Source organism: Henckelia pumila, chromosome 4 (genome assembly GCF_033568475.1).
Source record: "Henckelia pumila isolate YLH828 chromosome 4, ASM3356847v2, whole genome shotgun sequence".
In the NCBI taxonomy this organism is placed as follows: domain Eukaryota; kingdom Viridiplantae; phylum Streptophyta; class Magnoliopsida; order Lamiales; family Gesneriaceae; genus Henckelia; species Henckelia pumila.
Window position 1 is genome coordinate 121686870 of NC_133123.1, and position 72089 is coordinate 121758958.

The 72089-nt window shown below is 36.7% G+C and overlaps 1 protein-coding gene across 2 annotated transcripts; it reads left to right on the forward strand.

Annotated features, from left to right (window-relative positions):
* The first annotated feature begins 26669 nt into the window (after positions 1–26669).
* Positions 26670–30711, forward strand: LOC140867164 (U11/U12 small nuclear ribonucleoprotein 65 kDa protein-like). 2 transcript variants are annotated; one of them, XM_073272240.1, is made up of 7 exons: positions 26670–26754; positions 27580–27744; positions 27830–28000; positions 29253–29340; positions 29524–29582; positions 30124–30189; positions 30353–30711. In XM_073272240.1, the coding sequence occupies exons 3-7, from the start codon at positions 27899–27901 to the stop codon at positions 30449–30451; spliced, it is 414 nt and encodes a 137-aa protein (XP_073128341.1). In that variant the 5' UTR covers positions 26670–26754; positions 27580–27744; positions 27830–27898; the 3' UTR covers positions 30452–30711. The 2 variants fall into 2 exon arrangements, with proteins under 2 accessions (XP_073128341.1, XP_073128342.1); XM_073272241.1 differs by lacking the exon at positions 29524–29582 and having other exon boundaries at positions 30128–30189.
* The last annotated feature ends 41378 nt before the right edge of the window (positions 30712–72089 follow it).

Here is a 72089-nt window from a genome sequence, read left to right on the forward strand (position 1 = left end):
AATATGCCAGATATTCTAGATATGGAATTTCAGATTCTGAAAGAGGCATATGACAACAGATTGAATATCCATTCAGTTGTCTACATCTGTATGATTTACATGTAGTCATTACTTGGAAATCAGTATTGGTGAAAGAAATGAAAACAGATATGACAGAATTGACATTACCAATACTAAAATTCCGGTAAACAAAGCAGAAAAGAAGAACCCAAGTGGTGTCTGTAACAGATTAGTTACATAAGAGTTGAAAGAAGATCAACTCTTTGAAAGATTTGAGTTCGAATCTACTCAAATCTTCATGATTTTGCGATTTACATTGTAGTAGATTTCGACTGATTCAAGAATATGTTGTATTAGATATGATACAAACATAAAGAGATACTTGTTATGTATTTAGCAAGATGATCAGATTACAGGAATTATTGAAATCTATTGTCGAGATAGAGACTTTAGATTTGTTTTCTAGATTGTGGCACTGATTGTCAGATATTCTGAGTGTTTGGTTGTATGAGATTTCATTATACAGTCCTCCGATTAGTGGACTATCAGATGTGATTTTCCAGATTTCCGAGGATATGCTCAGAACTATAGTACTATGTGTAAGCTGTGTAATAGGCTTCGCTATCGAGGAAAAATCTCGAATGAATCGACGATAATAACCTGCCAAGCCCATAAAACTTCGAATTTCTGGCACAAATGTCGGTCTCTGCCAACTGATCGCAACTTCAACCTTACTCGGATCCACTGAAATGCCATCTCCTGAAATTACATGACCAAGAAAAACAACTCGCTGCAACCAAAACTCACATTTGGATAACTTGGCATACAATTTCTCTTCTCTTAATATTCTCAATGCAGTTCGGAGATGATCAGCATGTTCACACAGGTTCTTAGAGTATATCAAAATATCATCGATAAAGATAATCACAAAATCATCTAAATATCTTTGAAATACTCTATTCATCAATCCCATAAAAACTGCCGGTGCATTCGTTAGACCAAAAGGCATGACTATGAATTCATAATGGCCATACCTGGTTCTAAATGCAGTTTTAGCAATATCCTCGTCTCTAACTCTCAACTGATGATATCCGGATCGTAGATCAATCTTCGAATATACCGACGGACCCTGAAATTGATCAAATAAATCATCGATACGAGGTAAAGGATAACGATTCTTTACCGTTGCTTTGTTCAATTGCCGGTAGTCTATACATAATCTCATTGATCCGTCTTTCTTTCGAACAAATAAAACCGGAGCACCCCAAGGGGAACACTCGGTCTGATATATCCCTTAGCCAACAAATCTTCGAGTTGGTCTTTTAATTCTTTCAGTTCAATCGGTGCCATTCGGTAAGGTGCTTTCGATATCGGCTGTGTACCTGGCATCAATTCAATACCGAAATCTACTTCTCTGTACGGTGGCAATCCTGGAATCTCATCAGGGAATACATCTTCAAACTCACTCACCACCGGTATATCAGTCAATTTTGGACTAGACTTCAGTATATCAACTGCATAGATAAAAAATCCCTCTGCTCCCTTTTGTAACAAATCAGTCATAGCAATAACAGATATCAAAGGAATTATGGCTCGTGATCCCTTACCATAGAACTTTCATTCATCAGTCATATCAGGTCTAAACTTCACAATCTTCTGAAAGCAGTCAACTGTTGCTCTGTACTTGGTTAGCATATCGATACCGATTATGCAATCAAAATCAGATAAACCAAGAACGATACAGTCAAGCTCAACTTCATTACCTTCGTACTGTAGTACACAATTTCGTACAAACTTCACTGATACTATACCTTTTCCCAACGGTGAAGATATAGACACTACAGTAGCTAATGACTCAACATGCAATGAATACAACGTAACAAATTGTTCAGATATGAAGGTATGCGATGCACCAGTATCGAATAAGACATAGGCCGGATAACCAGAAAGAAAACAGTTACCTGCAATCACATCGTCCGGTGCTGCTTGTGCTTGCTCTTCTGTCAATGCAAACACTCGTGCTTGTTGCCTCGGAGGTTGATTCACCGTCTAACCTCCTCCTCTACTCGGTGCTGCAGGATGTGGTTGAAAAGAGTGAAAAGAAGATGTAGATTGACCTACCGGTCTCGATGATCCCGCACCCTGTGCACCTTCAGAACCTCGTTGTGGACATACCCTTGCAAAGTGTCCCATCTTGTTGCAAATGTGGCAGCTTCCAAATACACCTCGGCATTGTTCATTGGTATGGAGACCACCACACTTGGTGCAATACACATCAGACCTCTGTCCAGCTCTAGACTGTCAGGAGCTACCTGAACTTGAAGAGCTACTACCACCAGATCTCTTGAATTGTTTGCTCTTGCCCTTGAAGAAACTTTTCTTTCCACTACTACTGCCTCCAGCTTCAAATCGAGGTGGCGGTGGAATCTGTGGCTGCTCTTGGGACTGTCTCACTGGCTGTGGCACAAACTGTGCTCCTCGTTGTTTCAATATCTCTGCTTCCGCACCCTTTGCTCGATTCAGAGCATCGGCAAAGGTATTCGGTCTTCCCGAATTCACAAGTGTAAACACATCAGGGTTCAAGCCATTGATGAATTGATCGGCTTGAGCTTCATCACTAACAGCAATATGTGGAGCAAACTTCAACAAGCTAGTGAACTTTGCAACATATTCCTCGATATTTAACTGTCCCTGTTGTAGACTTGCAAACTCTGCTCCTTTGTCCTTGCGATAAGACACCGGAAAGAAACGCTGATAGAAAGCAGTTCAAAATACAGACCAGGTAATAACAGTACCTTGGTTTTCCAATGCTCTCTTCGTCGCTATCCACCAACTCTTGGCAAGACCATGCAGTTGATGAATTACCAGTCTCACACGACGATCATCTGTATAATCAATAGACTCGAATAACTGCTCAATATCTTCCAACCAGTTCTCACACTCTATAGCATTCTCAGTTCCTTGCAACTTCGGTGGTTTGAATGATTGGAATCGTTTCAGAAGTTTCTCCATCGGATTAGCATCACTGAACTCATCAGTAGAAGTACTACCCTGTCCATGTTCAGACACTGTCACTGGGACCTGTGCAGCATTTGTCTGTTCAGGCTCATTCATAGCCAATGTCTGTCTAACCCTCGGTGCTGGTCGGGGAGGCATATCTGATAATCAAATAGATTAGTGTACAGTTCAATCTCAGTTAAAACCATTCTGTTTCAATCCCGAATGCCTTCTCACAAGATCGAATCTGATTCAATTGTAATCATACATGCTTCCAATCATATCAGATAACAGATAACATGCAATTCTTAAAGCTGTAAATCAAGTCAAATAATAAACATGCTTCGAGAATAACTAAATCAGAATAAAAGACTCGATCTACCCCCGCTCATCTATTCTCAGTCTGAGAAACTTATGCTCTGATACCACCTGTTGTGGGAACCTCGGGTTTCTAATCATATCTTAGGGCAATTAATGAACAATTAACATTCATTAAACATCAATTAAGAAACCAAGAGCAAAGTAAAGCAAATTTTTTTTTTTTTTATAAAAACAGTGCCTCGCTCGATCAGGGAAAAACACCCGATCGAGCGGGCTTCAACACCCTGCTCTCGGTCTGGAAACATTTTGGCCTCGCTCGATCGGGTAACTTCCTCCGATCGAGCGAGCCAAATTGCCCGATTCTCTGTTTTGAACAAATTAGGGCCGCGCTCGATCGGGGATAATCACCCGATCGATCGGGCCAGTTTTTCAGAAAAAATCAGCAGCTACAATTTTGCTGTCAAGACTTGGTGTCATCCATTCCAATCACCAAACTCGATCCAAAACATGATATATAAGTTCCAATTCATGCATATAAACATAACCAAGGTCTCAAGAATCTATACATGCATTTATTACATCGAACAAGTCGCTAAAGAACGATAAACAACATAAACTATCTCAAGTTTCATACATGTATTTTTAAAACCAACAAGTTCTAAGGTTTGATGCTTCTAGATCTCAAGACTTCATCTACAACCCGAGTTCTCACATGCTAGACTCTCTCCCAGCTGTCAATGACTTTGATGATCAGCTCCTGCCCTCTTTGTTGTCATGCACACATACAAAACAAGACAACAGCCGGATAAACTCCGGTGAGAAAAATTCTCAGTATAACCAACATATATAGAAAGCGTTAAATAAATCATATCGACTCTATTTAAAACTCGACTCAACAAATAGAGTAATTAACGCTTCGCATAAGAACTGATTCATATAACTTCGAGGCCATCAAGATTCATAAATGATCTTGACATGGATATCCATCTAACGAGTTCGTAAACGACTCGCAAATAAGGTTAACCGCAACCTTGGCATAGAATCAATTCAATATAGCATCATATCAACTCGAATATAAAGATCCACTACCTGAGATGGATCGACAACACCACAATCAAATCAAAAACATAAACAAGTATGTGGTTTATGCGGGCCAACTCAAGGTTAGTCGTTCTTGAGTTTCAAAGTCCCTACTTCGCGATGTCGTCATTATACCTTCTTTTATTATCGATTCTGGACTCTTCAAATCTCAATCAACTTTCTTTGGTTCAAAGTCATTGTCTCGAGTTGTTGGCCTTCCAAACTCAATTGAAACTGAAGAATAAAATTTTATAACATTCACATCATCAAGATAAGTGTTTCAGCTTAGCTATCGAATATCAAAACAGTCCAAAAACTCGATTAAATAGCGTAGCGATTGAAAATCGGTAACCGACGTAATACCGAAATCATTTCGAACTTCAAAACCAGTTATACGTGTATTCAATTCAACAAACCAGCTGATATATCATTCCAAACCTCATCTCAATAGCTATAACAATTGATAAACATGCTGGAATCATGCTTCAACATAAATAACACAAATTCATCAATTCGGTTTTGAGATAGAATCGCATATACATCGAATAACATGATCAAAAACTCAACATCTGATATCTGTCAACTTTCAAGCTTCAAACCATGCTGAAAGATATAAAAACTTACACTAGATCAAAGCCCTTGTCGTAAGGATTCCAGAACAATTAACGGAATCGAAATCGGATAACCGATGCAAAAGTTATAAGGATTTGAAGATCGGAAAATCAAAAGAAAAGAAAGATCTCGGATTTCTCTGTTCAACTTTCTCTCAATTTTCTGAATTTCTTAACATATCACACGTAGATATGCTGAGTAATATATTTCAAATCAGATAACTTCAACCCATATTGCAATTTAGTCCCTAAATTCTTCAATATTTGCAATTTGGTCCTCAACCCTTATTTTAATTCAATTCCAATCCTAAATAATTTAAGAATATTAGAATTTAAATCAAAACTCTAAATATTCCCAAATTAAATATACTCGGATTAAAATCAAATTAAATTCGGATTAATTTCTAATTAATCTCGGGCCTTACACATGTCCTTTATTATTTCTTGATAATTCATTGAGGACAATGAATGTACCTAGTAGTGGGGATGTCCAATTTGGAAATTGTTTTTGAATTTTTGTTTTATTTTAGTGTTTTTTATTTTTAGGATTTTTTGTGTTGTGTTGGTGGTTGGATGGCTTAATTTGAATCAAACATTGTGTTGTGTTGTGAAGTTGGGAATTGTTTTGTGGTTGTGAGATGATTTTGAGTTTAAATTCAAGAAATCAAGAAAGAAATGAAAAAATGGCCAATGATGAAACTTTTTTTCTTGGTATCTGAAATCCATGATCGTTAACCTATCTAGAAGAATTTTTTGTGTTGGTGAACCAATTAGATGAATGAATTCCTATATATTCTGTGATGTGTGCTTAAGTTTGAGTTAAAGCGTACAAACATAGAAATGATTGAGGTATTGTTTGGATCCTTGGGCTTAATTTTTGTTGAAATTTATCCTTAGTTGCCCTTTGAACTTTCACGAGATACATGAGTACTTTAGGTACATGTTCTGAATTTTGTTGAAAATCATCGTTTACTGCTGATGATTGCTTATTTTCTGGACTGGTGAAAATTAATGTGATTTAATTGTGAATTGAGATTGTCTAGAACTAGTTCGGACACCCTTCAAGGCGAAATACGGGCATAACTGTGACTTAGGAATGATTTAAGCAATTTTTCTGAAAATCGTTTGTGCCTTTCAAGCTGCCTACTGATTTAATGATCCCTAGTACCTTGTTTGAACTTAATTGAAAAATGAATGGCATGCGTGCAAGCGTGTGATAAAACCCCCATTCGGCATCTTTGCATGGTCTCACATTCACTACCTGATGAATAGCCTACACACTAATTTCTACCTTGAGAGAGTAAGTAATGAGTAATGAATGAAGGTTTGTATGCTCCTAATTTGAATTTACATGATGTAATAATGTGTTGAGAAAAAAATAAGGAAAAAAAGGTAGAAAATGAAAAGAATGTGAAGCTGAAAAAAAATAAATAAAATATATGAAAAAAAAGATGAAAAGTGTGATGAAGTCAGTGGTGTAACGAAATTGAATCCGATGGAGAATAAAGAGGAGTTGGAATTGATTCTATGATTATTACTTGCTCACTCTTTTGTATTCTTAATATCGTTTGTAGCCATGAGCCAGACTTTACATTATAAGACAACTAATTCCTAATGACCGAGCCACAATCCCCCAATATACTAGTGGAGAAGGGTTGCGAGAATCTAGTCTATGGATGATTGATTGACACTTTTAATGAATATGAATTTTTTATCAAAACATGCACACACTATTCTTTGAAATAACCTGATTGTGAGTGTTTTCAATTGAATTTTATCCTATTGATTGATCCCTTATTATCAAGAAAGTTCTCATGATCTATGAATGTGTGAATTGATTTGGATAAGAGTATTTTGAACATGAGTTGCGGGATTTTTAAGTTTTGTGGTTCATTAGCATGTGTTTTGTTTGGATAAAAGGATTGGTAGGTTCGATATGATTGGAATAACAAACTGTTTTTCTAAATGTATTGCTGAGGCCATTGATTCATATTATTTCTTGGTTGGTATTGATTGGATTGAGTAATTATTATGTGTTTTGGTTTTTGCTTGGGACTAGCAAACATTTAAGTTTGGGGGAATTTGATAAGTACATTTTGTGCACTTAATTTGTATTGATATTATTGGTTAATTGTTTGGTTTCGAGCGGAATTATGCGTGATTTGTTGTTGTTTGTGTTGGATGTTAGGAAATAAAGCAAATAATGAATTGATGATGGTTGGAGTCAAAGGAGTCAAGAAAGAGGCTAAACGAGTGAAGACGGTTCAAGATTTTGAAGAAAAAAATGAAATAAGGCCGAGCCTTGTGCACGCCCGCACAGCCTTAAGAAATTTGTAGTGAAGAAACCAAGGCTTATGCGCGCCCACGCGTGTTCGAGGATTTTGAGATATCAAGTTAGGGAGATGTGCGCGCTCGCACGAATTATGAGGCGTGCTCGCGCGTTGTGGTATTTCAGCCGAGGGATTTTGCAATTTATGGAAACTTTAGGATTTATTTGGGTTGATCTTGGACGACTTTTATAAAAGGGAGTTTTTCAGAGTCATCGCACACTACAATACTTTTGAGAGAACACTTCGTGAGATTTTTGAGAACTCGAGAATTGAAGATTGCTTGGAACGAAGACGGAGCCTTTTCAACCGGACACGGAATAAAGACTACGGCTTTGTTATTTAATCTTTATTTATTTCTTTTGACTGTTGAATTATGTTTGACATCTTAAACATGATTTGGTTGTGTTTGAATTTTTCTATGAACTAAACTTTTTAAGTCTAGAGGTTGATGTAGCCTGGTCAAGACATGTTTATGAATTTTTTATTTTATTGAATTGAGTTTCTATAAATTAATTGTGATTCTAGTTTTGAAAGTCTTTTCAATTTACTGACCATAAATTTATTAGTTATATTTATTTATAATCCGGCACTCGGGAGAGGGGATTTTGAATGGTATCGATAGAATTCACACTATTAATTGTTTATTTATCTCGGGAGAGTTTATAACTTTAATAGAGCCTTGAAAGAACATCATTTTATGCATATCACTACAAGTAGATTCTTAATAGGGATATTAGAATTGATCTTTGGTTGATACACTCTGTTTGACACTCGGGAGAGGGAAATAGAATCATCTATGTGTTCTTGGTTATTAATTGAAAGAAATTCATGAAAATAGATTAATTAGAAATGAATATTGTCGAGACCAGGTGAAATCAAAACCTCTAGACCATTTTCTCTGATTGATAATCTTAAGGATTGTGTGTGCGTGTTCTTTGCAAACTTTATTATTTAATTAATTTGTCAGCAAATCTCTAAAGTTTAATTTTCTAAATAAAATTATGACTATTTTAATTATAAGTATTGAATATTTTCATATTACTCCTCGTGGGATCGACACTTTACTCATTATTTACTAAAACTTGACAACCGTGTGCTTGCGAACGTAAATTTTGCAACAGTAATGGATTGGGTCATCACCTATTCTCAGGCGGCCCAGCCATCTTCAAACTTAGGTGCCTTCTCCCCACCTGGGAAGGAGTTTCATGCCCTCCCCAGGAATCGAACATGTACCACCAGGCTTAAGTACATATTTTATTTGATTCCTGGTACCACTAAGCTGATCACCTTAGTACTTATCCTGGAGGTACAAGGTTCGAGTCTGGGGAGGACATGAAACTCCCTGATCCAGGGGGAGAAGACTATGAGTATGCACACGGGCCCGACCGAGATGGGGTGAGGGTCCGGTTCATTACAGAGGGAGTCTTCAGTGCGCTATGGATACTACTCTTAGTTTGAGTACTGCATATCACCAAGAGACTGATGGACAGTTAAAGCGCATGATTCATACTCTTGAAGATCTATTGCGTGCATGTTCCTTGGATTTTAGTTCTCTGAGGCAAGATCAGTTGCCACTATTGATTTTGCGTACAACAGTTATAATAACAATAATGGTTTGACACCATTTGAGACATTGTACAGACGATGATGTCATACACCATTGTTCTGGAAAGAAGTGTGGGAGCGACAAGTAGAGAGACCATGTTGTTACTGGTGATTATTTGGATTCAGTGAGATATTGTAAAATGATATGGGAGAATAAAGAATTTGTTGTTCTTATTCAAGTCCATATCGGTACTTAAGATGTATTTTAAGAATGAAATTATCTTAAGTGGGGGAAAATGTAGTAACGCAGTTCCATTTTACAAGATTAAGTTGCATTGATGCTTAGAGATTAATAAAATATGATTAAAGAGAATTTAATATGATCAAACGGAACAGGAATTGGATCCAGAATGCCCGAAAATGCTAAAATGGGCTTATTGGGCTCGAGAAGTTTGGAGGATCCGAGCTGTGTTTGGAGGGTCCAAACCCAAGGGACTTTGGAGTTCGGAGGAGGGTGAGATCGGACGATCCGATCTTGGGATCTGACGGTCCGAAATAGTTGTCAAAAGGAATTTTACAGGTGTATCAGACTTAAGAGATCGGACGATCCGAAAAGGGATCGAACCGTCCGAACTTGCATGCATGCGACATGGACATCATGCATATATCGGATCGTCCGAACTGGGGATCAGATCGTTCGAATGTTGTCTATAAATAGGGGTCCGAGGCCTCATTTTCAGAACCAAATCAAACCTCTCATTGGCCCATGTTAGCTCGATTTTAAGCACTTTTGGATACTCTTATTTTAAGAGTTGGAGTAGGTAGTAGTTTTTTTTATAACGGACAATGTCCATAGTGGTATCCAGGCTGCGGAGCTCCGGCGAGGCATCCATGGGTCATAGCTAGGCTATGCCCAGGCTCTGGGACATGCGACATCAGCGGGCTGACGACAGATGAAGGTATGGCTTTGGTTTCCTGTAGTAAATAGGAAGTAGGCTATTGTTTAATTAAGGCTTTTAGAGCATGATAGATGATGTTTGGCATGCTAGATAATCCATGATATTTATATTATGTACTGCTGCATGGTAGGCTTGGACCTAGAGGCGAGATTCTAGGATCTGCTTTAGTAAGGTACAAAAATATTATTTGAAATATCGAGATTGAGTATGCATGTATTATGTGTTTGTATGTATTATGTGATTGCATGTTTATATTTTTTTATATACAACATGTAGGGATGACAATGGGTCGGGTCTAAACCTGGCCCCGCATTGAACTCGACCCAGCGGGACGGGTTTAGACCCGACTAAGCAGGTCCACATGCGGGTCCGCGGCGGGTCTCGGATTTGGCCGAACCCTCCCCGAACCCGCCCCGCCAAAAATATATATTAAATATAAATATAAAATATACATGTATATATATTAATAAATATAATTATATTATTTATATTACATAATCAATATTGTATTCTTAATTTGAGTTTATAATATTTTTGGATTTAAATAATTTTAATATATTGTGATATTTTTAATATTAAAATATATTATTATGATTTTTTTATTATTAATTATTAACTAAATAAAAAAATTTATATATTTCAACTTGTAGGAATATTTTTTTTCTTAAATATTATTAATATAAATTTGAAAAGTAAATTTAATGATGGTTTGTTAATTTTTTGACTTATTTAATTTTTTATTTAATAAAATTTAAATTATATTTAATTTGGCGGGTCCAATGGGTCAGACCCGGGTTTGACCCGCCGAGTCCACGGGGAGGAGGGGCGGGTCTCGGGTTTGCCCAAACCCACCCCGAACCTGCCCCGTTGCCATCCCTAACAACATGTCATGAGTGTATGTTACATACATGAGCATATTGAGCCTTTACCTTAGAGGTATCCTGTAGTGGGGAGCTCACCCTACGAGTTGTGGGTGGTTGGATATGAAAGTCTTATGTCAGGTCACCGTGATGGTTGGATACTTGTACTAGTATCAGGTCACCATTATCCATTGGGTATATGAGCCACCTCCTGAGGCAATGACGCAACGTGCTATATACTCTGGGCTCAGTCTATGAGCTTGTTTCTTGACCTGAGAATCTTGGTAACCCAGTTTTCACTTGCATACGTGCACATATAATAGTGTATACTCATACTTTCGTACTGAGCATGTTAGAATCACTTTCGGTTTTTTTTCTTCTGTTATCTGGATACCTCATTCAATGGGACAGATGCAGGTAGTTCTCCTATGGACAGAGAGATTAGGTGGTGACCAAGACTGGATACCAGGGTTGACCACTAGGTTTTGCTTACCCGGTATTGATTTATCTAAGTTTCGCAATTTACTATGATTAAGATTGTTTTATTAATTAATTGCATGCTTAAGCTTTTGATTAGTAGATGATCACGGTGCGGGTCATTGCAATCAAGCCGTGATTCAAGAAATTAATTGCGTTATTTTTCAGTCAGTTCTCTAACTGAGGTTCAAGGGAAAGGAAGAAGGGTGGCTACCAAAGAACCTTATCAGGTGGTTAATCTACCAACAATTCTGCCATCTCCCTACCCAACCGGACCTTCTTTCCAAGATCCAGTTGAGTATACATATTTAGGACTAGATATGTCTTTTGAACCATAACTGAGGAAGCAATCAGCTATGTAGACTTGAATTGATCTTATATTTGATGAAGTAACTTAATATGATGAGACTAAAGTAGCAGATTTTGATGAAAAATACATATTACGAATGGAAATTTTTTATAGGAAGTTGAAGAAATCTGATATATTGAAAAGATTCATTGCTCTAGAACAAGCTATTATTATTGTAGTCAAAGCCATCAAAGTAAACTTGGATATGGAGCGAAGGGACTTCTTCTTTGACTTAATGTGGATCAAGAAATTGACATTAGTAAGCCAAGAAATTAGTAAGCCAAGAACTGAAGACCAACTAGGATCAAAAATCATCAACTGCATATGATGATCATGTTTTCTTCACACAAATGGATATAGATATGAGAAACCAACATCAAAAGGACATATTTTGGGAATATGATCACGAGCTTTACACATTTATCATTCATCAAAGCTCCAAGAAGAGCTCTTCCAAGAAATCTCCTGAGCCCAAGGAAGGTGATGCTTCTACTGTAGAGGTGATTGAAGCACATAAAACTGAAGTTGTATCTAAGGAAGAAGTCGAGGATATTGAGCCAAATCAACACTCTTATGATCAAGTTTTTGATCCAGTCCATCCATATTTTTCTACGGCTGAGCCAATCATCAACCCAGTCCCAGAAACCCAACTGGAAATTGAACCAGTTGAGGAAGTTTCACTGATTAATGTTGACCCTATTATGAAATCAGTCACTCAAGATATTTAAAATGAAGTCACTGAGGAAAGTGGTCAAAGTGGTTTTTGCAAACACTTTGAAATTGAGATAGAAGATACCTTCATGAATCTTGAAGCCCTTGAGAATAAAGTTGAAATAGAACTTAATGTTCCTGAAATTCCTGAAGACAAAGATCCTGAGATTCTTAAGATTCCTTAATATTCAAAATATACTAAAAATGAGAATAAATTTGAAAATATGGAGACAGAAAACATCAATCAAGACATTGTAGCTGAGTCTAAGACACTCAGAAAAGAGTAAGTTCTCGAAACTACAGCTAACACTAAAAAAGCCCGTAAATGAGGAAGAAACAGAGGAAGCGACAGACAAAGAAACAGAGACTGAGTTGGATGTTGAGGATATCAAGAAAGAGAAGGAGGTAGAGATAGATATTCGTCAGAAAGAAAATGAGACAGAAAAGGGAACTTAGCAGGAGAAAGTGACTGAGCAAGAGATTGAACAAACTGTAGACCCTGAATCAAGAACTGAAACTAAAGTTGAGCAAGCAATTGAATTTGAGAAAAAAACTGGACCAGAAGTTGAGCCTAAATCCACAACTGAGCCAAACACTAAGAACACAACAGTTGAGAGATCTCTGTAGAACTTGAGTCTGACAAAATGATATTGAGCAAAGGTAAATCAGTTTCCAAGGCTGGTTCTAGCAGGAATCCTCTCATTTAGACATAACCTGAAACTCATCATGACTCTGATTTACCTTCGGATCTTGAAGATAACCTAATAGAGCATACTGACACGAGCTTATCTTGCTATCTCCATGGGCATTGTGCAGTTGAAGACTAGACAGTCCTTAAATGATGAAAAATTTACCAGTCTGAGAGACAAATTTACTAGTGACATATTCCACATATCCAAGTACACTCATTGTTCAATTGACAAGTGCAATTTATGCACTTAATTTGAATATTATTTGACTTAACTTTTGTGATGTATCGAGCGATTTTATGTTTATTTGTTTGTTATTTTTGTGATATGCAATGATTGGAAGTTAAGTACCGAGAAGATGTGCAAGAAAAAATCACAAAGTTGCAAGTTTACAAAAATTATCGAAGATGCTAAAGAGAGCCAAATCCAATCTCCACCGTTCAGAATGAATTATGAGATGTTATAAATATTATGTCAAAATTTGAGCCCAATCCAACATCTAAAACTTCGGATATGATTTTTGAAAGAATGTTGCGCGCTGGACACGAAGCATTAGCGCCCCAACACCTAAAGATCAGCGTTCCAGTGTTGATGGTTCGAAAAGGAGGCGTCCCAGCGTCCAAAATCAAGCGCTTCAGCGCTAGCCTATGCGAGAAAGGTGAAAAATTTAGAGTTTTTAAATTACATGACTTCTCGGGCTTTATTCGACGAGCTTCAAGGATGTACAAAAGGGGAAGAGAATACGCACAGGAGAGGGGGGAGAAGCCGCACAACATCAACACACACGTGATAGAATTGAGAGAAGAAGAAGCGGCACACAAACAACACAACCACACAAAAATACGCATTCAAGGAGGCTTGTGACACATATTTGATACGTGGGAGCGAACGAGAAGGGATAATCGAATCACAAGATAGAGTAAATTCATCTGGGATGGAGAAGCATCTTTACTTTGTGATTTTTATTATCTGCCTTGATTTATTATGAGATTTTTGAATATGCATATATGTTTAAATTTGAATTGGTTAAAAAGCAAATTACCTATTTAAATCTTGAGTGAGATGATGTGTAAGCATTTTTTTCTTGCGATCCAATTTTGAAATAAAATTTTCCAAGGTCCAATCGAATTGTGGCTCTTTAGAAAATCAAGAACAGGACCCTTAATCTTGAAACCAAATTTTCTCGATTCGGTGCAAACACACAAGAAACTCTAAACCCCTCTTCTACGCTAAAAATAATAGTGAATGACCATAATGTAAAACATACTTTTAATTAACTTCAATTTTTTTTAAAGTGTAATATTGTTATTTTTGAATCATACTAGATAAAGATTTTACTTTTTTAGATTTAGATTACTTTATTGATTAAAATTAAAATTAAAATTGTAAAAATAAAGTAATATTTATTATACTATAATAAATAAGAAGAAAGTTATATATCATACGTCTGGAACTGAATTCAAGATGAAAGTTATATATCATGAACCTTAGTCAATGTAAACGAGATCAACTCATATTGTTTATGTTCTGTTAGAACACAATATTACAAACACGGATTGATATTACATTACAGTTGTGTGAAAACTTATACTGTCCCTCGATATTGCATGTCAGATTCTCGGTCGTCCTCCCGCCGTGTCTTTACAAGATTGTTGTCTTCAGCCAGTCGACAAGCAAGGTACTCCTTTTTTTTGGTCAATTGTGTATCTATGGTCTTCAGTTTCTCTCTAACTTGCTCTTGTGTGTCATGTTTACAAATACAATTTCTAATTGTAATTTAATGGTTGAAAAAAAAAAATTACCTTTTTAAATCTTGAGTGGGATGATGAGTACGCATTTTTCCCATGCAATCCAATTTTGAAACCACATTTTTCAAGGTCCAATCGAATAGTGGCTCTCCAGTAAATTCAAAACAGGACCCTTCATATTGACTTCAACTTTTCTTGATTACATGCTAGCACACAAGAAACCTTAAACCCCTCTTCTACGCTAATTATAATAGTGAATGAATACAATATAAAACACACTTTAAATATAATCAATTTTTTTTAAGTCCAAAATTTCTATTTCGAATTATACTAAATAAAAATTTTACGTTTGTGGATTTATATTATTTTTTTAATTAAAATTATAAGAAATTTTTTTAAAATAAAGTAATATTTATTATGCTATAATAAATAAGAAAAAAATTATATATCATACGTTCGGAAATGATTTCAAGATGAAAATTGTATATCTTGAATCAATGATATATAATTGGGGCAAAAAATAAAAAATAAAAAAAATCATATAATTTGTGAATCTCGCTCATTATCTTGATTTATACGATTCTGATTATCAAAAATGGATTGGGAGAGGGGTCGGGAATGCCTAAGCGAAAGGTTATCGAAAGACAAACTATCGTGGTCTCTGATATCCACATGTGAGAGGTCTCATGATTAAATTGTGTAAGATGAATATTCTAATTGGATCACTCATAATAAAATATTATTTTTGATATTACTATTTATCTTATTATATATTATTAAAGAAAAACACCACTTACTAACCGAATTAAAATTAATTTAGTGAAGTCAAACACGAAATATCTAAAATATACTTTAAAAAAAAATAAAATCTCTATCTCTATTTTAAAATTCAATTGTTCATTATTTTTTCTATTTTTATTTTTTAATCTTATTTTAAAAATATAAATTGATTTGAAACAAAAAATACTATAAATATAAAATAAATAATATTCTTATTTTAATAATAGGAGTCGTCTGTGTACACAAGTTATAGATAAACATGAGCGGATTAAAATTCGCTGCACTTGATTAATTCCGGTATCCTTAGGCCTTAGTAAGTTTAGAAATGTTAATTTTCTTGTTAATTAATTATTAATTTATGGGCTGTAATTGCTGGCTTTCCCTATGGCAGAGGTGATGGGAGAAGAAGAAAGAGCGGCGAGCCTATTTGTTCGCCATCTTCCAGAGGCAATTCCTGCTGACACTCTTTCAAGACTCTTCTCCCACGGAAAATTTAGTAAAATAAGCCCCTCCCCATTTTCATTTAAGAAAATAGACCTATGAGGGCAAATTCCTTATTTACCCCATTGCTTAAGTCTTCTCAACTAATACAATCCTCCGATAAACCTCATTTTTCCTTCTCTAACTCTCCTCTTCTTCCCTCTTCCCGCTTTCTTCTTCTTCTAGTCCGTTGCCACAGCCAACCACTCTCCACCTGCCACCAACCTATTTCCCTCTTCTGTTCATTACTCCCTCTTCTCGTTTCCCTTTTCTTGCTTGATGCCACACCCAATCCTTCTTCCTTCTTCTGCCAGCTGCCAAACCCTGCCATCGTCTCATCCGTATTTCTTCCCGGTGCCACCCCTGCCTATTACCACAGCGGCAACCCTTCTTCCCTCTGTTTAAAGTTCACCATGTTTAGCACATTTAGTGGATAGTTGATTTAGTAGGAGTTCATCAATTATCAGTATCTCTAAGAAACCCTCAGGTTTGATTGTTTTCTTTGACCTATTGAAATTCATTTATTGTTCAGATTCTCAGTCCTTTCAGATTGTCATTAATTTAAACTCTTGAAAAAGAAGGAGATTCAATTTAACATTCTTATGCAGGTTAGAGGTTATTCAACGCCTTGCTCACATCACACCAGCCGAATTGGGTGGAAAGGCTCACCAGTCACAGGACACAGACAACAAGCTGGACCAATGGCTCATGGATGCAATGTTTGCATGCTCATGCCCACTTGCTAACCAAGAAAGTGGTGGTTCAGCAGCAACAAAAGAACTATTCCATCTGATTTTTCCTTCCCTCAAATCTGGTTCCGAAGCACATGTGGTGAGTGTTTGTGCTGCATGCTTTCAATCTTCCAATATATCACTCTGGATGCCATTATGTTGCACTATAATAATCTTGTGTTTCCATGTTCAAGCAGGCAAACTTAGTTGGAATGTAAGTGGATAGATTGTATTCTAATTTAAAATTTTAGATCTTATGATGAAGACAAACCATCAATTTAGCTCACAGTAAAAGAAATCTGATTTGATGACAAAATCTCACTCTAATTGGTTCTTGATGTGCCAATTCCCATGTTGCATTTGATACAAATCATTGTAAGAAAAATAATAAGATGATTTTGGGTTCCAAATCTTACCTCTTAAGAGTTTATTATTGGAGTCTTTATAATTATATTAAGGTATTCCTTCACTGGTGATGAAGTCCTCCATCTTAGGTGGATTTATGTGTAAGTACCCTGATAAATAATTTAATTGCTGGCTGTAACTAGTCTGGGTAGGAAAAACACCAATATTGCACTTTCGGGATGATAAATTTGAGAATTTCGTCGCGTGCTGCATTTTGGTACCTGGTTTGGGATGTTCCACTTGTAAAAGTTTGAAACACATGACTATGATTATCTATAATACTTGTATTAGAACTCTAGAAAGTGGTTCGTGGACATTTGCATTTTTGTTCCTGAAATGACATGCCGTAAGTCCCCTCTATATGTTGATTCAACCTCCTAACATATATGGCAATCAAGTCTATATCATTTAGCATAAAAAATTCATTTTTATTTTTTTCTTCAGCATGCAGCCACCATATCAGATATGACTGCACAAAAGACTTGGGTATGTTGGTTTTTGTTATAAAAATTATTTACTTTTTATATTGCTCTATAAATCACTTGAACATAATTGAGTGTTTAATTAATTGATATTAGTAGTTGACTTGATTTATTTTTTTGTGCAGGTTAATCTTCAATCTCAACTATCAGAGGAGAATTATTTTAGTTGCAAATTTAGCTTACATTCAAAATATCAGAAAGTAAGTGAGATCATATTAGATTGCTTGAACGAGGAGGAAATGATATTCATGGTTGAACAAACACAGTTTGGCAATTTGATCAAATATGCTGCAGAATATAATTTATCTAGTCAGATTTTGTGGTTTATGATGATGAGACAAACTAATGTAACTGATGATGATGATGAAATGTGGTTTGTTGTGAATGATAGACCAATAAGATTTTCTAAAATGGAGTATGGATTGATAACAGGGTTGGAATGTTCTGATAATTTTCCTGAAGAAGTAATTGAAGTCTCTGATTTTTGTGATAGATATTTTCTAGGCAGAAATAAAGTTTCTGTGATGGAAGTTGAAATGAAGTTGAAAGATTTGAAAAGTATGGATGAGTTGTTGACTATAGAGAGGGTGAAGATGGCTTGTGTGTATTTCGTCAGTGGTGTATTGTTGCCTCTAGCGCCAGTTAAGAATCCGCTAGTCGATAAAAAAATTTTCAGCTTGATTGATGATTTTGATGTTTTTAATAAGTATCCTTAGGGTACAATAGCTTTCAGAGGAGCTGTTTGTGATTTAAAGTGTGATATGAAGAAAAAAGAAATTGCATTGAGCAAAAAGTTGAGAAATGATAAGTGTTCGAACAGTGGAACACATGATATGGTTGAGTTCGTTCACCCGCTATAGGTAAGTAAAATTTTTTTGTACCTTTTCATTTGTTTCGAACATGATTGATTGCATGTGTTCTTATAATTTTTTAATTGAATTTGAATTTAGATCCTTGCATACGAATGCGTTTGTGGTATTGGGGAGCGTTTTGCGAAACCAAAAAAAGAAAAAGACAATACATCTCTTCCACGCATGTGCCAATGGGCTTCGAACAAATGGTCACAAAAAGGATCTCCTAGATATATTGACATTTTAAATGCATCAAAGAGTGGTAAAAAGGTTTGTGTATTTAGAATATGATTGATTTCTATTAAACAACTTATTTATTTATTTCTAATTTAAAATATGTTAAATTTACAGATTATTAGAAGTATTTTGTTACCAACGGATCAAGAATATACCGCTCCTTACATTAGCAATATTTTGATTGAAGATTCCACAGATTCTCATTTGTCATTTGTCAATTCATTGTTGCTGGCGGGAAAATATGTTTATTGCATTAGGAATTTCGCTCTTTGTGAGACTCTCCAATCCAAAGAAGAAGGCCAAGAACGTAAGATTTGTCCCAAAAATAAGTCAACAAGGTCTTCTAAAATTTGTTCATCCAAGAAAGCACCAGAAACGCAATGTCATCAAATGGAGCGAGATGATGTCCTTGGTTTATCAAATATTGTTGGACAAGTTAAAGCTTTGCAAGAGCACATGGATAAAAATTTTGTGGATTTGAAAAATATGATATCGAATTTGGATAGCAAGCTCGAACGTGTAATGCAAGTGTTGGACATTTCAAGTTCATCCAAAAGGCGTTTGAGTGAACCAACTTCTGTATCTGCACGATCTAAAAGAAAGAAGGCCAATGCATGTAAGTTTTTTGAAGTTTAGAATGTTGGAGATAATTATGTATTTGATTATAATATTATGATTGTTTTAATTGTAGTTGACCCTGTGACAGATTTTTTCAATCAAAGAGTGTCTTTTGATCAAGAGGCGACCGTTGAACCATTCACATCTCCTTTGACACATCTTGGTATATTTTCTTTAACATCCAATTCCTAATATGTTTTTTATTTATTTTAATTACCAATATTTAATTTTTAAAATCATAGATAACATGGTGAAAGAAACAAATTTTGTCGCTCGACACTTGAAAGAAGGATTGAGTCGTGAACAAGTGGTGGTCGATGAATAAGTGACCAATGAACGAGATGTTTTTTTTTTATCCACCTCGTCTGTTCGATTTTTTTTTAAATTTCGATTTAGCTGTTTTTGTAGTTTTAATAATATATTTTTTTTTAGTAATATGATTAATTGAATTGTAGAAGATCCGATGACGCCTTTTTTCAATCAAGGAGTGGTTCTTGGGCAAGAGACAACTGTTGAACCGTTAACATCTCATTTGACATCTCTCGGTATATTTTCTTTTACATTCAAATTGTAGTATGTTTTTTTAAAATTTTAATTTTAATTATTTAATTTTTTAAATCATAGATTACACAGTCAAAGAAACAACTTTTGTCGATCGAGACTTGAATGAAAGAGTTAGTTGTGAGCAACTGGTGGTCAATGATGAAGTGACCAATGAACCAGATGTTTTATTTGATCCATCTCGTATGTTTGATTTTTTTTAAATTTTTATTTAACTGTTTTCGTAGTTTTATTTAACCTGCTTAATTTGTTTCATCATAGACGAGCCACCTTCCAACGAGCGACAGAGATTTGGTCAACATATTTTTTTCTACACACGTTCCAAGAAAAAAAATGGTAATGCATGCAAATATTGATGAAATTATATATTTGAAAAATTCGTTTTTTTGTGTTTGATACATTACTTTCTTTTAGTTGTAGTTGAGTCTCAAAAGAATCTTATCTCTGGTTGTGGTGTGAATGAACAATATGTTGCTACTACGGAGATTTCATTCAAACATGATGATGCAAATGTCATCACAGTTGATGATGATGCAGCTATGAATGATCAAGCATTACCAAAGGAGATCACACCATCCATTGCAGTTAAAAAGTGCATGCATTATATTTTGTTATAATTTGATTGAAATATAAGTTTTGAAGGTATGCATCACTATCTAAAACACTTGCTTTCCATATGTAGATGCTCGAAGGAGTAAAAAGTCTCAATTTTGTCGCTCTCCATATGTACAAATACCTGAGACACCTGCTTTGACTGCACTTGGATATACCGGTCCTTACAACGGTTCATTTGAACCAGTGTAGTGTGTTTCCATCAAGAAAGTATTGTCCACTGTCACCAAAGAAGTAAATAGATTACATGATGGATTTAAAGCATGTACATATGGATCATATGGCAAGTCATGGTTTACGGACCTTCTTAATCCGAGGCACTGGCTCGATGAAAGCGTGAGTAGGATATTTTTTTCTAGTCGTGTTCTAATAATAATATTTTTTTATATATAATATGATTCCATAACATGCAGCATGTATACGAGAGCATGTATGGATTATCTGTCTTGCAAAAGACATACCCACATTTGGTGAAATAGGATGTTGCCATCATGAGTCCGTATTTCTCTCAAGATATAGGTTTTGCATATCGGAATGCTCGTGATGATTTCAGCGATATCATTGGAAGAAGTTATTTGGCTACGTTGATGGATATTGTCGTCGTTGGACTTCAGTACCATGGGAAAATGAATCTTCAATATTGATTCCATTGAATTTGCCTATACATTGGGTAGCAGTTGTAGTGAATGTGAAGGATGGAATCATCACTATATTTGATTGCAACCACGGCTGCTACACCGATGCTGAAATGACTGCTTATATTGATCCAGTAGATATGTGGTTCAACATCTTCTACATTATTGCAAAGTCAAGATTCCTGATATATGGACAGTTGCACGCCCCAAAGATTTCCCGCAAAATATGAGCAGGTATGTATGTTCTTGAATTTTCTGAAATTTTTATTACAAAACATAATTTATCATTTCATTGGATCTCAACATATTTTGCGGGAGTCTAAAATAATTCATTTTTACAGTTCTGATTGCGGTGCATGGATGCTGAAGACTTTTGAGGTGGAGTTGTCTCAGCAGTCTCCATATGGATTGAATGATAATATTGTGAATTCATATAGAAAATATTTAGGAACATCTGTATGGTATGGTGAATGGATTTTATAGATTTGCACTGATGTTATATATTTGGAATTATTTTGTCGATTTAGTGGTTTAGTTGGAAGATGTTAATGATGTGATGGTTTGTGGACTAATGTTGATGTGATGGTATTCAGAATGATTGATTTTGTGGAAATCGACTGATTGAATACACTATAAATATAAGCATAAGTCATTTCCTTCTGAACGACCCTTATCATTAACCGACTGAAATTTTTAATTCCGCCTGAAATATAATCATTAACCGACTGAATATATACATTGAACCGACTGAAATACTTTTACTAACTGACTGAAATATAAGCATACTTTTATATTTTACATTTAACCAACTGATTTAACACGATCAACCAACTGTTATATTTGAATTAACCGATTGATTTTAAATCTAACAAAATGATATATTTGCATTGGATGACTGATTAAACAATTTGAACCAACTCAAATACCTTTTATTAACCGACTTATTAAACACATTGAACCAACTGAAATTTTTAATTCCGCGTGAAATATAAGCATTAACCGACTGAATATATACATTGAACCGACTGATATGTATAGTAACCGACTGATTTAACACATTCAACCAACTGATATATTTGCATTAACCGACTAACTAAATACACTGAACTTGCATTAATCGACTGATTCAGTACATTGAACCACCCGATGTATGTACAGTAACCGACGGATTTCACACATCCAACCAACTGATATATTTGTATTAACCGACTGATTAACACGTTGAACCAATAGAAATAAACTAAATAAACACATGAACTATTTGATATATCTCATTGAATCAGTTGAGAATATAGTTTACGTAGTTAAAATAATTACAAAAGTTCGGACAATCTTCTTACGTTCGCATCAAATGTAGGATATTTTTATATCATGGAACTAATTGACATGTAGGATTTAGCCAATTGAAGTGTGATTGTACATCATATTATCATATGTAAATCATGTAACATACTTCTATATTATATAGTTCTGATATTAACACATTGAACCAACTGAAATATGATTAACACATTAATCAACTAAAATACTTTAATGGTCAACATAGACTGATTAGTACTAAAGGTTTGTGATGGTGATTGTGATTATGCATCAACCACCCTATATTTATAGTAACCAACTGATTTAACACATTCAACCAACTGATATATTTGCATTAACCGACTGATTTAACACATTTACCCAACTGATATATTTTTATTAACTGACTGATTAATTACATTGAACTTTCATTAACCGACTGATTAAGTACATTGAACCACCCCGATATATGTACAATAACCAACGTATTTCACACATCCAACCAACTGATATATTTGCATTAACCGACTGATTAAACATTGAAACCACCCGATATCTACATTAACCGACTGATTTAACACATTCAACCAACTAATATATTTGCATTAACCGACTGATTAAATACATTGAACTTGCATTAAACGACTGATTAAATACATTGAACCACCCGATATATGTACAGTAACTGACTAATTTCACACATCCAAACACATTCACACATACATGTAAGAAATTAGATCATTTGCCAATAGAAAGTTTGATAACATGTTTACAAAATACAACCTACTCGAAAAAAACTAATCAACATCCAAATACAACCTTTTAAAAAATAAACTAAACAACTTGTTTACATATCAGTCTATCTCTGTGGGCATTTTTTCCGATAATGGCCTGATTCATGACACACGCCACATTTTTTACTCCGCTTCCGGCCAAACTCTCCAATAGAGGGTATTCTTTCTTTTTGTGATCTTCCACGTTTCCTCTTGACGTCTGGGAGTACTACATCATATCTAAGATCATCTGGAATATTCCATTCACTTGCAATTGGAACCAGATATATAGTACCGGCATAAGCAAGGGCCCACATCTGAGACGAGTAGTAGGGCGAGCAAAAGTCATACAAATCTAATTTTGCAAAGTAAATTGCTGCAATTGCATGAGCACATGGGAGTTTATCAACTTGAAACACTCGACAACTACAAGATTTGTCAGATAAGTTGACAACTTCATTCTTCCCATCACCAAATACTTGATACTCAAATGCATTAAGTTGAGATGCTTTTAGACGTTGTGACACTGTAAAATTAGCTCTCAAGATAGCCTCTGTCGAAGGAGTAAGTGTCGTCGTAGCTGAACCTGCAGCTTTTCGATGCTTGTTGAACCAATTTGAGGTTAATTTATGAATTGCATCCAACAATGCTACGACTGGCATCTCTCTCTCATTCTTAAGTGTTGCATTTATTGACTCCACCCCATTTGTCGTCATTATATTGTATCTTGCACCGGGGGAATGAGCTCTAGACCATTTTTCAGGAGATGAATGCATTTCAAGATACGATGCAATATTAGGATACCTTTCTTTCAAACATATGTACAACTCATCAAATTCGGAAACTTTGTATGCATATGTTGTTTTCATAAACAAATCAATCCCACCTTTTCCGCCAGACACTCTTTTAAGATTTTGTGAAAGATGCCACGAGCAATGTACATGTGATGCATGCTCATACACAGTATGGACAACATTAATAATAGATATATGTCTGTCAGAAATGATTACCAATTCAGGATCATCATTAATAAACTCCTTCAACTTCTGCAAAAACCAAGTCCAAGAATCATCATTTTCAGAGTCAACAATGCCCCATGATATAGGATACTGATGAAAGTCACCATCTTGAGCTGTAGCAACAAGTAAACAACCTCTATATTTGCACTTTAAAAATGTTCCATCAACAGATATAACTTTTCTCATTCTACGAAATCCATCGATGCATGCCCCATATGCTAAAAACAAATATTTAAATCTACCTGTTGAATCTGTCACCAAATCAGTTTTTGAGTCTTTATTCACTCGCTCAATCATATGCAAATACGAAGGCATAATTCTATAACTCTCTTCAGGACTTCCAAGTAACTTATCCAAAGCAACTTGTCTTCCCCTCCATGCTTTGAAATAACTAATTTCAACACCTTTGTTTTGCATCATCGTGATAATGATTTTTGGTTCAGGCAAATTGAGTTGTCCTTTAAAATTTTCAACCAAAATCTTTGCTACAAAGTCTGAAGTTGCTTGTCGGTGCATTTTCCTCCGATATGAAAGATCACAAGTATGGATGTTACGATAAACACGTATAGAGAATCGTGATGAATTCTGTATTTGTGATGCACGTATTTTCCATTTGCAACTCGGTGTCACACATCTAACATCATAAAATTTTTTGTTGGATTTCCGAACATCTACTTCAAAGGAGGCATTTAAACAAATCTTAAACAACTCTGTTTGAAATTCATCTTTGCTCTCAAACTCTTGACCAACAAAAAAGTTAGACAAATCATTAAATGAATAAGTCGCATTACCTTCAACATCTTGTACTTGTGTATCCTGTGTTGTATACAATGCACACTCATCAACATGATTATCATCACGATAAGAAGATGCAACTTGTGTATTTCTTGGTGAACACAGTGTAAGCTCAACATGATTCTCTTCGTTCACAACATGCTCCACTATTTCGGTCACCACATTATCAATCTCTGTTGTTTCATCCACCAAAACTTCATGTTCATTCATTCCATTTTCTAACTCATTTTCAAAAAATACACCGTCAAAATATTCATCATATGTTCTATTATCACCACCATATACTTCAGTTTCATAATCGGCAACCCTCTCATCATTAATATCTCTACAAACTTCAATATCTCTAGCATTGTCATTTGTTTCAACACTAGTTCTGAAGCCACTTGCTTTGATCATTTCAACATGAAGCAAAGGTCTAACATTTGAAACGCCAAAAGACAGATATGTTGTCAATGCTCGTGAGCTTTTTATATATATTGGTCTTGGATTACATCCCTCAATTTTTGGCAAGTAACTTAGCTTCAATACCATATCCTGCCTATCCAATTGAATTGTTTCAAAAATTGCATCTTCAACATCTTCAATACTTACATTACCATCATCAATAGATATAGCATGCCATCCCGAATTATTTCCATCACACCATGAATATTTATGTTCACCATCAGCCTTCCACTCGCCATCAAAATTAATTAAGATTTGTACCATATCTCCATCCGCAAAATCTGTAAAAAAAAAATAAAATAAATAAATAACTCATTGAAATTAACCAACTGATCGAATGTTATTAACCGACTGTAAAATATGTTTTAAACTACTGAAAATATAACCAACCGATTTAGTTCTTTCAACCGACTGAAATATATAACATAACCGACTGTAAAATATGTTTTAAACTACTGAATGCAACCAACCGATTTAATTCTTTCAACCGACTGCAATATATAACGGAACCAACTGATCGAATTCTATAAACGACTGCACTATATGGTTTAACCTACTGAAATGTAACCAACCGATTTAATTTTATCAACCGACTGGAATATATAACTAACCGACTGATATAAATATTTCAACAAACTAAATGACAAATCAAATTACTTGACAAATGGATAACCTACAAATATGAAAACATAAATGAGCAAACAAAATACCTTATATATATATATATATCTCCAGCGATATTTTGTGAGATGAGAATGTTATTAAGCTTTAGTTCTCATCTAGATTTCTTTGGAGAAAAGAAAAGAAGATAACACACAACAAATTAAATGAAGATTGAAAACGGTTGGGAAGAAGAAGAAGAAGCAGAAACGCCAAAACTAGAGAAGAAGCCAAGCCATTTGTTTTTGGTGGGGTTTTGCCCTTTCTCAAGGCCCACAAAATCCAAAAGCTATTAGAAATTAATTATTATTTAACTTAAATGTTAATTAAAAAAAGGCCTATTTACCCAAAAGAATTTATGAGGAGCCTACAAACTTAAAAGAATTTTGTGGGGGGCCTATTTTTGCAAATGCCCCATGGCAACGGACTAGAAGAAGAAGAAAGCGGGAAGAGGGAAGAAGAGGAGAGTTAGAGAAGGAAAAATAAGGTTTATCGGAGGATTGTATTAGTTGAGAAGACTTAAGCAACGGGGTAAATAAGTAATTTGCCCTCATAGGTCTATTTTCTTAAATGAAAATGTGGAGGGGCTTATTTCTCTAAATTTTCCACCATTACCTCCTCCTCCCCCTTTATCCTCAGAAACTAACGTTGAAGATTTATCAGGCAGCGAGTCAGAAATGGAGTCCTCAGATGAGGTGATCTACTCTTGTCTCTGTTCTTTTTATGTACTATCCAATTTATTTGATTTTTGTGCCATCGATAAGAGATTCATTGGAGTACCATTTACTGAAAAAACACGTTTGGAAAGCTTAAGGTAAGGACATTTTTCATGTTTTTGGTCTGTTTTGTTCAAGGATCATGAAAAGTGATATTCAAACCTGAGTGTTCATGATACCTTATTTTGTTGTTAACTTAAGCCTTTTAGAGCTTCATGCATTTTTTGCTGGAAAAGAGATGCTTTATGCTCTTGAAGAGAACTCATAACTACAATCATTTTAGATTTAGGTAGTGTTTGAGAGAGCTTTTAGGAAGCACTTCTAATTTTTTCTTAACAAAATGCAAAGATGATAAGTGCTTCTTATAAGCTTTTCCAAATACTACCTTAGGCCATTGAGCACATTTGAATTTTGGTTGAAGTTTCAAAATCCACAATCAGTCATCATGAGAACACATACTGGTAGAGCTGTTTGTCTGCGTGGCATGCCATACACTTAGTGCTCTCAATGTATATATATATGTGTGCGTGCGTGTGTGTGTTTATAATATTTGTTCACACACACATATATGAAACCTTTTGCATGCTGTAGATATTTATCTCGACATTTTTATTAACACACCAACATTTTTTCTGCCAGCTACCTTTTGACATTTGCTATATATTTCACATTGTTTAAAGTTTGATGCAGAATTGTCTCTGTTCCGTTTGTTTCTTGGTCTAGTTTTAAAAATCTTTTATTGCTTTACATATAATAGAAAATTCATTATTGGTGGGTGTCAATTGTGTGTTTGTTATGGTTTAGGAAGTGCGGGGAGAGAGAATGCCTAAGCGAAAGCGGATCAAGAGACAATCTATCGTGGGCCCCACTGTCAATAAGGATGTGGCTCACGAAACTGTTGGATTGAAACCAGCAGCCTTATTGCCAAAAGAGAAGCCAATATTAAAAAGAAAGAACCCTATACTGCAGGTTTCACCATTTGACATCTACATTCTATTGTAACTTGGTTTTCTTCTAAAGAAAATTTGTAATTTAAGCACTTGTATGTTTGTAGATAAGAATAGCACCAAAGCAAATTCAACCTGATAAGAAAGATGATGATACCGTGATGGAATTGCAATAGATGATCCAAGGGGATTCTGATCAGCAACATTATGCTACACTAGAGGAACTAAATAGTGGAAAATTGCCTCCGGAGGAAATTTTATCACTTCCTAGGTTTAAGGTATCAAATTTGTTCTTCTACCCGTGGATCAATCAATTATAATTTTTGTTCCTTAGTAAATGCAAACTGGTTCAGCTCATAAAATTTATGTTCTGGTAGAGCATGAAATGATTACAATGATATGGAAATATATTTACCGACTATCCTGCAATGTCAGTTCTTAATGGTATTATTCGTATTATTTGTTTTAACATTAGTTGTTTAACTAAAGATTAGGCAAACTCTCCTAGTTATAAAGGTACTGCTAGGAATGAAGTATTGTTGGTGAATTAGGATTGAGTTTGAACTATTATCTATCAGTGAGCACCAAAGGTCACTGGATGAAAACAATCCCTGCCCTCCTTGCTTTCCAATATCTTCTTTTGAAAAGTTTGCATGATTAAGTCTTAGATTCGTCTTCTCCTCAGCATTTTAGAAACCTGATTCCAGCTTCAAGAATGTAATTTGTTGTCGTAAAAACAAAATTGACATGTTAAGAATTTTTAACTTGTAAATAAGAATATACAGGAGAACCATGATCCATCGAACTCATATATTCAGTAGTATGTGGGATTGAAGCTGACAGTCGGGACTCGAGAAACAGCTGTGAAGTTTAATTGTTACTCCACGGTTAGGAAGAACCTAAAGATGGCCTTGTAGAGTTGCTTGTTTTAATGGTTTTCATAAAAGATGAGTGTTTGACAGATTAACAGATGCACTTTAGAGACTTTATCTTGTATTTTAGATGTCAAATTGTCTGCAAGTACTTACATGGCTGATGGGACTAGTAAAAATTAGAAGATTGATGGTTATGCAATTGCACATGAATTATACTCCAATGCTGTAGACAAGATAATTTCGCCGTGGCCCAAGGGAAAAACTCGTCACGATGGTTTTGAAATATTTTAGATGAGTTAAATCTATTTTCTTCAGTGTTGAAAAAATTAAGGAAATGGTGTCCACATGTAACTACTATTTGGCTCCGTGTAGCGCTTTCCTGGATATCAATGCATCCACTTTTCCTCCATTTTACTGCATTCCTTGGTGGCACATTTGATGGGAGTTGGTTGCAAAAATCAAAGAATTAGATCAGAGTCTGTTGGGGTGTGAAAATTTCCTAGAAATGAGATTTATAGGAAACAGTACTTTTGATTAGACGTGTGCAAAAATCTTCCATCTGATATGATTGTTATTATCGCCTGAGATTATTCTTTGAAAGCTTCATCGATATTGGTGGGCATTTACCTTTTGCTGTTTTTATTTTCTCTTACAGAATTATACTACTGGGGATCCTACTCCTGTTTTATATGTGAAGAACTTGGCTAAAGATGTAGTTGTTGACGACTTCTACTTTATATTTGGTGAGTTTTGAACTTTCTTTTTACCTAGCTTTTGTCTTTCATTAAATTTATTTTTTTCCATAACACATAGTTATTGTATTAAATATAATGAAAGAAAAAACACTTGGAGATCTTGTATTTTGCTGTTTGATTTTTGCCCTTGAAGGAATCTTCACTGTAGAGTGATTTCTTATCTTTCTACAGGATCGTTTTTTGGAAGCATTGACAAAGCCAAGTCTAATCTACTTATAAAATTGATGCAGGTGATATATGTTTCCCTCTCTAGACTGGCAACCCAAAAATATCTAGCTATTTTAGTATTTTAAGCATAGCTTTATTTTTTTAAGTTTCTTCCACTCACCCGCAAAGGAGAAAAACTTTATAATTCTAGAGCCTACCCGGCAAATGTACATGTCTAAGGTTCTGGTTATTTGTGTCAGATATAATGCTTATTTGTTTTTTTGTAGAAAAGTGGCATATTCAATATTCAATGAAAAGAACAGTGTTGGAAGCAGTTCCATTAGCTGTTACCTTAGAAGTTTAAGCATTTGTTCTGGGTTTTATAACTAAATGACATCAGATAGGAGAAGTTCCATAATTTTACATTATGCATGAAATATCTGGCCAAATGCGGCATTAATGGAGAAATTATTAGTGGTGTATTGGAAGTTGTAAAATGGAAAGGTTTGTGATGCAAAACTCTTGCAGAGTCTCCAGCCTAGTAAAATGCAAGATAGAATCCTGCCATCTGTTATATATTTACATGTACTTGCAACTAAAGTGTTACACCACCTCTGCTTTTAGGAAGGCAGAATGAGGGGCCAAGCGTTTGTTAGATTCCCGACGGTTGAACTTGCTCACAATGCGCTGGTATGTTTTTTGGCCCTGGGATTTAGTATCTTTCGTTGCTTTCATTTTTGATTGGGTTTATCTTATAGAACTTTTGGATGATTGGGATCACGTATTGTTTTTTTTCAGTTATTGAATATTATGTAGATTGGAGGTTGAATTTATTGTACATGATCTGTTGCAGAATGCAGCAAATGGATATCTACTAAAAGGCAAACCTATTGTTCTCCAATTTGGGAGGAATCCTGCTTCTGCCAAGCCAACTAAAGAGAGCAACGATTAACACTTGATACTCCATATCGAATCAGATGTTCTATCCGCCATTCAAGCTATAAAAAATCCTCAACCTTTTTCTGTGGATGAACCTCTTGTTGAAGATATCAGAAAATTTTGCTCAGGTTCATTTTCTTTTTCTATCAACCACTGTTCTAGGAATGTAAATGGTGTTGCACATGTTTTAGCTAGGTGCTGCTTGTAGAATGGGAGCAATCTAGATTTTCTGGACACTATCTCCTCTATAATTCGTAATGTTGTAAAACTTGATCTTTCCATGTAATTAATGTATTATGTATGCATTAAAAAAAACTAGAATGTATACATTTATTACGAGTTGTATACGAATATTCATGTGTTTAGAATTTTTATGAAATTAAAGAGTCCACTTTTTTCTATAATAAAATAGCTATAAATCACTCCAAATCATTTAGTTAAGTACTGTTTATTAATTAATGAAATTTTCATGGTTAAAATAATATCTATAAATTTTTACACACATAAAAAATTGGCATTTTCTAAAACCTTCTACAATTTCTTTTTCTACAATTCTCTAGAATTCAGTTTTACACTTGGATAGAAGTATCTAAACACATTTAGATAGTAGAATCTCCTGAAGAGTTAATCTTCATCATTAAATCAAATACATATTAGTTCTTCATCATAAAATGTAACTATTATAAATAATGTGGAGTTATCATTTGTAAAGCGCAAAGTTTTATGAAATAAAACACTTTCTCACTCTAAAGATTCTTCAAATCGACCTCTTTTTTCATGAGAGTCTGTTCTTCTTTTTATCGTTTTTAAGAGCTGCACTATATCTTATTCATTTTCTTTCAAGTTGTGATTCACATTCAACTTCTCTTCGTACAACAAGGTATCAAGTGCTTTGACATTGACATGATTAATCAAATCATAAAGGCAGTATCCTCATTCAATTTAAATTATAAGAGTATACATGGTAATAATACATCTTTTTAGGCTTTTGGTGGTTTCGGGTGTTTGAGTCGGGTTGACGCAAGATATTATCAAAAAATCTCTTAACCCGAATCCGAAAACGACCAACCCGAACCAGACCAACCAAATCAACCCAAACAACCTCGATTTGATTTTTTATTGTTTTAACAAAATAATTAATTTTAAAATTTAAAGCACATAATATTATTAATAATAATAATTTACTTTATCTATATAACAACGAAATCTCGACTATATGTGATTTAAATTTGAAAGCGTAGTAAAAAATTTAAAATAGACTTACTGCACAAAACAAACAATTATTTATAAATATTTTACAAAATAAATACTACATGATAAATATTTATGGCATCAATATAAAAAATATATATTTTTTCAAACAAACAATACCCAAATTTTCATTATGAAATATATAAAAGTATCTGTCTATTATAGAAGCACTTCGCAACATAACTAGTGGTGCCAAGGAAATGAATCTCCTATGATATATTTATATATGGTGTTCAAAAAAAATTCCAAACTGGCTATAAAGTCACCAGGCTTGAGTTGTCACATGTCTGCATGAGTATGATCGGAAGCTCCGATCACATGTTGATCCGCATTGGACGTGTTGATGATTTGTAGGTCCGAACACCCTTGGAAATATCTACACAAACCTTCGGTAATTCTAAATAGTTGATACTTGATGACTTATTTTGTTAGTTAATAATGCATTAATCCTATTTAATTAATATTTTATTTATAATCGGGGATGTAAAAAATGAACCTGACCCACAAACCCTTAAATTTCTCATGGAATCACGGCTGATCCACAACCTAACTCGATTTTTGAGAATTTGATTTCAGAACTTGATTGTATTGAAAAAGCTTTACCAGCCCACTGATCTTTAGATGGATATTGTTGATTTCCTATTACACTGTATGTCATATTGCATGTCATATTCTCTGTCGTCCTCCCGTCGTGCCTTTACAAGCTTGTCGGCTAGTCGACAAGCAAAGTACTCCTTTTTTTGGATCAATTGTGTTTCTATGGTTCTCAGTTTTTCTCTCACTGCACATGTATAAGAAACTTAACAAGAGCAATCACACAATTTAAGGATAGGAACTGACCGAGATAGAAAGTCGAAAGTCGTGATTCAGCTCATGGAGCGCACCTTCTACCATTCTTGTCATGTTCATCATCAATGCCTGATAAGTCTCCTCATCATCGTCAGGCACATGCATGATAAATTCAGCATTGTGGGCGGCTTTATCGTCATCATTAGAAAATAAAAATAAAAAATCTGGCACATGCATGATAAATGGGGCATTGTGGGCGGCTTTGCGTGGGCTGGTTCCTTCCAGTTTATGAAGTTTTAATGGAAAGCCAATTTTATTCAAATAAAATTTCCTACCGTCGGTGTTTGTACTTGTAATAGTTACGAAGAGTAAATTACTTATTTAAATCTTGAGTTGGATGATGAGTAAGCATTTTTTCCATGGGATCCAATTCTGAAACAAATTTTCAAAGTGGATTGTGGCTCTACAGTAAATCCTAGCAGGACCCTTCATTTTGAATTCAACCTTTCTCGATTTTATGCTAGCACACAAGAAACCCTAAACCCCTCTTCTACGCTAAAATAGTAGTGAATGAACACAATGTAAAACATATTTTAAATTACATAAATTTTCTCAAGTTTAATATTTTTATTTTTTAATTATACTAGATACACATTTTACTTTTTTAGATTTATATTATTTTATTAATTAAAATTAAAATTGTAAAAATAAAGTAAAATTTATTATGCTATAATTAATAAGAAGAAAATTATATATATCATACGTCCGGAAACGTTTTCAAGATGAAAGTTGTGTATCATAAATTAATGATATATCTCCTTGAGAAAAAAAAAAAATAAATAAATCGTGGAGGTTGTGAATCTCTCTCATTATCCTAATTTATATGATTCTGATTGCCAAAAGTTTTTGTACATGGTTTAGATATTTCTAGTTAGTTTCATGATTTTTTTACTAATATATTTTATCTTTGTATATTTTGATTTGCATTGTAATTTTATTAATATATATATATATATATATATATATATAATTATAAGACTAAAATATAGATCAGAGTACAACATTGTTTTATTATATATTTATAATTATATTTTAAGGTATAGTTTATCGGTTATATATATCTTTAAATTTTTGTATTAATTAATATTTATTACATTTGTATACAATGAGTATGATGTATTTATTATAATATAAAATTTAAATAAATATAAATTTATGTTTATACTTTTAATCTGTAAAATAATCTTGAAACATAGAGTGTGTATTTAGTGGGATAAAACATGAAAACAACATGGATATTTGAAGGTTTTATCCCGTATCTAGATGAATTTAATAATAATGTTGGACTTAAAATAATTTTAAAACGGGTAAAATTGATTTTTTAACTTGATCATGTATCTATTAAATTATTTTCAATATTTCAAATTGACAATTTATCCGTGTACTAAATGAATTTTAGTACATATTAAAATTTGTATATTAAATATTATTTTAACTATACGGAAAAAAATTACATTAATTAATAATGCGTGCATAAGTAAATGATGAGTGTGTGTTTTGTGAGACGTGTTAATCTTGCTCATATGTACAATAAAAAAAATAATATTTTTAGCATAAAAAATAATTATGTTTCATGAGTGAGTTAACTAGTAGATTTGTCTCACAGAATTGACCCGTGAGATCATTTCACTAGAGTTTTTGTGATAAATGATTTAATGTTGATTTATGTCAATTTTATAAGGAAAAAAAATTGACTCTTTAATTTTTATAGAATTTTAAACATTTGTATATTCATCTACAACGTTTAAATTTAGATTTAAAGTTAATTGTATATACGTCCTCTAAAGTTTATTACAATTAAAAAAACCAAACTAACTTTGAAAATGCATATGTGACATCATGTTTGAATCAAGCTTTTATAATATTTTGAGTCTTAACGATTCACAACCAAAATAAAATTTTTTATTTTGGTTTATATTCATTTTTTGTACTTTTTTTTCTTAATAAATTAAGTTTAAAATGTCCATAGACGTTTTTTAATATTATTAATAAAAAATGGTAATTTAAGGTGTATAAAAAAAATATGGGAATGTTTAAGTAATTTTCAAAGTTAATTGAATTATGTGTAGTTATGATAAACTTAAGAGGATGTATATGTAATATATCCTTAGATTTACTGATTTACATATTGTTGGGATCGGTTCAGAGGGTAGAGGGGGGGGGGGGGGTGAATACACTCTGAAACTTTTCTTCTACTTCTTTAAAATGATCAAGTGAAGTTTAGTTCACTTAATCAGTTTTCTCAACTTCTAAAACGTTTTGAACAACTTAAATAGTGCGGAAATAGTTCAGAGGTTTTAGTGATGCAAAGTTTATAATGCAATGTATGAGCAGGATGTGAGATAAGTGGCAGTAAATGCTAAAGCACGATTTTATGGAAGTTCGAAGGCTTAATCCTTCTACGTCTCCCCTTCTTCCACTTAGGAAGGAATTCACTAGAAGACTTTGGTTATTACAACGTCTTGTAATACACCCACTTCAGACTTAGGACTTATCCAATGCCTAATCCGAAACTCCTAGATTTACACAGATAAGATTCTCAGTTCTTATCAGACTGGTGGAAGCTTTCAGAGCAGCTTCAAGTCTCTTCAACACTGAGTATAGTTGAGTTGAGCTTCTCAGACTGCAGAGCGGTCGAGAGGCTTGAAAACCCTAGGATGATCCTTGACGATCAGATATGTGAACTGTAGGCGAGGGTTTATTTGAGCAGTAGATGATTGATCTTGTAAGTGTGCTCAAGTATATCAGATGAGGACTTCTGATATTAGTCAAGTGATTGAAATTTTTCTGAGTTGCTTGTCTCTCTTCGTTGTCTCGTATCACTTGTTGTTGTTTGAGCAATCTTCCCTTTATATAGGTCAATCATCAACGTCTTTATTTTGAACGTTCTGATGCTGCATTGAATGCACATTTAATGCTCATAAATGCATTGATGATTCTGCATGAGGATCGTACACTGCAGACAACTTCCAGGGTCCAAAACTGGAATAAACGGTCGAATGCTTTATCTGCAGTCATTCTGTGTTTTTGCCATTTTGGTACAACCTGTTGTCTTGATTTGCAGGAGTCAACAAATCTTCTGAAACGCCGGTTCTGCTTTTAATAAAAGATCCTGCAAAGAACATCTTGTCATAGGTACTTGTCTCGAGATATCTAGATAGGCAGTTGGCATTCTACCGGTAGAGATATTTGTCCTCTGCTGGTTTGAATAACCAGTCGATAAGCTTGTGACTTCAACCGGTCGAGAGATAAAGGCGGTTGACAAGCTTCCGGTAGATAGATTTATCCTCTGCTGGTCTTGATAGCCAGTTGATAGGCTTGTGACTTCAGCCGGTCGAGAGCAAAGGCGGTTGACAAGCTTTCGGTAGAAGTTGTAGTAGGTTCCTGAAATACAATGGTTGGCAGCACATTCCTATACAATGAGTTGTTGTTTGTTATCACCAAAATATCGGATTCAACAATTTCCCCCTTTTTGGTGATGACAAAACTTAAGTGCTCCAAGAACAATATGAAAGCATTAAAATGAACTTCATTGAGAGAATGAATTTCATTAAGTACAATAAGCATTTTTATTACACCTACAGAAAAAAAAAGATGCGGCTGCGATAAGTAAAGAAGAGATAAGTTGTTCATCTTTTGAACCAACTGGCTCCTCCTGACCTATCGCCTTCTCTTCTTCTTCTGTCGGCTTCTTCTTTTCTTCTGGACTCTTCTTCACGTCTTCTTGCCTCTGCTGCTCTACGTTGCTCTTCTTCCCCCTTTTTGGCATCACCTTGGTTAAGCCGAAGGATGACCTCAGTGAGTTGAGTGCCAAGGCAGGCTTGCATAGTGTCTATTTTTGCATCGATTTGAGCAAGTAGAGTGGCTTGCATAGTGTCCATCCGATCATTCAACTGCTTATGAAGGCGATTTTCGGATCGGATAACTTGTTCGGAGACGGTAGAGAGCGTGTTGATTTGAGTGCGATGATGATTAGTGATCTCTGTGGACAGACGAGCGAGGTCTCGAGACACGGTCTCGAAATGCCGAATCATCGTCTGGCGTGAATTATCGACCGATAAGGATGAGTTTGTTATGTCTTGAGAGAAGGACCTAACCGTTTGCATGAGCTCATGAAGCCGATTTATCAAGGTATGATCTAGAGCTGCGGCCATGGCTTCAATTAAAGAATCATCAGTCTGAATCATTTGCCCTTCTGAGTCATTTCTTGGTGAAACAGGGCTAGACTCACGATGATGTGGTGCGGGTGAACTTGCTGGAGAGCTACCCGATGGACCTTCCAATAATGGTACAGTTGGAGATGTAATAGTTTCGACTGCAGCCAATATGGTTGGTGGAGTACCAGGATCAGCACTTGGTTCATCCATAATGAGATCTTCCATAAACTTTTCAGTAGATGGAGACGGTTGAAGTGCTGGATCAGCATCAGTCACTTGCTGTTCTGGAGATGCAGGTGATACAATAGTGCTTGATATCTCCGTTGGGGGCACTGTTGCTTCACTACTGCAAGGAGCCTCTGTCACAGAGGTGACAGGTATCTCTTGTGCAGCCACTTCTAAAACATCTTGTGAATGACCGGGAGAAGTGTGAGCGGTCGTCACGGGAGAGGAGCGAGCAATCACAACTGCTTCCGGTGGAGTAACTACTTGGACTGCGGTTGAGGAGGGGTCGACCGATGAAGATGCTGCTACACTCGATCTTAGAGCATATGATTGAAAGAGGTCAGCAGTGATGAGATCGGTCAGAATCCCATCTGAAGAAGGAAGAGCATAGACGTCTTCTTCACCCTGATCTTGAGTGAGAAAGGTTTTCATCATCACTTGTGCTTCCAGCACATAAGCTTGCAAACAGGCTGCTGAAGCTGGTGTTTTGACATTGTTGAGAGCTTGGAAGTGCTGAAGTAGTTGAGTGATTTGACGTAGACTATCCTGTAGTCCAGTCAAAATCACAAAGTCATCGGCAGCGGTAGGACTCTTGGATTTGAAATTCTTGACACGCTCATTAATTAGCAGTGATAGCAGGCTTCCTCGAAGCTTCAAGTCTATGAGATGTCTTCTTCCCAGAGCCTCCACGATGTCTTCAGTATCAGCAAATAGAAGCATCTTCTGCTCAATGACGTTTAGAGATTTCCATTTAGGAAATATTTGAGCGAGTGTCAAGTGAGTGCGGGAGTGATGCCATCTGTCAAAACGTTGTAGATGACGCTTGATAGTACGGAGTACGTGAGAGATGATCATATTGAGTTCTATCGTAGCTGCTGGTTGAGCCTTGGGTGTGTAGATCATCACACCTTTCCCTTTGTCTTTGGGATCAGCTAGAGTGACCTCAGGAGCTGATGAGGCACCTTCTCGGATTATCACACCTTTTGTAGGACGAGGAGCAGTAGAAGCAACAACGGTAGTAGTCTCGACCGTTGGCAGGGTAGGAGCAAGTCCAGAAAGAGACTTTAGCTTCTTGTGCTGCCTCTTCTTCTCGCCTGCAGGCGTGGATGACACAGCTGCTTTGGAGACCGAAGGGGATGACCTGCTGAAAGCTTGAATCAGTGGAACATTCTCACGTGATTCATCCTCAGAGTCAGATTCGATGATCAGTTGACGCTTGGCAGACTTTTTGGTATGGACTGGTTTGGCCACGACCGAAACCGTTGAAAGCGGTTGAGGGATAGCAATAACCTTTGCGGTTGAGGGCAAGGTGTCGACCGCAGTCTCTTTCTTGTTCAGGAATTTGAGAATCGTAGACTTGTTGAGCCATTTGGTGGGATGCAGAGGCTCAGTCTTGGAAAAGTCCACTCCAAGGACGCCCAAGATGTGGCAGATTTGCAAAGCAAATCCCTCGGATTGCCCTTTGCCCCTGATCATTTCACATAGAATATTGAACAGAATGTCTGACCAGTTTATGTTGATCTTGGAGGCAATACAAGCCATGTATTGAAATTTCTCCAGCGTCACCTTGTCGTAAGATCCAGCCTTGGCCAGAAGATTCTTGGCCACGATATTAGTCAGTAGCCTGAATGGAGCTTTGAGAGATGTCTTCTGGGCCGGCAGTTTGATCGGAGCATCAGTAGTTGAGAACTCCTTCAACCAATAAGAGCAGTTACCATCTGGAAGATCCGTGCATTTTGTCAAACCCCTGGAGGGCAGATCAAATGTGCTGGCGAAGAACTTCTGATTGAAGGAGTAGACCTCTGTCTTGATCAAGCATTTGATAGTCCCATGCTCGATTTGAGCGGTTGCGAAGAACTCCTTCAAAACAGGCAAATCGCAGATGGCGCTGCATTCCAGAAATTTCCTCAGTCCAGAGGCTTCAAGCATGGTGAAGACCTCAGTTATTCCTGCGTTGTTTGCCTTAACAACGGAATCAAAGTTGATGGCGAGGCAAGTCTTCTGGATCGACATGATATCTATAGATAAGAACTCGAGCAAAGAGTAAGCAAAAGCTTGAGAGTAATTCGATGGAGCGTTTAATACAATATGAAAGTTTTTAGCAAAGGTGAAAAATTGATATACGAGTGTAAAGAAGTATATATAGGAACCTATGGGCCATAGGGTGATGTCATGAAAAGTATTTTTGAAATTCAAAAAGTTTTGAAGAGCATAATCACGGCGCCCAATTAATGTCATTTGGTTCAAAGCACCAAGCTGCTAGTACGAAGCCTGTCAGAGACTAGTTAAAGGCGGATGATATGTCAATATTAATGGCAACGTAACAGCTGATCTATTAATGTCATATTGACAATCATTCCCCCTAAACACATGCATACTAACTTAAATCTACTAAGCCAAGAATATTTCGAAAATATGAAAACTTAGCGTCCGGTAGAGGCTTGGTGAATATGTCTGCTGCTTGCTGATCGGTAGAGATGTATTCCAGCCTAATTTCCTTCTTTAAGACATGATCTCGGATAAAGTGATGCCTGACATCAATGTGCTTTGTCCGAGAGTGCATCACTGGATTGTGAGTGATGGCTATGGCACTTGTATTGTCACAGTAGATTGGAGCTTCACTCGACCGAATCCCATAATCATTAAGCTGCTGTTGAATCCAGAGTATTTGAGCACAACAGCTGCCAGCAGCAAGGTATTCTGCTTCGGCGGTCGAGGTAGCAATTGATGTCTGCTTCTTACTTGACCACGAGATTAGTCTATCTCCAAGGAATTGACATGTGCCACTTGTACTTTTGCGATCAATTCTACAACCTGCATAATCTGCATCTGAATAGCCAATAAGATTAAGATTTGAATCTTTGGGATACCAAAGACCCACATTAGTAGTTCCTTTAATATATTTAAGTATTCGTTTGGTAGCAATGAAATGAGATTGCTTAGGTGCGGCTTGAAATCTAGCACATAAACAAACTGAATACATGATATCCGGTCGACTGGCAGTCAAATAGAGCAGTGAACCAATAAGGCCTCGATACATGGTTACCTCAACCGGAATTCCCCCTTCATCTTTATCAAGCTTAATTGATGTACTCATGGGGGTAGATACAGTTGAGCATTGTTCCATTCCAAACTTCTTTACCAATTCCTTGGCATACTTGGACTGATTGATGAATATTCCAGTTTCAAGTTGCTTTACTTGAAGTCCAAGAAAGAAGTTTAGCTCGCCCATCATGCTCATTTCAAACTTCTCCTTCATCAGTTTAGAGAACTTTGAGCACAACTTGGGGTTAGTTGACCCAAATATAATGTCATCAACATAAATTTGTACTAGTAACACATGATCACCTTTTACAAATTTAAACAGGGTCTTATCGACCGTTCCAATTTGGAAATCATGTTCCAGTAAAAATTTTAGCAAAGTGTCATACCAAGCACGCGGTGCTTGTTTTAATCCATAGAGAGCTTTGTCAAGTTTATAGATATATTGAGGATGAGTAGGATTGACAAAACCTGGTGGTTGTTCAACGTACACCTCTTCTTGAAGTAGACCATTGAGGAATGCAGACTTCACATCCATTTGATAAACTTTAAAATTCTTGAAGGCTGCATAAGCAAGAAAGATGCGGATTGCTTCTAGTCTTGCAACTGGCGCGAAAGATTCCTCAAAGTCTATGCCTTCTTCTTGTCTGAATCCTTGAGCAACAAGTCGAGCTTTGTTACGCACAACAGTGCCATGTTCATCGAGCTTGTTACGAAACACCCATCTAGTTCCAATCACATTTTGATTTTTCGGTCGAGGAACTAGATGCCAAACATTGTTGCGGGTGAATTGATTCAACTCTTCTTGCATAGCTTCAATCCAGCTGGCATCTGATAGAGCTTCATCTATTTTCTTGGGCTCTACCTGAGATATGAAAGCTGCATGCAAGAATTCATTAATCATTTGACCACGTGTTTTTCGAGGAGCAGAAGGGTCACCTATGACCAACCCAGGTGGATGATCTTTGTTCCACCTAAAATAATTCCCTAAAGGGTTGTCATCAATTGGTTGATGAACGTCCTCGTTTACTGGATCATCATTGGCTGGAGGATTGTTATCAACCGGTGGATCCACTTCTGGCCTTGTTTGATCACACCCGGTAGAGGGAACTGGATCATCCTTCTTTGGAGGATATAGATCACTGTCATTCTCTTCCTGTAGATTTGTGTTTTCCAGTCTGTGACTCAGATCATTTATGCTCCCTTGAGTTTGTTCTGTACATAGAGTAGATTCATCAAAAACAACATGAATGGTTTCCTCGACCGTTAGTGATCTTTGATTGAACACTCGATAAGCTCTGCTAACGGCTGAGTAACCAATAAAAGTTCCTTCGTCTGCTTTGGCATCGAAGGCTGTCAAATGGTTTTTGCCATTGTTGTGGATAAAGCATTTGCACCCAAAAATTTTGAAATAAGAAATGTCAGGTTTTGTGCCATTCCAGATCTCATATGGAGTTTTGTTAAATCGTTTATTAATCATAGATCTGTTTTGAGTATAGCAAGCTGTGTTAACTGCTTCTGCCCAAAGTCTTTGAGAAACATTTGAATCAGCAATCATAGTTCTGGCTGCTTCTTTTAAAGTACGGTTCCTTCTTTCAGCCACCCCATTTTGCTGTGGGGATCTAGCAGCTGACAACTCATGCTTGATTCCCTGATCATCTAGATAAGTCATAAGAGTGGTGTTTAAAAATTCAGTCCCTCTATCACTCCTGATTCTATCTATCACAGTAGATTGTTCATTTTGCAAGCGTTTAAAAAGCTTAATCAGGTGAGGTGCAGTTTGATCTTTTGAAGAGAGAAAGATGACCCAAGTAAATCGAGAAAAGTCATCTATAACAACAAGAGCATATCTCATTCCCCCTATGCTTCTTACTGGTATAGGACCAAATAGGTCCATGTGAAGTAAGTCTAAACATTTGGAAGAAGACATACACCCTTTATTTTTAAAAGTTGCTCTCACCTGCTTTCCTAGTTGACAAGCAGGACAAACTTTGTCTTTTATAAAATCTCCTTCGGGCAGACCAGAAACCAAATCATGCTTCCTCAAGTTAAAAATGGACTTAAAATTTAGATGATTTAACCGCTTATGCCACAACCAATGTTTATCATGATGAGCAGTAAGACAAGTGGGTGAAGAAATATGTGAGCAAGACCAGTTTACCTTGTAGGTGTTTAGGTCTCGTACACCGGTCATAAGAGTCTCACCTTTGTCATTTTTTATGAGGCAAGTGTGTTTGTGAAACTCGACCGAATGATCATTGTCACATAGTTGACTAATACTTATCAAATTATAGCATAGTTTGTCAACAAGTAACACATCTTTAATAATGATGTTACCATGGATGATCTTACCCTTACCCACGGTTTTACCTTTGGAGTTGTCTCCAAAGCTGATCTTTGGTCCTTTGCACAACACCACTTCTGTTAGAAGTTCTGGATTCCCTGTCATGTGTCGTGAGCACCCGCTATCTAAATACCAGGTAGTGTCCTTGATAGAAGTGGTTTTCTCGCCCGTTTGGACTTTTAGTACCTGCAAAGAGTGAAGAACTTTTGGTACCCATATCTAGTAGGGTCCAGGTCGGATTAGCCCTTTCGGGACCCACACCTGGAACACCCTTACAGGTTTGCCCGTGTGTGTGTCCAGAAATCTGTGCGGTTGATAGGCAGTAAATGTGTGTGCTTGTGAGGTTGCTGTGTGCTGCTTGCCTTTTTTATTTTCATCAGTTAGCATGTACCTCTTTTGAACTGGCCTGCAATTAAAGTACTGGTAAGGCTTCTCCTTTGACCATATTTTCTTAGAGTAGTTAGACTCATTCCATGGCCTTTTGAAATTAGATTGGTTTTCCTTTCTTCTTTCATTAGGTTTTGGTTTGATCCAAGTTCCTCTTTGATTAGAGGTCTGGGGATCCACATATCCCAGCCCTTTATGCTTAGAGCTTCGTTCGTTCGATACTTTCTGATTTTTGTCAAAGCTGCACTCATCGTGTTCATATATCGTGCTGGACCTGACAAATCTTATTTTGTTAAGATTGCCTTTGTCCAGGCTTGACTGAATACAGGATTCCATAGACTGTTCATTTGTTCCAAACCCTAGACCGGTTTTATCATGTACCGGTCTTTGGATTTCTTGAATCTTGTCAATGGTTACCGAAGATTTATTCCAAGCCTTAATGGTTTCAAGTAGTTTTTTATTTTCAATCAAGGTAGCTTGGAATACTCTTTTCAAGGTGTCGTTCTCAGTAGCCAGCAGACTTAGCTTGACCTTAAGACCATCAAGCTCTTTTTGCTGCATGCAGCTTGATTTGCTTGACTTATCTTTTAGATTAGCTCTTTCTGCCTTTACTTCCTCGAACTCCTTGGATAATGCTTTGTATTCATTAGCCATTTCGTGTAAAGCAGTAACTAAATCACTGTGAGTAAATTCAGGTGAGCCAAAGTCAAATACCTCCTCAGCTTCTTCTTCGATGTCGGCCATAAGGCATTCCACTTTTTCATCATCGCTGTCATCTGAAGAGCTTCCGGTATTGGAGTTGTCAGAGTCAGACTCAGCCCACTTGCTTTTGCTTTCATCTGCTACTAGAACCCTTTGGTCTTTTCCTTTTCTAAACGTCCTTTTATCCTCCTTACCCCTTCTTCTTTCGGAGAATTGCTTCTGATCATTGTTCTTAGGCTTGGTGCAGTCTGCAATGAAATGGCCTGGCTTTCCACAGTTAAAACAAGTAGGACCATCGTTTGTATGGTCCGATTTATGATAATTTTTAAATTTAGAATTGTTTTTACGCATAAATTTACCAAATTTCTTGACAAAGAGTGTCATGGCTTCATTGCTGATTTGCTCAGCTGATCTCTTTGGAGGTTCCTCGACCGGTGGACGTATCACGGTTGAGGTTAAGGCCTTGGTTGGTTGAGATGTGGATGGTTCATCTTCTGTTCTCATGTTGAGCTCGAACTCGTAGGCTTTGAGATCAGCAAAGAGATCATGCAGTTCAACCTTGCTCAAGTCTTTTGACTCTCTCATGGCCACTGTCTTGATCTCCCATTCTTTGGGCAGAGCTCTCATAACCTTCACAGCAATTTCTCGGTTAGTATAAGTTTTACCTAAAGCAGTAAGATCACAGATGATACTACTGAACCGTTCATCAAATTCAGCCATGGTTTCCCCTGGCTTCATTTTGGCGTTGTCATATTTTTGAATGGCCAGAGTGAGCTTGTTTTCCTTTGTCTGGTCATTCCCTTCACACAGCTGAGTGAGCTTCTCCCAAATCTCCTTTGCTGTGGAACATGACTTGATTTTGCTGAACATATTCTTGTCCAGTGTTTTGTATAGGATGTCCCGGGCCACATTGTCAAGATTGGCCTTCTTTTTGTCCTCAGTGGTCCACTCAGCTCTTGGTTTCTCAATCATTTGTCCTGCACCATCGGCTAGAGCTGGGTTGACCTTCATAATTTTGATAGGACCGTCTGTTATGACATATAGCATGTCATCATCCTGTGCTGCAAGATGTGCCTGCATGCGAATTTTCCAATCATCATACTCTTCTTTAGAAAACATAGGAATTCTGTTGAAAGAAGTCATGATTTGAAAACTTCAGATCAGCAGTTGAGAAAGGAACCCGCTCTGATACCACTTGTTGGGATCGGTTCAGAGGGTAGAGGGGGGGGTGAATACACTCTGAAACTTTTCTTCTACTTCTTTAAAATGATCAAGTGAAGTTTAGTTCACTTAATCAGTTTTCTCAACTTCTAAAACGTTTTGAACAACTTAAATAGTGCGGAAATAGTTCAGAGGTTTTAGTGATGCAAAGTTTATAATGCAATGTATGAGCAGGATGTGAGATAAGTGGCAGTAAATGCTAAAGCACGATTTTATGGAAGTTCGAAGGCTTAATCCTTCTACGTCTCCCCTTCTTCCACTTAGGAAGGAATTCACTAGAAGACTTTGGTTATTACAACGTCTTGTAATACACCCACTTCAGACTTAGGACTTATCCAATGCCTAATCCGAAACTCCTAGATTTACACAGATAAGATTCTCAGTTCTTATCAGACTGGTGGAAGCTTTCAGAGCAGCTTCAAGTCTCTTCAACACTGAGTATAGTTGAGTTGAGCTTCTCAGACTGCAGAGCGGTCGAGAGGCTTGAAAACCCTAGGATGATCCTTGACGATCAGATATGTGAACTGTAGGCGAGGGTTTATTTGAGCAGTAGATGATTGATCTTGTAAGTGTGCTCAAGTATATCAGATGAGGACTTCTGATATTAGTCAAGTGATTGAAATTTTTCTGAGTTGCTTGTCTCTCTTCGTTGTCTCGTATCACTTGTTGTTGTTTGAGCAATCTTCCCTTTATATAGGTCAATCATCAACGTCTTTATTTTGAACGTTCTGATGCTGCATTGAATGCACATTTAATGCTCATAAATGCATTGATGATTCTGCATGAGGATCGTACACTGCAGACAACTTCCAGGGTCCAAAACTGGAATAAACGGTCGAATGCTTTATCTGCAGTCATTCTGTGTTTTTGCCATTTTGGTACAACCTGTTGTCTTGATTTGCAGGAGTCAAAAAATCTTCTGAAACGCCGGTTCTGCTTTTAATAAAAGATCCTGCAAAGAACATCTTGTCATAGGTACTTGTCTCGAGATATCTAGATAGGCAGTTGGCATTCTACCGGTAGAGATATTTGTCCTCTGCTGGTTTGAATAACCAGTCGATAAGCTTGTGACTTCAACCGGTCGAGAGATAAAGGCGGTTGACAAGCTTCCGGTAGATAGATTTATCCTCTGCTGGTCTTGATAGCCAGTTGATAGGCTTGTGACTTCAGCCGGTCGAGAGCAAAGGCGGTTGACAAGCTTTCGGTAGAAGTTGTAGTAGGTTCCTGAAATACAATGGTTGGCAGCACATTCCTATACAATGAGTTGTTGTTTGTTATCACCAAAATATCGGATTCAACACATATCTAATATACTAACCAAATATTTTCTTGAGTAATTTATTTTAAAAAAAAAGAAAAAGAAATCAAACTTAAGCTTATTAGGATCATATCAATCTAGGGGCGGAACTACAGTGTGACCCGGGGGGACCACTGTGACGCCCGTGGCTAATAAGAGGGCGAAGAGTGATCGCCGGTGCCAAGAGGTTGCAGGACAATTAGCGGCTCCTGACAGGCTTTTAGGCATAGGAAGACATGAATGAACCGATTTCATGCCGGAATGAGAGGGATTCTAAGACTGTGTGGCGACCCCGGGCTCGTCTACTTTAATCCCACAACTCAATACTAAGCATTAGAACTAAGCACAAGTAATACAAAAGAAAATAAATTTTTTTAAAAAAGAAATTGGACCTCCGCTCGATCGGTTAAACTTGACCAATCGAGCGGTCAAGAAATCCCAAACCCTGGGGTTAGCATTTCAAGTGCACCGCTCGATCGGTCAAAGTGCACCGATCGAGCGGCCCCTGCAGTGCAAAAAATCTGCAGATGTTTATTATGCTCTTGTGCTGACCTTTGCTAGTATCTTGTTATCTAACCACTTTTGATTCAATATAAACAAGGCTAACATACTAGAACAACATGTATAAGATACATGACAACTTTATTCAAAGCCAAGTTTACAAGATACTATAAGTATTCAAATTAACTCCAAGTTTCCTTCACTAGGTTTATACAACACAACCAACACATGCTATAACATTAACTCAAGTTCTTGGTAGCACTTTTACATTCTTAGCCCGAAACGCCACTTCTCTAAACTTCCAATCGCTCAAGACCTTCTACGACTCGGCCCTGCATCTTCTGTTGCAATGCACACACAAAAGAAAACAACAGCCGGATACACCGGTAAGTATAAAACTTAGTATGAAACAACGAAAACATATATTGAAACATAGATAGCAAGTTTCATGCATTTCAATCTAATAGACAATATAATTTGCAAAGCGATTAGCTACACAACAAAAGTTCAAGCCTAATGAACGACACGGTTTAGATGCTAGAACGCATCACTCATCATCAGGCTCAAGCTCAAGCTCATCACTGATGCTATAACCGAAGTCGAGATATCAATGCTACAAGCTCATCATTGATATTTGATATCGAAGTTTATAACTCATCAATGATATTGTGGCAAAGCTTGAAGGAATTTTAAACTCTACAATCATGCTACAACACTTCAGCAATGTAGAATCAAAGATGTAAACATGTAAAACCAAGTAATGTGTGATTTAAGGGAATCGAGAAATTGAACTCTGTTGGAAAACGGTGATCAAATCAATTAGAATTGATACCCGGTACAGCGGAAGTTTAAAAATTTTATATGGAACAATTCCATATCATGGGTATCAAAACTTTACGATTAAATTTTGCGTGTAAAAATTAAATAACAATTATAAATTTTTACCTTGAATCTCGAAACGAGATTATGGACACCAACAAAGTTCGATTACGACGCTCCGATACACCATTCAGCTGAGGTGTCATAGGAGGAGTCCACTGAGAGAGAATCCCATTCTCTTTCAGATAGTCCAAAAAATCGGTACTTAAGTATTCTCCACCTCGATCCAATCGAAGTGCTTTAATACTTTTACCTAGCTTGTTTTCTACTTCAGCCTTGAATTCTTTGAACTTTTCAAATGCTTCAGACTTATATTTCATTAAATATAAATACCCATACCTTGAATAATCATCAGTAAAGGTAATGAAGTAGGTGTGCCCAAATTGAGTACCAATTCTAAATGGACCACAAACATCTGTATGGATCAAATCCAACAGATTTTGACTACGCTCAGGTTTCCCCTTAAAAGGAGATTTAGTCATTTTTCCTTTCAGGCAGGACTCACAAGTAGGTAGAGAGTTAATATCAGACATATCAAACATGCCCTCTCCCAGTAGCTTGTTCATCCTCCTTGAGGAAATATGACCTAGCCTAGCATGCCAAAGGTTTGCCGGGTTTTGACTATCGATTTTCCTTTTGTTCGTTGTTACCGGTTTATCAACATAATTTATTGGAACGCCTTTTAATTTTAAGTTATATAGATTGTTTTCAAGTTGTCCATTTCCAATCAAACATTCATTCTTGTAGATATTGCAAATCCCATTCACAAAATTGCAAGAAAAACCATCTCTATCAAGCATAGAAACAGAAATAATGTTTTTAATCAAATCTGGAACAAATAAAACATCTCTCAAAAGTAACTTAAAATCGTTCTGCAAAATTAAATAAACGTCTCCCACAGCTTTGGCTTCAACTCTAGAACCATTCCGAGCCTCAGCTGGGTCTCACCCATTCTAAGCTTGCGACTTCTTGTCATCATTTGCAACTCATTGCAAATGTGAGATCTACATCTGGTATCCAATACCCAAGAAGTAGTATTAAGAAAAACATTTATTTCAATGTAAAACATACCCTTTGCAGTTCGCAACTGCTCGAGGTATTCCTTGCATTTACGTTTCCAATGACCGGGTTTCTTGCAGTGATGACAAACTTGTTTAGACTTGTCCAATTTTGCATGTAACATTTGGCCTTGAGATCATGGTCCAACCATTTCTCTAGTTCGGCCAACCTTTCGGCAGTTACATCAGCCGGGGCTGTTTTCGGAGAAGCCTTTTATAACACTTAGAAAATCTTTTTCGAACTTAGGAAAATCTTAACTTATGGAATCATTCCGTATTGTTTGCACCAGTAAGTTTGTTTTGTTCGAGAATTGAAATATGTGGATTACGAAGATTCATCATAATGATATACTGAGATGAAACAGACAATTATCGATGATTGTTTAATTAATTTACTAAGACATAAAATAGGCGAAATTTATTTTATGAATCTCACTCCCACTATTTTAACGATTTCACTACCCTCTAGTGAAAACGGGAAACTGTTTTCCTTAGTGGGAACATGGAGTCCAATTGACAAACTATGGTCCCGAATAATATCAGCCAAAAGGTAGAGCCCAATTGCTTCCAAAGCAACCTCCACGTTTTTACCTCATGTCCAATAAGGGCCCAATAATATGACGCCATTTATTGTGACATGTCAAGATGACCCATCAATATTAAGTTGTGATGGACGGTCGCCATGTGGATCCCCCAATAATATGAGCCGATCCCATGGGAATTCCACCGAACTTACAACATGTGTCGATCCAATGTACAGCTTTCCGACGAACGGGCCCCCCCAATAATATGAGCCGGACCGTATCCGCGGGTAGCATCTCATACATTGATCGTTGATGGAAGGTAGGAACATTTAAACAATATTTAAATTTCCTTTATTTATCTTGATATCAATTTTAAATCATATTTAAAATGAGGGATTTTAATTTTGAAAATTTGTCTCATCATTTAAAATTTGTATGCTTGCGGGATTCATACAATTTAGTCTAAAACATGCATACAACGATAATATCATATATTATATAGGATGATCGATTCCATTTCTAATCGACCCGTGGTTGCCAATCACGAGTCTAAGTCCAATCCTAGGTAATATGCAGGTATGCAATGCAATCCTATTACATTGAGCTTCCAATTTACATTTCTTCAGTCTTTATTGTCTGCTGGGCCCACCTCCGTCTTCAAATCTTCATCTCCCACTAAGTCTAATGTATTTACAATAAATAACTATGACAAGTAGGGGATACATTTTAAGGGGTGGGAACGGGCCATAAACCAGGCCCACTTTTATTACATATGACAATTCATATTGGGCCATAAACCAGGCCCATTAATAAATCCAACAACAATAAAAACAAATGTAAATTCCCTAACATACACCTACAAAATTGGTCATGACAATCGATCATTCTTATCCAATAATATTTAATTCAAAATTAATTTATTGGATAACATGCAATGACAATTAAATTTAAAAGGATAAAATCATATTCCATATATAAAATCTTATTTTACATACAAAATCATATTTTATCTTTTTATCAAATAAAATCATATTTTATATATAAAATCCAATTTTATACATAAAATCATATTTTACTCAATATTTCCATAAGATCATATCTTATCATCAATTGTACCAAAAATAATTAATTTCATAAAATCTGATTTAACGGATAAAATCTATAAATTTTCCAAAAATTCAAATTTATCCAAAAATCAATTTTAAAATTTTCGGACTCGAACAATTCGATCCGACGCCTCGTGGACCAATCAAAAACAATTTTCGATCGGACCAAAATAGAATTTTAACATATTAAAATTTTAATTAAAATAAAAAAATTAATTTTCCCGGGCCGCCCGGGACGATCCCGGGCAGCCCGCGCCCCAAAAGGGGCTCGGGCAGGGCAGCGCCGTGCGCTGCCCTGCGCAGCACCTAGCGCTGCGCTGCCCTGGGTAGCGACCATCGCTGCCCCGGGCAGCGATCCAATCGCTGCCCGTGTTTTGCCCCGAAAAATTTTAATTTTAATTTTGTTTCAAAAACCGAGGCTTAAAAGTTTTTTTTTGTACAATCGATTAATTTAATCGCTTGATCTGAGCAACCTGGATTTGATACCACTGTTGGAAAATGGTGATCAGATCAATCAGAATTGATACCCGGTGCAGCGGAAGTTTAAAAATTTTATATGGAACAATTCCATATCATGGGTATCAAAACTTTACGATTAAATTTTGCGTGTAAAAATTAAATAACAATTATAAATTTTTACCTTGAATCTCGAAACGAGATTATGGACACCAACAGATTACTCTGCTCTTGTTGTATATCCCAGGAACTGATGGACGAACAATTTTTCAATCAGGTCCACGAACAGAAGTTTAATCCCTCTGATAGATTGCACTAGAAAATCTATCAGAAGTTTCTACGAAGAGAATTAACGAATTTGATCCGTTAAACCAGACTGCAAATTCAAAATTCACAGACTGGAATTTTCCGAGCAGAGAGGGGAGGGGGCGGCGGCCACTAGGAGAAAAAACTAGGGTTTTTCGAAAATTTGTGACCTCTGTTGTTTAATTTCTGTACTGCAATAACTTATTTATAATATGGGCTGCTAACAGCTTAGGGCCCATTAGTCATAAGTTCAAGCCTGACAAGCAAAGCCCGCATGTTCAGAAATTAATATAAAATTCATCATGACTCAGATTGATAAACCAATTTCACCAATGTGCACAGAAACCATTTCTGCACATTTTAAAGTCAAGATAAATTTTTCTGAATCCGAATTCAGTGATTTCCAAAAATGCCCATCCCTATGTCATTTTAGGAAATCTTACTCCTCTACTCTGATATAAGAAGTCCTACTTCTTTGTTCATTAAATTTAACTCTTTAAATTTAACTATCTCAATGGGGATTAAAAATCCATTACTTGTGTGACCCTCAATGGTTCAGGGATACAGCTAGCCGTGGGCTCACAACTCCTTGTGACTCGGAACAATAATTTCCGACTTGCCCATCGAATCATGGTAAGAGCGCCTAGCAACATCGCCTCATGATTCCCTAGGTATCACTGATAGTGCCTGCAAGAACCAATAGATTTTGGTTAGCGTACAGTACGGTCCCTTCATCCATATATCCCGATCGAATCAACAACCATAGGTAAATCGAGAGTCGTTCGAGATTCGATAACTATGCAATGCATCTTGAAGATCAAATAGTGACATCGCATGTGCTACTAAGAAACCATTTCTTAAAACACATCATGTACTCTGGCCAGAGATTCGTCACACTAATATCTCCTCAGATTGCATAGGATATCCACACTCGCAAGTATGTGGTGAATCCTTGACAACAAAGCATCGACTCCTATATGTGTTGTAACTGTACCCAATCCCTACACCTGATGACCCCAATAGAGTCGGTAAACAAGTCAAAGCACAGTACTAGCATATAGAGTCTCAATGATGTTTCAAGTAGTAAGGACTAATGGTGTACAACCAAAACCGCAGACTTTATCCACTCGATAAGTGATAACCACTTGGAAAGTCCGGATAGGGTAGTTCGATCATTCATCGTATGAATATCCATTTGCATGCTTTGAACATCTCTATGTTCCATACCAATGAAACGTGGTACTCGGCATCGCAAATGCTAGTCTCAATCTCGAGCGATCCTTATCCTTATTAACGGACGGCTCAATCGACTAGGAACAGTTTAGAATATACAGTGACTATAAGATGTGTTTCATGATAGCCATCCCCATGTGCTACCACATCTTACATACACTATAGTATATTCAAGGTCTTCATCTAAACATCTTATAGTATGTCACAACATAATAATATGATAAAAGATAAAGTAAACGCCTTTATAAAAGTGTAAATTATATTAAACAAAAGATTGTTTATACATAGAGTCATCAAAGCCCTTAGCCACAAGTTGGCTCACCGGGCACCCACTCTTTCAAACTCGTCTCGACTAAACATTACCAGCTTGATCATCGTCGTATCATACCTTCCTTTATAAAGAGCTAGCTAACTCCACAAGCTACAAAATACACAATTTCAATCACAAATCTGCTCAAGCTAAACTCAAGTATCAAAGTCTAAAGCTCACCAACTTTGATCAAATCTCTCCCGGTTCGAAACCAAAACTCCCGACGTCGATGTCCTTTGATTAAATCTGAAATGAATGGTATTAAAGACCATAACATCAGCAAAAATTCATTTATACCACAGCTCAATCATAAGGATTCATAATCTATCAATTTCTCAACCCGGCGGCGTAACGGTAACAAAACCGATAACCGAAACTCACAACCAACAATTCTAACCACCATAACCAGCTTCTAAACATCATATATCAGCAAAATATCATCATAAACCATCCAAATCAGATAGCATAACTTTTGAACAAGAGCTGGAAATCATAACAAATTCAAACGATATCCGTTCTTTGTTCCGGCCTCGATACAATCACGAATACAAACCCAAGAATACATAACCATAATCAAATTCCAAGTTCTCCCAACAACATATTTTCTAAATATACAGAATCAAGATAAAACTTACATCACAATGAAGCTCTTGTTGCGAGGATTTCAAAACCGTGCTCATAATTTTATTCGGTTGGACGGATCTTGAGATACACAAAATTGAAGATGAAGAACTAACTTGCAATCTGAAATGAAGAAGGAATCGAGATGTTGCTTCTGGATTCTGATCCAAAAACATGATATACACGTACAAAGCCAAATAAAATACATGTGCCCTCCACTAATTCCAAAAATTATGTTTTGGCCCCTCAAAATTTCACTATTTGCAATTCAGTCCTTATGACAACTTTTAATTCAATTTCAATCCTAAATAATTTAAGAATATTAGAATTTAAATTCAAACTCCAAAATTCTCAAATTAAATATACTCGGATTAAAATTAAATAACTCGGACCTTACAATTCTCCCCTACTAAGATATGATTTCGTCCTCGAAATCGCATGCAGTCTGAATATACATAAGATAATGAAATAACAAAAACACTGAAGAAAACTCAAATCAGTGAAATAGCTCTGGATAACGCTGTCTCATATCCTGTTCTGTCTCCCAAGTAGCTTCTTCTACTCCGTGTCTACTCCATTGCACCTTAACAAGTGGAATGGATATGTTTCGAAGCTGCTTTTCCTTATGATCAAGGATTTGAATAGGACGTTCGAAATAACTCAATGTTTCATCCAACTCAGCTTCATCTGGACGAAGAATATGGGAAGCATTGGGCTCGTACTTCCTCAGCATAGACACGTGAAATACATCGTGAATACCTGACAGTGCTGGAGGTAATGCTAGTCGGTACGCAAGATCACCAACTTTATCAAGAATTTAGTAAGGTCCAATAAACCTTGGTGATAGTTTTCCCTTCTTTCCGAATCGAACAGTGCCTCGAAAAGGAGATATCTTCAGAAATACCCGATCACCTTGTTCAAAACTCAAAGGTCTACGCCTCACATTTGCATATTTTTTCTATCGATCTTGTGCTGTTCTCATTCTGATTTGTATCAGTTTCACTTTATCAGACATCTCTCTGATCATATCTGGTCCTGTAACCGGTGTTTCAGAAAGATCATCCCAAAAAAACGGCGATCGGCATTTTCTACCATACAGTGCTTCAAATGGAGCCATCTGAATGCTTGACTGATAGCTGTTATTATAAGAAAATTCAACAAGTGACAAAGATTCTTGCCAACTTGTACCAAAATCAAGTATTACATCTCGCAACATATCTTCTAGAATCTATATAGTACGCTCTGACTGCCCATCAGTCTGAGGATGGTATGATGTACTCAAATGCAGACGAGTACCCAGAGCTTCCTGTAGACTATGCCAGAAATGTGAAGTGAATCGAGGATCTCGATCCGATACTATCGACTTAGGCACACCGTGCAGTCGCACTACATCTCTGATATAAATATTGGCCATTTGGTCATGACGTTACGTCGTCTGATAAGGAATAAAACATGCAGACTTATTCAGTCTATCAATCACGACCCAAACTGCATCACATCCTCTTGATGATCTCGGTAGTTTTGTGACAAAATCCATAGTAATATGATTCCATTTCCATTCCAGAACTGCTAAACTGTGCAATAAACCACTTGGGCGCTTCCTTTCAGACTTTACCTGTTGACAGTTTAAACATCTGGATACAAATTTTGTCACATCAGCTTTCATTATTTTCCACCAAAACTGTTGTTTCAGATCATTATACATTTTTCTGCCCCCTGGATGGATACTAAACTTGCTGCAATGAGCTTCCTTCAGAATTTGTTGCCTCAATTCTGCAATATCAGGTACAACAATACGTCGATTAACAAACAAAATTCCATCCATGCTAACCTGAAAATCTGACTCATGTCCAGTCCTAACTCTTTCAATCGAATTCTGAATGTTCTGATCAGCTTTCTGAGCTTATTTAATTCGAACAAACAATTTCGGCTCAGCTGTGATTGCATACGCACGTACAGGTTGTACATTTGTCTCAAAATGCAGACCAGAAATACAACAATCTTCAATCAACTTAGAGACACGCATAGTAGATAAGGATAAATCACATACCTTTCTACTCAGTGCATCGGCTGCTGCATTAGACTTCCCTGGATAATACTTAATTTCACAGTCAAAATCTTTCATCAAGTCTAACCAACGTCTTTGTATCATATTTAACTCAGCCTGAGAAAACAGATATTTCAAGCTTTTATGATCAGAGAATATTTCAAAGGTCTCACCATATAAATAATGACGCCAAATATTTAATGCAAAGACAATAGCTGCAAGCTCAAGATCATGTACTGATTATCTGATCTCGTGAGGTTTCAATTGCCTAGAAGCATATGCTATCACATGGCCTCGCTGCATCAAAATACAACCCAAACCCTTATGAGAAGCGTCAGAATAAACAGTAAAACCACCTGTACCTGATGGAATAGATAATACAGATGCACTAGTCAACCGTTTCTTCAACTCCACAAAACTAGCTTCACATTCATGTGTCCAAACAAATGGAGTATTCTTCTGTGTTAACTGGGTAATCGGCTTTGCAATGCTAGAAAATCCTGCAATAAATCGGCGATAATACCCGGCTAAACCCATGAAACTACAAATCTCAGGTACGGACGTAGGTCTAGGCCAGTTAATAAATGCCTCTACCTTGCTAGGTGAAAGAGTGGGTGCCCGATTAGCCAACTTGTGGCTAAGGGCTTTTGTGACTCTATGTATAAACAATCTTTTGTTTAATATAATTTACACTTTTATAATGGCATTGACTTTATCTTTCTTCATAATGTTATATTATGATATACTATTGTTGTTTTGATAAAGACCTTGAATATACTATAGTGTATGTAAGATGTGGTAGCACATGGGGATGGCTATCATGAAACACATCTTATAGTCACTGTATATTCTAAACAGTCCCTAGTCAATTGAGCCGTCCGCAAATAAGGATAAGGATCGCTCGAGATTGAGACTAGAATTTGCGATGCCGAGTACCACGTTTCATTGGTATGGAACATAGAGATGTTCAAAGCATGCAAATGGATATTCATATGATGAATGATTGAACTACACTATTCGGACTTTCCAAGTGGTTATCACTTATCGAGTGGATAAAGTCCGCGGTTTTTGGTTGTACACCATTAGTCCTTATTACTTGAAACATCATTGAGACTCTATATGCTAGTACTGTACTTTGACTCGTTTACCGACTCTATTGGGGTCATCAGGTGTCGGGATTGGGTACAGTTACGACACATATAGGATTCGATGCTTTGTTGTCAAGGATTCACCACATACTTGCGAGTGTGGATATCCTATGCGATCTGAGGAGATATTAGTGTGACGAATCTCTGGCCAGAGTACATGATGTGTTTTAGGTTACTTGGTGTTACTAGTAACACATGCGATGTCACTAATAGATCTCCAAGATGTTATGCATAGTTATCGAATCTCGAACGACTCTCGATGCATCAATGGTTGTTGATTCGATCGGGATATTTGGTTGAAGGGACCATACTGTACGCTAACCAAAATCTACTGGTTCTTGCAGGCACTATCAGTAATACCTAGGGAATCATGGGGCGATGTTGCTAGGCGCTCTTACCATGATTCGATGGGTAAGTCGGAAATTGTTGTTCCGAGTCACAAGGAGTTGTGAGCCCATGGCTAGCTGTATTCCTGAACCATTGAGGGTTACACAAGTAATGGATTACTAAAACCCCGTAGAGATAGTTAAATTTAAAGTGTTAAATTTAATGAAAGAGAAGTTGGACTTCTTAATTAAAAGGGAGTGGGATTTCCTAAAATGACATAGGGATGAGCATTTTTGGAAATCACTGAATTCGGATTCAGAAAAATTATCTTGACTTTAAAAGATGTAGAAATGGTTTCTGTGCACATTGGTGAAATCAGTTTATCAATCGGAGTCACGATGAATTTTATATTAATTTCTAGAACAACGGGCTTGGCTTGTTGGGCTTAAGTTATGGATTGTGGGCCCTAAGGAGTTAGAGTCCTAATGCAATTATAACTTAATCTAGTCTAGAAATTATCTATAAATATATGTACTGTGTTAAAAAATTACACAAGCTTTCAGTCTAGAAATTTTCGAAAATCAGTCTATATTATTCAAGAGGTTTTTCGAAAATTCCTCTGTTCCTTTTGGAGAAAATTCGACTTGTGATTTTTGTGAAAAATTACAAATCGAATTAACAGATCATATCTGTTTATTCTCTACGTAAAACTTCTGATTGATTTCTAGTGCAGTCAATCAGAGGGTTTCTGTTTTTCATTCGTGGACCTAATTTCGGAGTTAGATCGTGACTGTCATCGGTTCCCGGGATTTACAAGAAGAGCAGATTATTGGAGTCCACGATCAAGCCTTTGCTTGACGAGGTAAAAATTTAACCGTGTTTTATTTTTACTTGAAAAAATTTAATTGTAAAAGTTTTGATACCCATATATGCAATCGTTTCATATAATAAAATAAAATTTTTAAACTTCCGCTGCACCAGGTATCAATTCTTAATTGATCTGAACACGTTTTCCAACAGTGGTATCAGAGCCAGGTTGCTCAGATCAAACAATTAAATTAATCGATTGTACAAAATTTTTAAGCCTCGGTTTTTGAAACAAAACGAAAATTTTAAAATTGAATTTTAAGGGGCAAATCGGGCAGCGATCGTCGCTGCCCGGGGCAGCGAGCGTCGCTGCCCAAGGGAAGCGATTGGATCACTGCCTAGGGCAGCGCACGGCGCTGCCCTGCCCTGCCCTGCACGAAAAAATTATTTTTAATTTTTAATTAAAATTTTAATTTTTTTTAAATTCTAGTTTTTGATCCGATCGAAAATTGTTTTTGATTGGTTCACGAGGCATCGGATCGAATTTTTTGAGTCCGAAAATTTTAAAATTGATTTTTGGATAAATTTGAATTTTTGGAAAATTTATAAATTTTATCCGTTAAATTAAATTTTATAAAATTAATTATTTTGGTACAATTGATGATAAGATATGATCTTATGGTTGGATAAGATAAAATATGATTTTATCTTTTAAATTATGATGCCTTTGCATGTTTATCCAATTATTTAATTATTGAATTAATTATTGGATAAAGGATGATCGATTGCCATGACCAATGTTTTAGGTGTATGTTAGATAATTTACATTTGTCTTATTGTTGTTGGATTTTATTAATGGGCTTGGTTTATAGCCCAATATGATTGTCATATGTAATAAAAGTGGGCCTGGTTTATGGCCCGTTCCCACCCCTAAAAATGTATCCCATATTTGTCATCGAAATTTATTGTAAATTTATTAGACTTAGTGGGAGACAAAGATTTGAAGAAATGGTGGGCCCAGCAGACAATGAAGACCGAAGAAATTTAAATTGGAAGCTCAATGTAATAGGATTGCATTGCATACTTGCATATCACCTAGGATTGGACTTAGACTCGTGATTGGCAACCACGGGTCGATTAGTTAATGGGATCGATCATCCTTAAATAATATATGATATTATTGATGTATGCATGTTTAGACTAAATTGTATGAATCCCGCAAGCATACATAAATTGCATGATGAGACAAATTTTCAAAATTAAAAATCCCTCATTTTAAATATGATTTAAAATTGATATCAAGATTAATAAAAAGGGAATTTAAATATTGTTTAAATATTCCTACCTTCCATCAACGATCAATGTATGAGATGCTACCCGCGGATACGGTCCGGCTCATATTATTGGGGGGGCCCGTTCGTCGGAAAGTTGTACATTAGATCGACACATGTTGTAAGTTGGGTGGAACTCCCATGGGATTGACTCATATTATTGGGGATCCACATGGCGACCGTCCATCACAACTTAATATTGATGGGTTATCTTGACATGTCACAATAAACGGCATCATATTATTGGGCCCTTATTGGACATGAGGTAAAAACATGGGGGTTACTTTGGAAGTAATTGGGCTCTACCTTTTGAAAATTATGGTTGGCTGATATTATTCAGGATCATGATTTGTCAATTGGACTCCATGTTCTCACTAAGGAAAACAGTTTCCCGTTTTCACTAGAGGGTAGTGAAATCGTTAAAATAGTGGGAGTGTAATTCATAAAATTAAAATTCGCCATATTTTATGTCTTAGTAAATTAATTAAACAATCATTGATTATTGTTTGTTTCCTTTTCAGTATATTATTACAATGACTTCTCGCAATCCACTGTTTTCAATTCTCGAACAAAACAAATTGACTGGCGCAAACTATACGGAATGGTTCCGTAAGTTGAAAATTATTCTTACTTCGGAAAAAGCTTTCTACGTGTTAGAGAAGCCGCCTCCGAAGGAAGCCCCGGCTAATACAAGTCCGGAAGAGTTGGCCAAACTTGATTTATGGTGGGACCATGATATCAAGGCCAAATGCTACATGCAGGCTTCGATGTCTGATGAGCTTCAAAGGAGATTCGAGGATGCCATGAATGCTTCTGACATTCACAAGAACCTCAAGGAGCTCTTTGGAGCTCAGTCAAGGTCGGAGAGGTATGCCACCATCAGAGAGCTCATGACGAGCCACATGCGAGATGGGACTTCGGTCCGTGAGCATGGGGAGCACATGATTGGGCTCATTGAAAAGTTGGTAACACTCGACTTGACTTTGGAGCATGAACTTAGCGCGGACTTGTTGGTTCTATCACTTCCTTCATCGTTTTACGGTTTTGTGATGAACTTCAATATGAACAAGATAGAGGCCACCCTTGAAGAGATGGTCAATATTCTTGTCACATATGAAGCCACACTAAATAAGGATAAACCGGTACTCTTGGTTGGCTCCTCTTCTAACTCTAAGAAAGGACCAAGTGGAAAGGGTAAGAAACGTTCTGCCCCGCCCAAGAAGATTGTACCAAATAAGAAGGGAAAGGCCAAGGCTTCAATTGGGATAAAAGATGAAAACGTTTGCCATTACTGCAAGAAACCCGGTCATTGGAAACGTAACTGCAAGGAATACCTCGAACAGTTGCGAACTGCAAAGGGTATGTTTTACATTGAAATAAATGTTTCGCTTAATACTTCTTCTTGGGTATTGGATACCGGATGTGGATCTCACATTTGCAATGATTTGCAGGTGATGACAAGAAGTCGTAAGCTAAGGATGGGTGAGACCCAGCTAAGGCTCGGGAATGGTTCTAGAGTCGAAGCCAAAGCTATAGGAGACATTTATTTAGTTTTGCAGAACAATTTTAAGTTATTTTTGAGAGATGTTTTATATGTTCCGGATTTGGTCAAAAACATTATATCTATTTCTATGCTTGATAGAGATGGTTTTTCTTGCAATTTTGTGAATGAGATTTGCAATATTTACAAGAATGAATGTTTGATTGGAAATAGACAACTTGAAAACGATCTATATAGCTTAAAATTAAAAGACGTTCCAATTAATTATGTTGATAAACCGGTAACAACAATTAAAAGGAAAAACGATAGTCAAAATCCGGCAAACCTTTGGCATGCTAGGCTAGGTCATATTTCCTCAAGGAGGATGAACAAGCTAGTGGGAGAGGGCATGTTTGATATGTCTGATATTAACTCTCTACCTACTTGTGAGTCCTGCCTAAAGGGAAAAATGACTAAATCTCCTTTCAAAGGGAAACCTGAGCGTAGTCAAAATCTGTTGGATTTGATCCATACAGATGTTTGCGGTCCATTTAGGATTGGTACTAAATATGGCAACACCTACTTCATTACCTTTACTGATGATCATTCTAGGTATGAGTATTTATATTTAATGAAATATAAGTTTGAAGCATTTGAAAGGTTCAAAGAATTTAAGGCTGAAGTAGAAAACAAACTAGGTAAAAGTATTAAGGCACTTCGATCGGATCGAGGTGGAGAATACTTAAGTACCGAGTTTTTGGACTATCTAAAAGAGAATGGGATTCTCTCTCAGTGGACTCCTCCTATGACACCTCAGCGGAATGGTGTTTCGGAGCGTCGCAATCGAACTTTGTTGGACATGGTTCGATCCATGATGAGCTTCACTGAGCTCCCACCTTCGTTTTGGGGCTACGCGCTTGAAACGGCGGTATTGTTGTTAAACAACGTCCACACTAAAGCAGTAGATAAAACACCATACAAGTTATGGAATGGCAAAGCTCCTAAGTATTCGTACTTGAGGATTTGGGGATGTCCTGCTTACGTGAAGCAGACAGTGGGAGATAAGTTAGATAGTCGATCCACCTTATGTTATTTTGTAGGGTATCCGAAGAATTCAATCGGATATTATTTCTATCATCCTGCTGAAACAAAAGTGTTTGTTTCAAGGAATGCCACCTTCTTGGAGAAGGAGTTCTTATTGGATAAGAAAGGCAAGATGATGTAACTCAAAGAAATTCGAGAAGAACCCGAGATACAAAATAGCGATCCTACACCTCAAGAATCATCACAAGACACGCCTATTACTAGGAGATCCGAAAGGACTTCTAGGCCTCCTATTAGATATGGTCTTCTTCTTGAAGGGGATCAAAGTGAACCCGACATTGGATGTGATCCAAGAAACTTCAAGGAAGCAATTTCTGATGCGGATTCGAATTTATGGCTTGAAGCTATGCAATCGGAAATAGACTCGATGCATTCTAACCAAGTTTGGTCTTTAGTAGATCCTCCCGATGGAATTGTTCCAATTGGGTGCAAATGGATCTACAAGAGAAAGCTTGGGCCTGATGGAAAGGTATTGACCTACAAGGCACGATTGGTGGCAAAAGGTTATACTCAAATACAAGGAGTTGACTATGATGAAACCTTTTCACCAGTTGCAATGTTCAAGTCCATAAGAATCCTTACTGCCATAGCAGCATGGTATGACTATGAGATATGGAAAATGGATGTAAAGACTGCATTTCTTAATGGAAACATTAAGGAAGAAATCTATATGATGCAGCCTAAGGGATACACATCCATGGGAAGCGAGCATAAGGTATGCAAGCTTCAGAGATCAATCTATGGTCTCAAACAAGCATCAAGAAATTGGAACCAGAAATTTGATGAAACGATAAAGGATTTTGGTTTTTATCAAGAACCCGGAGGAAACATGCGTGTACAAGAAAGTAGTTAAGAATGCGGTAACATTCTTAGTACTTTATGTTGATGACATCCTACTCATGGGGGATGATGTAGGGATGTTGCAGTTAACAAAGATATGGTTATCAGGTAGATTCTCGATGAAGGATTTAGGTGAGGCATCCTATATTCTAGGAATTCAGATCTATAGAGATAGATCTAAAAGAATGATAGGACTCACTCAATCAACCTACATCAACACCATATTGAAAAAGTTTTCAATGGATGGGTCCAAGAGAGGACATCTACCTATGTGTTATGGAGTTTCTTTATCCAAGTCTATGTGTCCCAAGACTGACGAAGAGATAGAGAAGATGACACACGTGCCATATGCGTCAGCCATAGGTAGTATCATGTATGGGATGATATCTACCAGACCTGATGTGGCCTATGCTCTGAGCGTCATGAGCAGATACCAAGACAATCCCGGTCAAATGCATTGGAAAGCCGTGAAGGATATTCTTAAGTACTTGCAAAGGACTAAGAATTTATTCATGGTTTATGGAGGGAGAGAATTGAAGTTGGAAGGCTATACCGAATCTAGCTTCCAATGTGACGTGGATGACTCGAAATCAACCTCTGGATTTGTATTCGTGCTCAATGGCGGTGCTGTCTCTTGGAAGAGTTCCAAGCAGGACACCACAGCGGATTCCACCACTGAGGCAGAATACATTGCAGCATCAGCTGCTGCTAAAGAGGCGGTTTGGATAAGGAAATTCATCCAAGAGTTGGGTGTAATTCCTGAAGCTGTTGGTCCAGTCCCGGTGTACTGTGACAACACGGGTGCCGTTGCTCAGGCAAAGGAACCAAGGTCTCATCAGAAGTCCAAACACGTACTGAGGAAATAACACATCATCCGGGAGATCGTGTAAAGAGGAGACATCAGTGTCGAGAGAGTGGCCTCTACAGACAATATCGCTGATCCGCTTACTAAGCCCTTGCCAGGACCATTGTTTGACAAACATCGCGAAGCAATGGGATTGCGTATTGTGACTAGTTGGCTTTAGGGCAAGTGGAAGATTGAAAGAGTGGGTGCCCGGTTAGCCAACTTGTGGCTAAGGGCTTTTGTGACTCTATGTATAAACAATCTTTTGTTTAATATAATTTACACTTTTATAATGGCATTGACTTTATCTTTCTTCATAATGTTATATTATGATATACTATTGTTTTTTTGATAAAGACCTTGAATATACTATAGTGTATGTAAGATGTGGTAGCACATGGGGATGGCTATCATGAAACACATCTTATAGTCACTGTATATTCTAAACAGTTCCTAGTCAATTGAGCCGTCCGCAAATAAGGATAAGGATCGCTCGAGATTGAGACTAGCATTTGCGATGCCGAGTACCACGTTTCATTTGTATGGAACATAGAGATGTTCAAAGCATGCAAATGGATATTCATATGATGAATGATCGAACTACCCTATTCGGACTTTCCAAGTGGTTATCACTTATCGAGTGGATAAAGTCCGCGGTTTTTGGTTGTACACCATTAGTCCTTATTACTTGAAACATCATTGAGACTCTATATGCTAGTACTGTACTTTGACTCGTTTACCGACCCTATTGGGGTCATCAGGTGTCGGGATTGGGCATAGTTACGACACATATAGGAGTCGATGCTTTGTTGTCAAGGATTCACCACATACTCACGAGTGTGGATATCCTATGCGATCTGAGGAGATATTAGTGTGACGAATCTCTGGCCAGAGTACATGATGTGTTTTAGGTTACTTGGTGTTACTAGTAACACATGCGATGTCACTAATAGATCTCCAAGATGTTATGCATAGTTATCGAATCTCGAACGACTCTCGATGCACCAATGGTTGTTGATTCGATCGGGATATTTGGTTGAAGGGACCGTACTGTACGCTAACCAAAATCTACTGGTTCTTGCAGGCACTATCAGTAATACCTAGGGAATCATGGGGCAATGTTGCTAGGCGCTCTTACCATGATTCGATGGGTAAGTCGGAAATTGTTGTTCCGAGTCACAAGGAGTTGTGAGCCCACGGCTAGCTGTATTCCTGAACCATTGAGGGTTACACAAGTAATGGATTACTAAAACCCCGTAGAGATAGTTAAATTTAAAGAGTTAAATTTAATGAAAGAGAAGTTGGACTTCTTAATTAAAAGGGAGTGGGATTTCCTAAAATGACATAGGGATGGGCATTTTTGGAAATCACTGAATTCGGATTCAGAAAAATTATCTTGACTTTAAAAGATGCAGAAATGGTTTATGTGCACATTGGTGAAATCAGTTTATCAATCGGAGTCACGATGAATTTTATATTAATTTCTAGAACAACGGGCTTGGCTTGTTGGGCTTAAGTTATGGATTGTGGGCCCTAAGGAGTTAGAGTCCTAATGCAATTATAACTTAATCTAGTCTAAAAATTATCTATAAATATATGTATTGTGTTCGAAAATTACACAAGCTTTTAGTCTAGAAATTTTCGAAAATCATTCTATATTATTCAAGAGGTTTTTCGAAAATTCCTCTGTCCCTTTTGGAGAAAATTTGACTTGTGATTTTTGTGAAAAATTACAAATCGAATTAACAGATCATATCTGTTTATTCTCTACGTAAAACTTCTGATTGATTTCTAGTGCAGTCAATCAGAGGGTTTCTGTTTTTCATTCGTGGACCTAATTCCGGAGTTAGATCGTGACTGTCATCGGTTCCCGGGATTTACAAGAAGAGCAGATTAAATTCTGTTGGAGTCCACGATCAAGCCTTTGCTTGACGAGGTAAAAATTTAACTGTGTTTTATTTTTACTTGAACAAATTTAATTGTAAAAGTTTTGATACCCATATATGGAATCGTTCCATATAATAAAATAAAATTTTTAAACTTCCGCTGCACCGGGTATCAATTCTTAATTGATATGAACACGTTTTCCAACACTAAGATCAACTGATATACCGTCTCCTGAAATAACATGGCCAAGAAAAATAACTCTGTCCAACCAAAACTCGCATTTGGACAGTTTAGCATACAAGTGCTCAGTTCTCAAAATCTGCAAAACAATTCTCAAATGCTCTGCATGCTCAGTCTTATTTTTAGAATATATCAGAATATCATCAATAAAAATGATAACAAACTCGTCTAAATACTTCTGAAATATTCTATTCATTAAACCCATAAAGACAGCAGGAGCATTTGTTAAACCGAATGACATTACTATAAACTCATAGTAGCCATACCTCGTTCGAAAAGCAGTTTTAGACACATCTGCTTCTCTGACCCTCAACTGGTGATAACTAGACCTCAAATCGATCTTTGAATAAACGGAAGAACCCTGTAATTGATCAACAAGTCATCTATTCGAGGTAATGGATATCTATTCTTTACCGTGACCTGATTTAATTGGCGGTAGTCGATAAATAATCTCATCGACCCGTCCTTCTTCCTTACAAACAACTTGGGTGATACACTTGGCCTAATGTAACCTTTGTTCAGAAAATCTTCAAGTTGATCTTTCAACTCTTTCAGTTCAAGTGGTGCCATCCTATAAGGAGCTTTAGAGATAGGCAAAGTACCTGGTACCAACTCAATACTGAAATCAATCTCACGCATAGGAGGCAATCCCGGTATTTCATCCGGAAAAATATCTACAAACTCACATACAACAGGAATATCCGCTGATACAGGACTAGCTTTCAACACATCCAATGCATAAACTAGAAATCCTTCAGCACCAGTCTGCAATAACTGTTCCATAGATAAGCTAGAAATCAAAGGAATCTTAGCACGAGAACCCTTACCGAAGAATTTCCAATCATCTGCCATGTCTGGTCTAAATCTGACAATCTTATGAAAACAGTCAACCGTGGCCCTGTACTTGGTTAGTGTATCGATGCCAATAATACAATCAAAATCAGACATACAAGTACTATGCAATCAAGCTCAATTACATTACTGTCAAACTGTAACTCACAAACCCTGACTATATTTGCAGACGTCTTATCTTTTCCCATAGGCGATGAGATAGCAAATATAGAAGACAAATGCTCAACAGGCAAAGCATACATTGTAACAAATTTTTCAGCTATAAAAGTATGTGATGCTCCAGTGTCAATCAACACATAAGCAGGATAACCAGAGAGAACACAATTACCTACAATCACATTGTTCGGTGCAGCCTGTGCCTGATCTTCTGTCAATGCAAAAACTCTAGCTGGCTATCGTGAAGGTTGGGCTACACTCTGACTTTCTCTCCGTCTACTCTTAGCTGGTATACCTGAAGATTGGAAGGAATGCACAGCAGGAGCTTGTCTGTCAGCTTGAGTTGCTCCCTGTGATGGTCCACATGTAGGACACACTCTAGCATAATGTCCAGGCCGGTTGCAGAGATTACAAGTTCCAGAAACTCCTTTGCAAGCATCACTAGAATGTCTTCCCCCACACTTGCTACAAAACCAACATGTAGACCCTGAACCCTGACTTGATCCATATGGCTTTGAACCACCAGAATTAGAGGAACTACTTCCTGGCTTCTTGAACTGTTTACCTTTAGGCTTGAACCGATCCCTTTTGTTTCTACTGCTGCCACCTCCTTCATACCTGCTTTGCTGTTGAGGAAAGGATGCTTGAGGTTGAATTGGTGGTGGCTGTGGCGATGGCTGTGAAGATGGTTGAGGCTTAAACGAAATTCCTTTCTGTCTAAAGATACCAGCTTTTGCACCCTTGGCTTTATCAAGAGCATCAGCAAGATTATTAGGTCGCCCCACATTGACTAAGGTAAAGACATCAGGATTAAGACCATTGATGAATTGAACAGCCGTTGCTTCCTCAATATCCGCAATATGAGGTGCAAAACGGAGTAAAGTAGAAAACTTCGCAACATAATCTTCAATGCACATATTACCCTGTTGCAAATTAGCGAACTCCGCTCCCTTGTCTTTTCTGTATGACTGAGGAAAGAAACGTTTGAAAAACTCAGCTTTAAATACATTCCAGGTAATAACAGTACCTCGATTTTCCAACGCTTTCTTAGTCATGATCCACCAACTTTTTGCCACATCATGCAACTGATGGATAACCAATCGAACTCGTCGATCATCAGTGTAATCAATGGATTCAAACAGTTGCTCGATATCATCAAGCCAGCTTTCACATGCTATAGAATCCTCAGTACCATGCAGACTAGGTGGTTTGAATGACTGAAATCGCTTCAACAACACCTCTATCGGATTAGCAGTAGTATCCATTGGAGTAACAGTAGTACTGCCCTGCTCAGTCATAAATACCGGTGGAATATTAGGAACTATTGGAGGAGGAACTTGTTCATTCAGAGGTACTTGCTCATTCGGTGGTGTCTGTGGATTAATACGACCACTGCGAAGAGGTAAAGATCGAGGAGGAATAGCTGATAACTGAGAGTAGACAACAATTCAGCACATAACAATATCATAACAAAGCTTCAACATCTCACACTCTTTAATCTCATGAGCATGCTTTAACCCATCACACAATACTTCCATTACATGTTTAGCAAGTAATTCATATAACACATACTTGTAAAGAGTAAACATGCTAGAATATAACATGTGATTACAAAGAGTAGAACATGCTTGCATAAAATTCATACCAACATACCATGCATTAAACTCATGCATACCAAATTTATGCGACTCACTCTACCCCGCTCAGCTTCTAATGTCGACTCAAGACAACTTAAGCTCTGATACCAAACAATGTGGCGACCCCGGGCTCGTCTACTTTAATCCCACAACTCAATACTAAGCATTAGAACTAAGCACAAGTAATACAAAAGAAAATAATTTTTTTTTTAAGAAATTGGACCTCCGCTCGATCGGTTAAACTTGACCGATCGAGCAGCCAAGAAATCCCAAACCCTCGGGTTGGCATTTCAAGTGCACCGCTCGATCGGTCAAAGTGCACCGATCGAGCGGCCCCTGCAGCGCAGAAAAATCTGCAGATGTTTATTATGCTCTTGTGCTGACCTTTGCTAGTATCTTGTTATCTAACCACTTTTGATTCAATATAAACAAGGCTAACATACTAGAACAACATGTATAAGATACATGACAACTTTATTCAAAGCAAAGTTTACAAGATACTATAAGTATTCAAATTAACTCCAAGTTTGCTTCACTAGGTTTATACAACACAACCAACACATGCTATAATATTAACTCAAGTTCTTGGTAGCACTTTTACATTCTTAGCCCGAAACTCCACTTCTCTAAACTTCCAATCGCTCAAGACCTTCTACGACTCGGCCCTGCATCTTCTGTTGCAATGCACACACAAAAGAAAACAACAGCCGGATACATCGGTAAGTATAAAACTTAGTATGAAACAACGAAAACATATATTGAAACATAGATAGCAAGTTTCATGCATTTCAATCTAATAGACAATATAATTTGCAAAGCGATTAGCTACACAACAAAATTCAAGCCTAATGAATGACACGATTTAGATGCTAGAACGCATTACTCATCATCAGGCTCAAGCTCATCACTGATGCTATAACCGAAGTCAAGATATCAATGCTACAAGCTCATCATTGATATTTGATATCGAAGTTTATAACTCATCAACGATATTGTGGCAAAGCTTGAAGGAATGTTAAACTCTACAATCATGCTACAACACTTCAGCAATGTAGAATCAAAGATGTAAACATGTAAAACCAAGTAATGTGTGATTTAAGGGAATCGAGAAATTGAACTCGTCTCGACTAAAAATTCCCAGCTTGATCATCGTCGTATCATACCTTTCTTGATAAAGAGCTGGCTAACTCCACAAGCTACAAAATACACAATTTCAATCAAAAATCTGCTCAAGCTAAACTCAAGTATCAAAGTCTAAAGCTCACCAACTTTGACCAAATCTCTCTCGGTTCGAAACCAAAACTCCCGACGTCGATGTCCTTTGATTAAATCTGAAATGAATGGTATTCAAGACCATAACATCAGCAAAAATTCATTTATACCACAGCTCAATCATAAGGATTCATAATCTATCAATTTCTCAACCCGGCGGCGTAACGGTAACAAAACCGATAACCGAAACTCACAACCAACAAAAAAAAATAAAATTCTAACCACCATAACCAGCTTCTAAACATCATATATCAGCAAAAGATCATCATAAACCATCCAAATCAGATAGCATAACTTTCAAACAAGAGCTGGAAATCATAACAAATTCAAACGATATCCGTTCTTTGTTCCGACCTCGATACAATCACGAATACAAACCCAAGAATACATAACCATAATCAAATTCCAAGTTCTCCCAACAACATATTTTCGAACTATACAGAATCAAGATAAAACTTACATCACAACGAAGCTCTTGTTGCGAGGATTTCAAAACCGTGCTCATAATTTTATTCGGTTGGACGGATCTTGAGATACACAAAATTGAAGATGAAGAACTAACTTGCAATCTGAAATGAAGAAGGAATCGAGATGTTGCTTCTGGATTCTGATCCAAAGAACATGATATACACGTACAAAGCCAAATAAAAGACATGTGTCCTCCACTAATTCCAAAAATTGTGTTTTGGCCCCTCAAAACTTCACTATTTGCAATTCAGTCCTTATTACAACTTTTAATTCAATTTCAATCCTAAATAATTTAAGAATATTAGAATTTAAATTCAACCTCCAAAATTCTCAAATTAAATATACTCGGATTAAAATTAAATAATTTCGAACCTTACAGACTGTGTAGGTATGAGACTACACGGTTGAAGAAGGCTTAAAAAGATTTGATATAGACTACTCATATCACGAAGGTGCATCTTCTTTTCAAGAGCTCATCACATAAAAACTCCAAAGTTAAGCGTACTTGACTTGGGGCAATTATAGGATGGGTGACCCCTGGGAAGTTTCTCAGGGTACGTGTGAGTGAGGACATAAACACGCTGGAAAGACCCGTCTTGATACAGTGAGGACAATCGTAAAATCTGGGGCGTTTCAATTGGTATTAGAGCCGATCTCTCTTAGTACGGTATGGTTCGGGGACGAACCAGGCGGAAGCTAGTGGGCATGTGACGCCCGGGGCTAATAAGAGGGCGGGGAGTGATCGCTGGTGCCGAAAGGTTGCACGAACAATGAGCGACTACCTATCTCATGCCGAAATGAGAGAGATTCTGAAATTGTGTAGATATGAGACTACACGGTTGAGGAGGGCTTAAAAAGATTTGATATTGACTACTCATATTACGAAGGCGCATCTTCTTTTCGGTAACTCATTACATAAGAACTAAAAAGTTAAGCGTGCTTGACTTGGGGCAATTATAAGATGGGTGACTCCTGGGAATATTCTCAGGGTGCATGTGAGTGATTACATAAACACGCTGAAAAGACCCGTTTTCATATACTGAGGATAGTCGTCAAATCTGGGACGTTATAGCCACGACCCCCCTGGAAATTTTTATTATTTTATATATATATAAATTTCTTTTAAAGTATATATATATATATATATATATATAGATAAGTTAACGAAACCAAAACATGCCTATGCAGCCGAGTCGGTTAGTCTCTTTATTCTTTCGGAGAAAACTCACAGGTTCGACTCCTGCTGCAACCTTCATTTCTATTTTTGTTTTTAATTAATTTTTTTATTTATTTTAAAATTTCTGGTTGTCTCGATACTTATTAGTTATTTTCTTTGGTCTCAAATTGCGTCTCTACTGAAATGATTGAATATATTTTTTTATTTTTTATTAACGTTAAGAGAGGATAATTCTCATAAATCAAAAACTAATTTTTTAAAATTTTATTTTCACTTATCCTTTTGTTGGGGATCGTGTGTGTGTAGAGGGGGTGAATACATACTCTTAAAATTTTATGCTTTAAAGATATGTAGTTAAGTAGATGTTAGTTTTCTTAACTGATTTCTCTTAGCTTCCTAGAAAAATAAGAGCTACTAAGTGACGGTGCGGAAACAACTCTCACTAAGCTAGGTGATAATATTTGAAAAGTTATGCAAGACAATAACGTAAATATGCAAAACATTGTTTATGGATGTTCGGAGCTCAATCTCTTACGTCATCCCTTCTTCCTCATGGGAATGATACACTAGAAGACTTTGGTTATTACAACGTCTTGTAATACACCCACTCCAAGTTAGGACTTATCACTGCCTAAAATGGAACTCCTAGATTTACACTGATAAGATCTCAAGTTCTTATCAAACTTCTTTGGAAGATGTTGTCTATGACTAAGCTTTGGAAGCTTAGATTCTCAAATCCTTAGACTGTAGCACGTTCTCTTCAAACAGCAACTGAATTTGAGTAACCCTTGAAAACGATCTCTTGAAGATCAGATATGCTACTGCTTTGCAAAGATTTGAATGAGAGTTTTGAGTATTGAGTAAGTTTACACTAGAAGACCTTGGTTATTACAACGTCTTGTAATACACCCACTCCAAGTTAGGAATTATCACTGCCTAAAATGGAACCCCTAGATTTACACTGATAAGATCTCAAGTTCTTATCAAACTTCTTTGGAAGATGTTTTATGTGACTAAGCTTTGGAAGCTTAGATTCTCAAATCCCTATACTGTAACTGGTTCTCTTCAAACAACAACTGAATTTGAGTAACCCTTGAAAACGATCTCTTGAAGATCAGATATGCTACTGCTTTGCGAAGGTTTGAATGAGCGTTTTGAGTATTGAGTAAGTTTCGAGTGCTCAAGACTGATGACTTTGATAATGAGATATTTCTCTACTTATTCTTGCATTTTTCATTGATATATATAGCTCAATCTCCAACGTCTCTTTTTCTTTGATATATGTGGTTGCCCTAGTTGCTTTGCCAACATTGTGAGTGATGTCTTATCGGGCAGTTACTTTATCAGAGCAGTTTCTTCTTTAAGCGGAGTAAAGTCTGCTAGAATTTGAATATCTGTACTGGAGTTGCCATTTTGTCCATTCAGTGTGTCTCCATAATAAATTCTATATACGGCTTGTGATCTTTTATCAGATGGTTCCTTAAATGATTGTCCTTCTGCATTTATGTTGTCTTGTCAAAGATCCGTTAGTCAATATTTGTGGCTTAGGAGATCGGCAGGCATCT

Coding starts and splice junctions, on each gene's coding strand:
- LOC140867164 (XM_073272240.1), top strand. CDS start 27,899: ATGATCCAAGGGGATTCTGATCAGCAACATTATGCTACACTAGAGGAA. Junction 28,001..29,252: donor TATCACTTCCTAGGTTTAAG/GTATCAAATTTG, acceptor TTTCTCTTACAG/AATTATACTACTGGGGATCC. Junction 29,341..29,523: donor CGACTTCTACTTTATATTTG/GTGAGTTTTGAA, acceptor ATCTTTCTACAG/GATCGTTTTTTGGAAGCATT.